Here is a 72089-nt window from a genome sequence, read left to right on the forward strand (position 1 = left end):
TGCTTGGTCCATTTCATTGAGGGTTTTGGTTGACTATCTTGATGAATTAGACTCTTTGATAATGGATAAGGCTTTAAGGTTGAGGTGCTACTGTTTTAGAAAAGGAAATGCTGAAAAATGTTGTTATGAATGAAGTGCCCTTAAGATTGTATGCCAAATGTATCCATTTCTTGAGTTTTATCATGTCGAGAGCAAGCTACAATTGATTTGGATTTTGAGATTTGATACAATGTTGATACATTCAAACTCTAGGAGACAATTGTTGGAAGAAGAAGTTAATGTGCTTTAATCAGATTCTGATCTTCTACAAAAAGTATTATGTTCGATGGCAATGTACATTTTAGAACCACACTAAATTGTCATGATTAACATTTGAAGTTTAGAAGACTATGGGCATGTAGATTGTATCACTTGAGCCATTTGAAAACCTTTATTTAATGTCAATTCTTAAGGTTGCTTCTGACCAACAACTAATTTGAATTCACATTTCCATTATATTAGTGTCAACTTGAATTATGATTTTCGGAGAGTAGAAATAACAAAAAAATTAGTTTCTTATTGTTAGGTGCCAAATGAGAATCTCTACTAAATATGAAATCTTGTGCTTCTGCTGTTTGATTTCAAACTTAAGATTTCATGAATCCAGCTAGGATTTCTTTGAATTCCTGATTTTGAAAACAAGAACTGAGCTAATCCAGCAATGCATTCTGAAATGGATCTGTGAAGTTTGTGGTCAGATGTTGTTATTTGATTGTTATTTGATGCTCTCTCTCTTTTTCATTGCTTGAGTGTAAAACTTTGAGGCTTTCAGAAATCAGAGCTTTGAATCTAGAATCTGTATTCTAGAGGACCCCTGCTGAAATTGGATTTCTGAAAATGAATGCTAGTTGTAGAAATAGAAATGAAGGAAGATAGTGATGAATTTCAAGTTATTAAGTGATACTTCATTCAAGGATTATAATCTGAGCTTGGAAGTTGAACAAATGAAGACAAAAGGACAATTTTGTTGTAGGAACAGAAATGAACAAAGTGCAAAGTTCTACAGAATAAGGAATGTAGCATTTTTGTGCCAAATTGGAATGAATTGTGAAGAGCTAGAGTTGATGAAATTTGGAATTCTTTCGAGTATGCATTGATGGGGGTTTTAGGAGATAAGATGAAGAAGTATTGAAGTTTTATGGGGATAAACGCTGATAAATTGATACAAAGTCCAGTTTCTTAATCAGTGAAGAGTTTAATGTAATTCCAGAGATTGATGAGCTTCCATTTTCTAGCAATTTTTGTTCTTGTGATGAAGCTATAGTGGAATTGGTAGACATGTAAAAGAAATGGGTCATGGTAATGCAAAAATTCTTTAAGTTGTAGAACCTGAAACCTTAAATCTGATTTCTAAAATTCTGGAAACTGTGGAGCTTCAATTCCGTTGCCAGAAGTGGCTGGCTTGTTTGGGTTTCATTATTATTCTCAGAATTCTATTCAAAAGAAATGGAAGGATTGCAGTTCTGTTGGTAATTCTATATGTATACTTCTTTGGAGCTTGATTGTTAGCAGAATTTGATTTCTAAAATCTGGAATATGTATCAAGTTGTACATTTGGGTAGTTGCTAATCTGGATACAAATGATGGGTTCATTATTAGTAATGTAGAAAAGAATTGCTGAATCTGAAATGAACATTCAGAGTACAGAAGTTCAAGAGCTAATTTGACTCAAAACACTAGGAGACATATGATGTAGAAACATTTTGGAATGCTAATGAAGTTATTGGAAGTACTTGATAAACATTTGAAGCGTTGGAAGTAAAGCTGACAACATGCAGTAGTTGACAGAAATTAAATCTGCACATCTGAAATTTTGATGGAAAGTCAATGTTACAAATGACCAAAACAGAAAGGCTAATGAAAATTGCAATTGAAGTCCAGAATTTAAGCCTATGGATCTTTGAATTACAAATTTTTGAAACTCAAATCTTCAACTGTATGAGAAAATCAGTTTCAAAATTTAGGAATTCAGAAGTTGAATCTTAATTCTCAGAAATGCAAAAATTCTCTAAGACAGAAATGTTGAAGCTGTTGTCGGAATATAATTTTGTGTCAATTTTATTGGACTTGATTTCTACTATGAAGCTTGGCTCATGTTTTAAAAGAATTCAAGAAATGAAAATTCTGAATCTAGGTTCTGTTGCTGGGAATTCAGAGAAGATCAGAAAAAAAAAGAAAGACAAATAGAATAGGAAATCTGAGTTTTGATTTTCTGCAAAAGTTATGATAGATTCTTATGAAGCCTCTTGATCAGTGGAAGGCTGAAGTTATGCCCTTAGTTACTTAGACAAAAGAAGAATGCAAAAATAAAAGAAGTTACTGAAAGTTACTGGGAAACAGATTGAATTAGTGTGGAAGCTGGAAATTCAGAAATGTAGAATTTTGTATCAATGGTGTGCAAAAATTCACAAATCTTACAAGTTTGTATAGAAGCATAGTCTGTTTTTGGCCCTATGTGGTTTAAGATTCTGTTGATAATGTTGATGGAGAATCAATTTTTGGTATTTATTGTTTTCCTTGTACATTCTTGTGTGCTTCTGTAGCATGATCAATTACTTAAACTGCTATGAGTTGGTTGGTTAGTTCATCACCCGTACAAGCACAAAGAAATAGTAAATTGCATTTACCGCTATGGATGTTTGAATTATGTTTTCACTACATGTTTGTCAACAGCAAGGCAGTAGTTAAGTAAAAAATTTTGGTAAGGATAAGACTCCTGCATTAATGTTGTGATATAACCAGAAGTGGTTTTCAAAACTGGTTGCTGGAACTAGAACTCTAAGATTTTACATGTAATTGATGTATCAGCTGTATAAGTTAACTGCTAAGTGCTCCTGGAAATTCTCTAATCAGTGGAAGAGGCAAATTAAAACCTTGTTGTTGCGGCTGTTGAGGAAACTATGAAATGGAAGTTAAACCCCTGATATGAATTCAGTGCTGAGAATAGAGGTTGAAAGTTGGGCAACAGTAAGTGTTAATAGAACTTATCCAGTAGAATTTGTTGCTGAATTTGAATCTATTAATTTGTGAGTTTATGTTCTGCAATTCCAAAAGTGTTCTCGAAATTCAGTGCAATAGAATTGAAATCTATTGCTGCTGTTGACTCGGAAATCTGAATTCTTAAATTCCAAATCCAGGAATGAATGCTAACAACTTTATGAATTGATCAGTTCAACTTCAGTGCAAGGAAACCAATTCCCTTGAATTTTAATTTCTGAACTTAAATTCTGATTATACATTAGAAGCAATAAGAAGAAAGAAGAATGGTTAGAAGAAAGCTTCAGAAATGAATTAAGTTCAGGGAACCTTGAATAGTGCAAGAATGCTGAATTAAGTTTCTATCTCGACACAAATCCACCTATGAAACCTTGATACTGGAATTTTTAGTTGCAAATCACAGAATTCAGAATCCAAATTTGAAATTTCTATAATTTTTGAAGAAATAAACCAATGTATCAACAAGTTCATGTTTAGTGCTAAACTTCTATGATGTTTTAGATTGGTAGTAGCATCATGAATTCATTCTCTTTTCATTATAGTATCAAGGAGCAGTCTACGCTGTAATCAAGATGCACTAACACATTTAGAATCCATTTTGAAGTAGTACAGTCCAGCAAAACCAGAAAGCTGCAGTAATGGAAAATAATACATAGAAGATGTGTAAGATTGTGCCAATTTTTCAAGCTATTTTCTGATCAAAATGAATTGAATTTGATTCCTTATTGATTCAGTGCTAAATGATAGCTTCTTTCAATCTTAATTCTACATGACCTAAGCTGAGATTACTTTGGAATCAAAAGGAACTTAAGAAAGCAAACAAAATGAATGAGAGAAAAAGAAAATTCTCAGAATTCCATTTATGCAATTAGAATAAATTGCTGAACTCTGTGATCAAGCAGGAGAGGCAATTCTGAACTTGTTCCGAATCAGTGGGAAGCACAATGTGCATCATTGGTGTGAAGATTGAATAAAGAACCATACTAGGGATGTAGTTGTAGAATTCTATCCTGCAGTTATAAGAATTAGTACGCTAGAACTAATGGGTTTCTATCATTTCTAATGTTAGTAGTTGCTGGAATTCTGTGGCTTGGATCAAGTTTTCAATGAATTGAAGTCAGGAATGTCACGAGATCTAAAAACTAAAAACTGCAGATTGTAGAATTGAAAATTTTCCAAAATTGCTGCTATGGAGCCAATCAATGAGACATTTAAAACTTTGGAATTGGAATAACCTACAGAAATTTTAAAGTCTGAATCTATGAGTTGTAGAAATAGCTTTGAATTGCTAGTTTTGGAGCTGTGATTGATTTTACAAGTGACTGGTGAAACAACATCTACAAATTCAGGAATCATATTTCTGAACCTGAAGTTACAGTAGTACTAGCATTGAAACAGAATTTTGTGAAGATGATTTCTTTGTCCAAATGTCTGAAACCTTATCAGAATTATTGGAGATCTGATAGGAGCTATAGTGTTCAGAAATGGAGAGTTTTCTGCTGCATTGTGAGAACTTGTACCTGCAAAACACCACAGAAACAGAGGAAGAAATCAAACTGATTCTGCAGATTGCAGATTGAAATCAAGAAATGTGCCTGGAAGTGTTTCGAGTAGTTGTGATGTGTTTAATTGCCCGAGACGGTCAACATTTTAAGTGTGAGGGAGGGAACTCTTCTCCATTGAGTGATTCAAGATGGTTTTAGTTTCTAGTGTTGGAATTCGAAGATGATGAATGAAAAAATCTGTAGAAATCAGAAAACAAAAAAAAAACTGCAGAAATCAGAAAACAAAATTTTGATTATAGCATGAAAAGCTTGAAGTTGTTGGAGCTATGTTGATTATAGCTGGATTCTCCAGTTAACAGTCCAGTCCAGTAAAACCAAAAATCTGCAGAATGGAATTGCAAGTGATGTATCCATTTCATCAAGTCTGACCCAGAATTTCTGATATGTGAGAAGACAAAAAATTAGAGGAGATTGGAGGGTTGTTGATGGTGTTCAGAGAGTCTTGATTTGGTGAGCTATTGGTGCTGGAATTGAGGGTAAAAATAGTGAAAGGAAAGAAAAAAAAAGTGGCAAATCAAAAGTATCAAGTGTGGAGATAGAGTATCAAGAATCTTGGATTGTCATCAAATTGAAGGAGAGGTTAGCTTGGTACTTTGAAGGGATAATGATAAATGGTATTCATCTCTTTTTACATCAAATTGGTCAACTCATCAAGTATATTCCTCCAATACTCTCATCTTCTCATTTTCTTCATTAAATTCTTTTCTTTTGCCAATTTCATTCACTTTCATTGTTTTTTTTATTCCATTTCAATTCTTATTGATAAGATCCTTTTGATTCATGTATGTTATGTTTATAGTGGTGGAGAATTAGAAAATAAGCAAGCTTATGGTAGTGAAATGTAGTGAGTTGCATTGAGTGAGCTCCACTTATATGCATTTTTTGAGTGTGAGAAATAGATTAGGTAAATCCCTTTTGAGATTGCAACTTGCTTAATTTTTCAATTGGATTGAAACTACCATTCCTACTGATTATTGTTTGGATTGTATTCATGATTGTTGCTGATCTTTAGATGGACTTAGTTAAATTCCTTTTACTACCTTTTACATATTACTAGGGAATTTGTGTGGAGATGATTTTTAGATTTTCTTTACTTGCACGGGACGTTCAAGATTAAGTGTGGGGGATTTGATAACCATGATTTTACTATGTTATTTTGATTCATATATGCATGGTTTGATATTGATTTCATAGGTTTAAATTATGATTACATCACATTTTATGCATTGTATCGATTTTGGACTTAATTGCAAATCATTTTATTTTTTATATTATTTAATACTAATATTTGATTCTTATTTTGTAGGCATCAATGGATCTTGGATTTGGATCTATTTGAATCGAATTTGTGCTCAAATCGAAGTTTAAATGAGAAGATCAAGCTGTGGAGCATTATGGACCGTTCATCAAAGATTGGATAGATCTGAACCATCCAGTGAAGATCTGGTCCATCCAACCTAAGGGAGATTAGATCCAGACCCTTGATCAAGATTAGTACCTTCGGATAGGATTTTAGGTGACTTTCCACCATTGATCAGGAGCCAAATCAATTTCAACCGTTCGTTCAGATCTGGATCTAATTTAAATGAGAAGCTAATGTAGCTTCGTGTGGTTGTCGATCTCCTCTGCGCAGCTTCGTCCCACAACGTTCATCTCCAAGATTTTGACCCCTTCCTTCTCCGATCAATTTCTCGAGCTTCAACCTCGGTGGAGAGCTTCTCGGCAACTTCATCCCGTTCATCTGGAACCGTCGTTGGGTGTTTCCTCCGACAGAATTCTTCTCCTGGCATTTCTCTGTTCCAGCACAGATTTGGAGGAGTTCCTCTAATCGGTGACTCCGATTCCATCAGCGACATTTGGAGGCATTCCTTCGGTGTTCCTGAGCTCCATCCAACAACAAACCATCATCCACAACTTCATCCCAGATCCAGAGATTCTGGATTGCAGATTTCTAGATTTTTGGCCATTTATGGGGTTCCGGGTTGTTTCCAGCGTGTCAGGGGCATTCCGTCGGCGATGCTGAGCAATCCTGGAACTGATACACTGTAGAGATTATCCGCTGAGGACCGAAGTTGGGCATTCTTGTCTCCGGCCTCATGTGTGACGACAAGAGAGTGAAGCTTGTTAGATTGGTTGTGAGATTGGAACGGTTTACGATTTTATTTCCTTTTATTACTATTTTGTAGCTTGGCACAGATTTCTTTTAGTATTTGTTATGTTTTTAGCAAGTAATCTAGTATTTCATTACCTTGTTGAAACTTAATTTGTGTTTAAATTGTGCTTGTTTAATTGTTTGGTTGTTAAGTTTAAGTTAGGGTTTAAATTGGTGCTTTAGATAAGATTCATCTTATGTCTTATTATTTTATTCTATGCTTAGATTAGATTTAATTGTGTCTTGTTATTCCACTTTTAGTTTAAGTGTGTTAATAATTTAATCACAACGTAGAATGACAATGCGTTTGGGTTTGATTGTTGGCACATAGGTAGATTTTATTTATGCATTAGATAAGTTTTTTATTTGCTTGCTCGTCAATTGTTAGATTTAGATTCAAAGCGTAAACCCCCTCCCCCCCCAATTTTCATATTAAAAACCCCAAAAATAGGAATAACTAACAATCCTAGATTACATCCTACCGTTGGTTCCTCGAGGTTCGGTCCTGGGCTCGTTATTACAATATTATTGTCTAGTTAAGGGGTTCAGTGGAAATACATTGTTAATTTGATAAGTCCATTCGTGACACTCAATATTTCAACTTATTGTAACGCAACCGCAAGTGCATGGTTTTATCATCAGTAATAAAAATATCGATCCCACAGGGACTGGTTATAAGCACTAGCAATCGTTCACTAAGGATTAGCTAGACTACCAAGGGTTGTCAATAACTTAGGCAAGAAAGGTCAGGGAGAAAAGTCGAGAGCGGGTGAGTCGAAGTTTCTTGGTTATGAGGAGTTCTAGGAGGTCGGTTTTGTTGTGGTGGTATTGATGTGTCACGCTTTATCCTACACTCGCTGTCCTTTATCATGCAATTGCCAGAAGTTAAAGCGGTTATCCTCAAGTACCAGAGTAGAGAAGGCCCCTAAGAAGTCCTGTCATAGTTTACCCCTGTCACTAGGGCACCTCGGTAAATCTTGAGGTCACGACTCTAACTGGTAAGTTAAGGATAGTGGTTAAGGATAGCAGTTAAGGATTAGGTTTGGTCTCTTGCTTCCTTGAGGAGAATTTGCCTCTCCTTTCAAGGAAGTATCCTAGACGTCCATGAACGGGTTTCCCCTATCACTAGGGCCCCTCGGGTATACGATCTAGGAATAATTCCTCTACGAGGTTAACAAGTTCTACGCAATCAAGCAATATGCAATTGAAACAAAGCATAAAAGATCATCCAACAAGTGTAAGTACAATACGAGTTTCACATCAAACCGAACCACAACTACTCCCTAATCCTAGAACAAAGGATCTACTCCATAATTGTCGGAGAAATACCCCAAGGCATAACGTATATAAATATACAATCTTCAGACACGGAGAAAAAAAAGGAGAGAATATGCTTATCCTATGTCGATGAGTGGCCTTCAGGTCTAATCCTCTACTTATGGAGTTGATGCGGTGGTGGAAGATCGTTGGATAGAGGTCCAAGATGGCGTGGGATGGCTCCAAGATGATTCTCCACCTGTCGGCTCGCTTCCCCGGTGCTCTCCCCTCGAGGAAAAGGGTTAAACCCATTATATAGACTAAGGTTGGCTGCGGCGACACGATCGTGCCCAGATGGCACGACCGTGCTCATTCCCCCCCTCGGATGGCGCTGCACGGTCGTGCAGGGTTGCATGGCCGTGTGGTGTCTGGCCTTGGTCCCTGCCGCACAGCCGTGCAAGGATGCACTACCGGGCACTTCCTAGTCTCGGTCTCGGGGTGGCACGGTCGTGCAGGGTTGCACGGTCGTGTATTGAATTGCCTCGATCTCGGCTGCACGACCGTGTAGGGGTTGCATGGCCGTGTACTTCTCCCCTTCTGTCTGGTCACATGGTCGTGCCAAGAGTGCACGATCGTGTTCTTCGGCTTGTTCCGGTGCGTTGATAATCATCATTTTCGCTCTGAAAGTTGTCCCTGTCAAGACAAAACTAAACAAAGACCAGATATCTGAATAAAAGAGTATATATAATGAATACAAGATGAAAGAGGCAATCATGCAACGAATATATATGCATAAAGCACGTGAATGTGCGCTAAAATATGCGTAAATGATCATAATATTTGTGCACATAACACCCCAGACTTGATCCTTTGCTTGTCCTCAAGCAAAACACTACAAACTATGTGTCCTGAGTTCCTACAGTGTTTCATAATCCCTAGTGCATTCGTCTAACTTTATCAACTAGTTTCATTGATAAGCATGACCGTGGAGTAACCTAAGTATGGCCTAAGCATAAGTCTTTTATGCTCAGTGCAGTGAGTAGCTCAAACTCTTCAAGTTTCAATTCTTTGTCCTAGTTAAGTCATCATACAATTTGAGTTCCTAATATTCCCGGTGATAGGCACTTACCTGCCACACACTTTGTTCGTTTTCCTTAATTTACACAAGGTCTCAAAAGATACTTCTTGGGATCAAGAGAAACATAACATTTATTTCCCCAGTAACCTAACTCGGTCTTAAAGGGATGAATTGTTAGTTTCCACTCACGATAACTATTTTTTTTATCCCTTATTTCATTTTTTTTCTTTGGGTGCTATAGATGTAGCACTTATAACACATGTGATGCATATGTTGGGATTTGGATTTTTCCAAATGAGCTTCCATGATCCGAGGTTATCCAGTAACCAAAATATAAGTAAGGAATCACCATGGGAACAAAAGTACTAAACAATTTGGATGAATCATAACTATTTCAAAAGTATATCTACCATTCAATCTTAAGTACTTAAGTGTAGTGAAAATAAGGTCCTTAAGGTTAGGCCAAAACTTATACCAAATTCCGTACAATACTTAGCTTATTTCATGCTACTAAAGATAGAGGAAGAAGATACACCAAAAATACTAACACCATCTGGAAACTCATGAACTAAGAAAATGCTAGCTATTTTGCTATCGGACAAGTAGCAGAAAAAGTAGACGGTTAATGTTCTCGAATATGCCACAAAATTAAAGATAGGAAAGAAAAATGCAAATGAGTTGTAAGTAGAAACAAATAAAATGCAAATAGAACAAGACTAAATGAACTAAAGCAAATAAAATATGCAAGAGCAGGTAAAGTACGCAAAAACAAAAGAAAGACAAAGGGAAAGACTTGACTCAGGTTGTGCAACAACACCCCCCCAGAGTCAGACTTTTCATCGTCCCGATGAAATCAATATGGTGGCGGGGGTGGGGGATAAGGGGGCCCTTGATGTGAGCCAGGGGTAAATCTAGGCATACCAGGAAGATGGCCAAGATGTTGATGATATTGATACAAAGCATCTACTTGTTGTCTAGTGATATCCATATCATCCTTAAAATTTTGCATCCTTTCCAGGTCAACATCATAATCCTGAATGAACCCTGTCACCGGACTATAGAAGTCCCTAGTGAACTTAAAATGGTCCTGTACCTCCCTAAACAGGTCGTCGGATAACTTGAAGCGATCCTCCAACAATCGTTGTTGGGTGTTTTGCTTCTCATGAAGAGAGTCTAAAGAGGTACGGAAGTTTGAAAACTCAAAACTAGAGGGTTCCATGCCATATGCATAAGAGTGTTTAGGAGGGTCCGGGTGTCCGGAAGGCTGCAGGAACCCTAATGACGAGGGTTCTTGGTGGTACTCGGGTTCTTCTACAATGGAAGGTACATTCTCGGGGTGTAAATCAGAAATCACCCAATTCGCGGGGTTGCGAACTGAAGTGCGCTCGGGGCAAGGAAGTGGTAATGGAAAACCATTGGTCCTAGGGAAAGTAAACCCATTCTCATCCCGACAAATCATATTCATGGCAAGAGAAGAATCGATGTCAATCCTATCATTACCATGAACTACCTCTAATCCATCAAGTGCACAACGAAGATTGAATGCCACTTGGGTGATTAATCCTTCAAACACTATCATCCCCGAAGATGCCTTAGCTTCCTTCCACAGAGTTTGCAAGAAATGATACCTTGAATCAAAATCGACTTTATTTAACATTGCCCAAAGAGAATAGAGTTCTGTCTTCTTAACCACCCCATCGCTATCTCCACGATCAAAGATCGTTTTACTCATCACTCTATGAAGGTATCTAAAGGTCGAGTTTTGCATCTGAGATGCTTTGGCTCTAGAGGGCTCATAAGGGTCTTATGATCTGGTAATCGACATCCAAAATTCATTCCATTTAATACCACTATCAAGTCCACGTGAACCACCAGTAGGTAACCCAAAACAATCATTGAAGTCACTAAAAGTCCACCGAACTTCTTTATTCATCATTCTAAAAGTTATGACCCATGTGTAGTCATCCTCAGAAGGAAATCTAACATCTAGCAAGCTCAGAAATTCAAGAACTAGGCGGGGGTAAGTCGGTGCATGAGCATATATTATATCATTCCAATCTAAAGCACTAATCATCCAATTTATGTCATCCCTGATTCCTAGTACATCCATAGTAGTGGGATCCACATATTTAGTGCATAAGATTTTTCTAGCGACGAGAATATCGTATCTAGCTTTTTGCTCATGATTTCTAAAAATAATATTGAATTCATTTTCGTTACCTTCATCGCATGCCACCCGCTTTCCTTTGCCTTTTGAAGCAAGAGTCTTCCCTTTGCCTTTGTCACCTCCCGATGCGTCTCCTCCGCTAGATCCACTGCTTCCTCGACGAAGCCTCTTCAAGATCTGCGACATGGTGCAAGGCTTTGAGGAGTTCCTTGTGGAGATGGATCTTGAGAATGGAAATAGTGAGGAGAAGGAAGGGAAAATGGGGAAGTTGCTTCTCTCTTTTTGGATTTGTGGCTTGAGGAGGTTTTAGATCTAAGTGTAGATCTAGGCTAAAGTGAGCTCTAGAGGTGGGAAATCAGGGTTTGGTGAGGTGTAGTGGGGAAGAGAAGATTTTTGGGAGAGGGGGAGATGGAAATAGGGCTTCTTGGAAGAGGGGGCGGCATGCACGGGTTGAGCCACGACCGTGTCTTATAGACACGGTCGGGTCAAACGAGACGCTATACAGCCGTGCAAGGGTGCACAACCTCCTTCTTTCTCCCCTCGGCTGATGTGGCACGACCGTGCCAATTGGCATGACCCCTGTCTTTCTCTCCTCTAGCAGGGCTGCACGGTCGTGCCAATTGGCACAGCCATGATCTTCCTCCTCTCTGGCAAGGCTGCACGGCCGTTCCTGTTGGCACGACCCATGATTGTTCCTTCTCTGCACAAGCCACATGGTCGTGCAGAGTTGCACGACCCATGGCTTTAGTCTCCACGTTGGCTCCACACGGCGGTATGAGATCACACGGTCGGCTGCTCCCTTAGGCTCAAAGTGATTCGTTTTTCGTCATTTTGGCTCCTCCATCGCCTCCACGCCCATGAAAAGTGCTCATGGCTAGCTCGTGGAGGCTATACACATCCTGAAAATGAAATACCCAAAATAAAATACTGGACTAAAAACTCACTAGAGAAACAGAACGACAAAAAGGAATGACGAACTGAAAAAATGAAAAAAAAAAAGAGAAAAAAATCCTTGGGTTGCCTCCCAAGAAACGCTTGTTTTAGGTCCTTAGCTCGACCCCGTTTCCATTAATGCAGACTAAACCCATGGAAGGACAGCTCCCCACCTAGGGTTAATGCTCCAGCCTGCGCCTTCAGTTTCGCTAGTGCAGGACAAATATATTTCGTGATGTTTGCTGGAGGAGAATTCTCATGGAAATTACAATCCTCGACTTTGTGTATGTTGATCTTGCGAGAATGTCCCTGAGGAGAGGAGTTACAGATGGAGGAATCTGGAAAATCGAACTCGATCTTTTCTTTACCAATCTCCAAGGATAACCTGTTGTTGGATCGAGAAGCACTAGAGGGGGGGGGGGGGTGAATAGCGCTCGTGGCTTTCACTCGTTTTGGATTCGTAAAACACATTCAGAATATAGCAGCGGAAAAATAAAACACACAGAAGGACCCAAGTGGTTTTTACTTCGTTCGGAGCCTTGGGCAACTCATATTCCAAGGCTCACGCTCGTTGAGCGTTTACTTTGGGCAATTCACTATGAAAGCACAAGGTTACAAATTTGTATTACAAAAGAATAATTAAAAGGCTATACCGACAACCAAAAATATAGAAACTGGAGCTCACAGTCATCGGGAACTTGTCGTTGCTTGGCCGGGATGTTTCTTGAGTAGCATGCAGTGGAAGAATACTTTAGAAATCGTTGAATTAAGCTTCTGCTCGAATACCCCTTTTATACAATGCCGGAGGCACCTTAAACCTCATTCAAGGCGCCTTCAAGCCTCTGGGTCAGCCGCGTGGATCATCGCTGAACTGGTCGCAACTCATCCACTTGAAGGCGCCTCCAAGTCAATCCAAGGCGCCTTCAAGCTCTGGTCCGAGGCGCCTCCAGCTCCCTCTGAGGCACCTCCAAGCCTGCTCCACAGCCAGCTTCTGCCTTGCACCCGAGGCGTCTCCAAGCTCCATGGAGGCGCCTCGGACATTGTTCATCCGAGGCTTAACCTTTGTTCTTTTGTACCTGCAAGACATGTTAGGCCCAAAACACAAGCATATCCTGCAATACAAAAGTTAGCACATTTAATATCATAAATATAAAGTTTGACAGTCATCAGACTGTCCAGATCTGACTTTGGATTTCCTACTGGAAACCCTATGTGAACCGACGCCTACTGTTCCCTCTTCCGGGGAACGCGTCCTCACCTACTCCATTGAGGAGAGTTTACCTTTTGCCAGTTCGGTCCTCCAGACCGACTGAACTTTTGATCAACGTCCTAAGCTTCCGGTCTTCATGCTGGATGTCCGGTCCTCGACCCATCCAGCCTTCTACCCGGTTCGCGACATCAGGATTTTAACCTAGGGTTACCACCCCCTACGATTTTTGCCCGAAGCTCCGACCCACCAAGACTTCCCGCATAGGGTTACCACCCCCTAGGATTTTCCCCTTGCCTAACCGCAGCTAGGACTTTCCTGAAACACTCAATCATACATATTAGATAACAATTAAACTTAACTATGAATCCCTTTGCCATTATCAAAACTTGAGTTCGATCGTCGGATGTTTCATGCACCAACAATCTCCCCCTTTTGGATTATGGCAACCGAAATTCAAAGTTAAGAAAAAAATGCAATAAAGATAAGCATAAATTAGCACAAGCATAAATAAAACATAAGCACATTAAAGCTCCCCCTTAATAGAAGCTCCCCCTTAAAATAATTTCTTTTTATTTTAAATTTCCTTTAATTTCTTTTGAATTTCCTTATACTCTCCCCCTTTGCCATATATCAAAATAAATAAGAGAGTAAAATTAGTATAGACATAAACACTTAGCTCTTTTAAAATAATCTTATAAATGTTTAGCTAAGTTAGAAAATTTGCCATAAGTTTGCAACCATAATTTTTTCAAGGATTTTAAAATTTAAGTTTGAAATGTAATTTTTAAATTTTAAATAATTTCCAAAGTATGCTTTTAAAAGATTTTTCAAATGATTTTTCAAAGCATTTTGAAAGATTTAAGTGAAATTTTTTAAATAAGTTTTTGAACTAATTTTTAAAGGATTTTAAAATAAGTTTTTGAAATAATTTTTCAAAGGATTTAAAATAAGTTTTTGAAATAATTTTTCAAAGGATTTTAAAATAAGTTTTTAAAATAATTTTCCAAAGGATTTTTAAAATTTTCCAAAGGATTTTTAAAATAAGTTTTTGAAATAATTTTCAAAGGATTTTTAAAATAATTTTTAAAGAATTTTTAAAATGATTTTTTAAAAGTTTTTTCAAATAATTTTTAAATATTTTTCAAAATGATTTTAAAAATAATTTTAAAGAATTTTTAAATGATTTTTTAAAGATTTTTCAAAATGATTTTTAAAGAATTTTTAAAATGATTTTTTAAAAGATTTTTCAAAATGATTTTGAAAGAATTTTTAAAATGATTTTTAAAAGATTTTTCAAAATGATTTTTAAATAATTTTTAAAATAATTTTTAAAAGATTTTTCAAAATGATTTTTAAAATATTTTTCAAATGATTTAAAAGAATTTTTAAAATGATTTTTTAAAATATTTTTTAAATGATTTTTCAAAGAATTTTAAAAGATTTTTCAAATGACTTTTAAAGAATTTTCAAATGATTTTTAAAGAGTTTTTAAGATAAAGGTTGATTGGGTTTAGTTGATTTTAATTAAATTTGCTTAAATTTTATACAATTTGAACTTATTTGAACCTAGATCCATCTCACCAGATTCTAAATTATCAATAAGGTAATCTTAAGTAATTTTGTGAGATGGTTATCTTTAATTTTGGTTATTTCTAAGGATTAATTTATATTTGAGTTAAACTTTAGTTTTCCAATTAGTCAATTAAATATGTCTTTTCATGATTGATTCCCAGGTCAGGGCAAGGCTCTAGGCCTTCTTGGGTATGAGATCATCCACCCCTTCCTAGACAGAATCGCTCAAAGAAATATATATTTAATTTTCTTTTTGAAACTCCTAGATTTAACTAGCAAGTGTAAATTACGCCTAGATCCTTAAGCTATCCTAGTCTAAGCATGTATATTGCAAGGAAAATAAATAAACAAGCATCAATCTGTTGGATCGAGAAGCGCTAGAGGGGGGGTGAATAACGGTCGTGGCTATTATGCGTTTCAGAATCGTAAATCGTTCGAGTAATAAAGCAACAGAATAAATAGAAAGAATCAACACAGAAGGCACAGGTCGTTTACTTGGTTCAGAGCCTGTGGCGACTCCTACTCCAAGGCCCGCGATTGTTGATCGCTTACTGTGGGCAACAACTATATCATGCAAAAGTTTGTACAAATGTAAGTTACAATCAGTGCAATAATTAAAGAAAACTTATACCGACGACAGAATCTTAAAGTAGCGGAGCTCCGGGTCGTCGAAAACTTGTAGCAGCACTTCAGGGTGTTTTTGAGGCAGGGCGTTGTAGCTTGATCACTTAGAAATTGTTGTTTCGAGCCTCTGCTGTAACAACCACCCTTCTCCCTACTATACTACTCTCTAAGGATGACCGTTACTTAACTACTAACTCTACTTAACCGATAAGATCGAAACCACGAGGAGTCTCTACCGAAAAGTTTCAGCAGCATCTCCCCTGTACCGGTGACCATAAACTGAGATACATACATATTATACATTATCCACAGGCGGTTGGAACATATATCAGACACCCACGCAATTAAATAAGCGTCAAACACCAAAAATACATACTAAACTGAGTTCATCTTAGCATACAATCTAAGACAAAAATAATCCCAAATGACATGGATCTTAAAGTACAATTTCAAATATTTATTAATCACTAAAATGCGGAAAACTCAATAGACATTCCAAGTCTCTCCCATAGTCCTAGCATCACACATCATCGAACACCTCCTTGTCGCCTTCCTTTGCTATAGCTTTTCCTTTGGTCTATCTGCAGTAAGAGGAAAATGCAACTATAAGCAAAATTGCATAGTAAGTGCTATCTAACTCACAAAACTCGAATATGCATGTAACTAGAAGAAATCTAAAACTGAATGCTTAGAAAGAAACACTACTCATACTCATCTAATAGCAAAAGAAACAAGGCATACTGGAATGCTAAACATGTAAAGCAAGTTTAAACAAATACACTAGCATAAAAGAAAACTAAACTTGCTGGATTTTAAACTTATATGAAGATTGTTTTACTTGTCTAAAAACTTATACTTTAATACTTCAAAATAGTAATCAACTTCTCTTGGGCCCGGCAACTGTACTTGCTATGCGTGCATCCCTAACTAGACCCGAGGTAGCTAGTCCCGAATCTAGTAGGGTTTACTAGGTTATCTAAACCTAGGGACGATTATGGGAGCCCAACCCAAGGACAACTGAGAGTCCAGCATACTATGTTATCTGAACCTAGGGACAACTATGGGAGCCCAACCCAAGGACAACTGAGAGTCTAGCACAGTGCCACTGATAAAAGTAAAATATTGATTCATAAGCTGATTTATCTTAATTACTTCTTCTTTAAATGCCTTGGCATTTTAACGAGCACCTTGTGTGCCAAAATCCCTAAAGTCTTGACTTTGGGATCTACTTAAGGCCTTGGCCTTTTTCTATCTTTTTTTTATCTTTCTTATACTTGTTAATACCTCTAATAAAAGAATGCTTCTTTAAAAACTGAAATGTTTAAACAAATTCTAACTTTGAAATGTATAAACAAAAATCTGCATACTATGCTAATCAAAATTCTGCAAACTATACTAATCAAGATTCTGTATTCTATGCTACACTATTTCTGCATACTATGCAAACATAAATTCTGCACTATAAGCTTAATTAAAATCTGTACTATAAGCTTAATTAAAATCTGCACTATAAGCCTAATTAAAATCTGCACTATAGGCTTAATTAAAATCTGCACTATAGGCTTAATTAAAATATGCACTATAAGCTTAATTAAAATCTGCACTAAAGCGCTTCTCATGCTTCGAATTCAAGAAGAACAAAGGTCCAAAACTACTCCTACTGCAGGTGAGAAGCACTTACCTTGCTTCTTGGACTCACAACCGAACAAAAAGGGCTTCTAGGACCTTGGCCGACCGCCGGAGACGATGTCCTAACTTGTAACGCCCGAAAATTCCAAATAAATTATTAGAAATATTCTATTATTTTCCTGGAATTTTAGGATATTTTTATGGAATTTTTAGAGTAGCGGAAGTAGCAAAAACAAATAGAAACGCAAAATGGTTTAGGCGGGAATTGAACCTGAGACCTATGGGCCCTATGCCTTATAAAGGACTCTAGTAACCAAGTGAACCCAGCAGGGTCATGCTGAAAGAAGAGGAAACCAATTATATTTATATTTAAGTTGGCCGAATTAAACACTTAATATAAATAGGAGACTTAAGTGGGGATTGATTAATTTTAATCGTTAAAGTCCTCTCCCTCAAACCCTCATCGCCGAACCCCTCTCCTTTCTCCTCCTCTCAGCGCACCAAGCCCCAAGGGCTAGGGTTCCATCCCTAGGGCCATAGGAGTATCTTCCGGCAACATCAAAGGTACGAGGACGCTCCTCTCCGCGAGAAGATCATCGAAGAGATCCCTTCTCCGGAAAACCTAGCGATTGGATTGTAAGAAAAACTAGCGCAGGAGGTAAGAAACCCCTCACCTGCAGTATAAGTAGTTCTCGTGTGATTTCATGCTTTAGTTTAGTAGCATATAAATTTTTGACACATAGGCTACACAATAGCGCACACCAAGTGTTCGAGAATATGATCAGCACAGGAAAAATGCAACTTAGACACTTTAGTAGCTTAGCTAAATGAAATAGAGGCATTTATTTAGTATATGCAGTTTATTACAGCTTATATGGGACTACGGTCCAATGGGTGGGTTCCCACAGTCGCCTCTAGGTTCAGACAACCTAGTTCTAGGTTCAGATAACATAGAAATAGCAAGATAAGAAAAAAATTCAGCTATAACCAGTATTTTATTTTCAGCAGTGGCACTGTACTAGACTAGATGTCCATTGGGTTGGGCTCCCATAGTCGTCTCTAGGTTTAGATAACCTAATACACTCTACTAAATTCAGAATTTGCAACCCCGGATCTAGTTAGGGATGCGCGCAAAATAAGTACAGTTGTCGGGCCCAACAGCAGCATGATTAGTATTTTTATCTATTTATGATAAATAGCTTTCAAAAACTTCACAAAATAGTTTATGAAAATACAGAGCAGCTTAGCATCAGTTAGCAGTAGTGTAGCTCAGCTTTTATTTCAATTTAGTCTTATGAATCCACATGATGGTTTTATGCTTAGCTATGATTGCCATGTATCGTATGTGATTATGCCATGTTTTAGAATCCATGTTTAGCAATGTTCAGCATATACTTCAAATTGCATGTTTTAAAATCATAAAATGCATCGTTTGAATGTTTTGTGAGGTAGATTGTTTCTTACTAAGCTCTTGAGCTTACAGATACTTCTTTTCCTTATACTGCAGATAAAGGTAAAGGAAGGATGGATTAGCGGAGGCTGGAGGGCAATGCTACGAAGATGTGTGTGGGCAGGAAATTGGAATAAAGATCTTAGGGATCTAGCGAGTTTCGTTTTAAGCATTAGAACTTTCTAGCATTTTATTATTCCGCACTTTGGTATGTTTAAATGCCACGAACTAGTGAATTATGCACTATGCCATGCTTAGAATACTAGTTATTTGATATTTGTATGTTCCAGCCATGTTAGAGCCTATATATTTGTAGGACCGTTGGGCCGGCTAGAAGGGTTGGTAAGTAACCTGTCAATTAAAAACAAACAACCCTTCCTTGAACGATTAAGCTAACACTTGTAAAATGAATTAAGCAGATAAATAAGAGCATAAAAGAAAAGACGAGGCACCAGATGTTTACTTGGTTACAACCGATGTGGTTGTTAATCCAAGGAAGATTAAGCTCAAAAACTCCTTCAGGCGGAGAAGCCTCTTACAGCGTTTAGGCACAGAAAACAGAAGCTTAACTACAACTAAAGCATACAAGTGTTTGGAAATAGAATGATCGTGATTGTTGAAAAGCTTCTGGACCAAGGCTATATTAATATCCTTGGTCGGGGCGCCTGGAAGGGTTCCGGGCGCCCTGGGGGGGATAAAATTTATCCCCCAACGGTTGGATCGAGTCAAAGCTCGATCCTGGGAAAAAGTCAGTTCCGGGCGCCCCGGACAGTTCCGGGCACCCCGGACAGCTCCGGGCGCCCCGGACAGTTCCGGGCGCCCCGGATAGTTCCGGGCGCCCCGAAGCCAAAAGTCAACCCTATTGACTTTTTCTCCGTGCTCTCTTCTCCGGTTTAGCTCGCCTCTGGGCCTGGTCTTTCTGCTCTGGCTCCGCTTGCTTGGGTGATCTCTGACATCCGGAATAGGGCTCACCCGAACCCATCTTCTGGTCTTCTCGAGCGTGCTTCCCTCTGGCTTCTCGTCCCTCAAAATTGCCGCGTGTCCCTTCTCGTCCACCAGCGTACTCATCCGCAGACTTCGTCCCTCGGTCGCACCCCGTGCCGACCTTCGCGCTAGCTGCGTCTCTTGCTCCCCGAGCAATCTTCCGCTCCGGCTTTCGTACCTCGGTGTACTCTTCCGTAGCACCTCGTCCCTCGGACGCACAGCGTGCCGTCCTTCTCGCTAGCTGCGTCTTCCGCTCGAGTACCTGTGCTCCTAAGCTCCTGCACACTTAGACACAAGGTTAGAAACAACGCAGGACCTAACTTAACTTGTTGATCACACCGAAACAACCTTGGGGTTCCAACAATCTCCCCCTTTTTAGTGTGATCAACCCAAGTTAAGCTAGGGTCAAAAATAGATATGAAATTAAACAATTTATTGCAATAATGTGCAACAAGATAGAAAAAAATTAAATTTCAAAATTTTTTAATTTTCAATTTGTACCTCCCCCTAGACTTATACTTTCCTTCTCCCCCTTTGATCACAATAAAATGGGGTTTAAAATTCTAAGGGTTTAAAGACTTATAAAATTTTGAAAAGTTATCTGTTAAAATATTTCTAAGTCAACAATAGCTTTTTGAAAAGTTTCTAAGTTAAAAAAAACTTTCTAAGCCCAAAAAGACTTTTATGCAAGAGAATTTAAACATTTAAAAAAAATCTATTTATTTATTTAGTTCTTAATTCTATTTATCAGAAAGTTTTAAATTTTCATTTTAACTTATCATAATTTCTTAAATCAATCTTTTTCAGATTTAAAACCGCAAGTATTAAACATGTAAAAATTTGTATCATGTTAATTTCTATTTTTTGAATTTCAATTTCACAGAAATATTCAGATGGCATAGATTTTAACTTGATAAAATTTTTCGACAATATAAAAAACTCTTTCGGCAATGTGCAAAATTCGTTTGAAGGAATATTTTGTAATTTGCAAGAATTTTTTAACAATAAGAGTTTGCAGGAATCTATTAATAATAGATTTCTTAATCTGAAAATTTTGTTTGATGAATCAATTTCTAATTCACAAAACTTTTTCAGTAAAGTAATTTGTAATTCGAAATTTTTAGATCCAGAAAAAGTTTTCGATAATATTTCTAAGTTGTATAATTCTTTCGTAAAAATATTTTGTAATTTGCAACAATTATTCGACTGAAGATTTTCTAATCCAAAAAGGTCTTTCGATAATTCAAATTTTGGTTCGCAAAAATCTTCAGGTAATTTGATTAATTGAACCAGTTGTTCAGAGGGTAGAGGCCATACCTTACTTACCTCGTTCGTCGTTGGTTCTCCCCCTATCGAATTAATTTCTTCCGAAGATTCTCCCCCTTCATCGATCTCGGGATGTACTTCGGCTGTTGGGGCTGTCTTGGTAATTTCTTCCGTCTCGGATTCTTCTGATGACGGCTCGATGTCTATTGAGGAGACGACTTCAACCGGTTCTTCATAGAGCATTAAGAACCTTTCCCAAAGTTCTTTCGCGCTTTTGTACTCTCCGACTCTGTCGAAATCTTTAGTTGGTATTGCGCTTAGAATGTGAAACTCTGCACGAGCATTCGCCATGGACTCTTCACGTTGCTTTTCGTTCCAGAGGCGTATGCCGATTTTCTCTCCGTTCGTGTCTTTCGGTGCTTCATAACCTATTTTCATTATTAGAGAAATACCAATATCAGAGTTAAGAAATACCTTCATTTGTTGCTTCCATGAAAAAAGCTCCCCCTCGAATGCTGGTGGGTAGTCGCTAGCTCCGGCCATTGTTGCTTCAGACGGCGGTTAGTCCTTCTGAGGCGTCTCGGCTCTGATACCACTTGTAGGACCGTTGGGCCGGCTAGAAGGGTTGGTAAGTAACCTGTCAATTAAAAACAAATAACCCTTCCTCGAACGATTAAGCTAACACTTGTAAAATGAATTAAGCAGATAAATAAGAGCATAAAAGAAAAGACGAGGCACCAGATGTTTACATGGTTACAACCGATGTGGTTGTTAATCCAAGGAAGATTAAGCTCAAAAACTCCTTCAGGCGGAGAAGCCTCTTACAGCGTTTAGGAACAGAAAACAGAAGCTTAGCTACAACTAAAGCATACAAGTGTTTAGAAATAGAATGATCGTGACTGTTGAAAAGCTTCTGAACCAAGGCTATATTTATAGCCTTGGTCGGGGTGCCTGGAAGGGTTCCGGGCGCCCTGGGGGGGATAAAATTTATCCCCCAACGGTTGGATCGAGTCAAAGCTCGATCCTGGGAAAAAGTCAACCCTGTTGACTTTTGGTCTGTGCTCTCTTCTCCGGTTTAGCTCGCCTCTGGTCCGGGTCTTTCTACTCCGGCTCCGCTTGCTTGGGTGATCTCTGACATCCGGAATAGGGCTCACCCGAACCCATCTTCCGGTCTTCTCGAGCGTGCTTCCCTCCGGCTTCTCGTCCCTCAGAATTGTCGCGTGTCCCTTCTCGTCCACCAGCGTACTCATCCGCAGACTTTGTCCCTCAGTCGCACCCCGTGCCGACCTTCGCGCTAGCTGCGTCTCTTGCTCCCTGAGCAATCTTCCGCTCCGGCTTTCGTACCTCGGAACCACCGCGCGCACTTCCTTCTCGTCCGCCGGTGTACTCTTCCGCAGCACCTCGTCCCTCGGACGCACAGCGTGCCGTCCTTCTCGCTAGCTGCGTCTTCCGCTCGAGTACCTGTGCTCCTAAGCTCCTGCACACTTAGACACAAGGTTAGAAACAACGCAGGACCTAACTTAACTTATTGATCACACCTAAACAACCTTGGGGTTCCAATAATATGTGATTTGAGCACGCAATAGTGCTGGAATCTGACTTCTGATACGAAATCAGAAAACTCAATCGATCAGCCGATCGATTGGTGGCTCCTCAATCGATCAGCGGATCGATTGGGCAACTTGTTCTGTGAACAGTAAACCCTTGGATCGATCAGCCGATCGATCCGGTAGCATTCTGTAGCGAACAGAGAGCTCTGGGATCGATCGACTAAGTTGGATCGATTAGCCGATCGATTCATAAATTCTTCCGTGCACTGTAGCACGCTGAATCGACCCCTGGATCGATTAGTTAGGCCGGATCGATCAGCCGATCGATCCAGAATATTTCCTCGTGCACAGTAGCTCGCTGAATCGATCAGTGGATCAATTAAATGACTCCAATCGATCCACCGATCGATTGGAAGACCTGATAACAGCTGGAAACCCCTCATCTCAGCCCTTGATCATATGTGAAGCCTAGATTACCTCCCTTAGCATAGGAACAGTATTCAAGATGTGGTTTAAACATGAATTCAGATCTAATAGCAATTTACAGAAGAAATTGTATTAGTTAGGAAAAAAAAAATTTAAAGCAGACCAGTTTTCTGCACATTGAGAATAGTTATTAAAAGTAAAATGTGACGATCCGGCCTTACATCTTAGTTAGTAGGAGGCGGGTCGTTACAGGTTGGTATCAGAGCAAAAGTTCCATACTTCCTACACACACATCAGCATTGAACTTGCAGCTTCCAAGTAAGAACATCTCTCACTTTATTTTTGTTTCTTGTTTTCATGTTTAGAGATAACTAAAGCATGTTTGTTTATGATAGTATTTAACATGATAATAGTAGTTACGCAATTATGATTGTATTAATTATGTATGTCCTCTATGTCTCTAGAAATGGCACGAGGATGCCCAGCTAGAAGGGCACCAGCCACCGAGCCCCAGCACGAGGCAGGCAGTTCAGTGCCTCCTCCAGACCTTACAACAGTAGTGGCTCAGTTATAGCAACAATTAGCTGAACAGCAACAGGAAATAGCTACTTTAAGGGCTAATCAGCAAAACACTCCCACTGTCACTCCAGAGCCTAACTTGGCAACTCCAGTAGTGATAGAGGTTCCACCAGTCCAACCTGTAGCACCAGTGGCCCCAGCAGCAGGAACACAAAGAGAAGCCTATCTGATCCAGTGGCAGAAAGTCAAGCCAGAGAATTTCTCAGGCACCAGTGAACCATGGGATGCTCAAGGCTAGTTCAAAACACTGGAGAGTACGATGGAGCTTTTGGACTGGCCAGAACATGAGAAGGTGAAGTGCGCCTCTTTCTATCTGACAGGAGACGCACGTATGTGGTGGGAGAAAATCAAAGTGAAGCGCCCAGTGAATCAGATAACATGGGTTGACTTCGAAAGAGAATTCTTCGAGGCGTTTTTCCATATGCGGGTCACAAACCGCCACTACGACGAGTTCACTGAATTTCGTCAAGGCAACCTTTCAGTTGAGGAGGCCGTGAGGAAATTCAACAGACTGGCTCGTCTATGCCCTGAACTAGTCAGCACTAAAAAGGAACGAGTCCGGTTGATGCTCAAGATGTTAAGGCCGGAAATAGCAATAAATGTGGCTAGTGGTGTCTGTAGGCCGCAAACCACAGAGCAATTAGTAAGTAGTGCTTTAACCACCGCGCATTACCAAAACAACATCAAGCAGCAGAAGCAAGCCCTCTAAGAGTCCAAAGGTCAAGGAGGCTCAGGTACTCAGAAACACCAGGGCCACAGCTCCCACGGCTCTAACTGGAAAGGGAACTCCAGCAACAAACGCAAACCAGGGAATTACCCAAAAGGAGGACCGGCTAGTAAATAACCCAGCTATCCCAAGTGTTCCACTTGTGGAAAATTTCACCCAGGAGTTTGTCGCAAGGGCACTCGAGGATGTTTCGAATGTGGTCAGGAAGGGCATATGGCTAAACAATGCCCAAACAAGAGCAGCTTTCCTCCACCATAGCCAATTCAGTACGAAGTCAAGCCAGCACAGTTGCATCAGATGCAGGCTGTTTTAGACGGTCCACACATCAGCCAGGGCAGATTAGAAGCCCCTCAGCCACGACGAATGCGAGGATCTACTCACTCACCAGAGAGGACGTAGCGAATGTCTCGACAGTTGTTACAGGTCAGATTAGTATTTTACAGCAAAGTGCAACTATCTTATTCGATACTAGGGCAACCCATTCTTATATATCCAGGGCATTCGCCAAAAAGTTGGCAATACCTCCAGAGGTACTCAGTAGTCAGTTCTTGACGACGCTACCTTTGGGAGAGATTATGGCGTCCACGCACTGGCTCCGAGCAGTGTCGATCATCATAGCAGACAAAGAGCTTTTTGGTGATCTGATAGTATTAGATATGGCTGACTACGACGTTATCTTGGGAATGGACTTTCTGATGAAGTACGGTGTCTCCATAGAGTGTCGTAAATAGAGAGTTGTATTCCAACCCGAAGCGGGAGTGTAGGTTGGGTTCATCGGAGAGCCAAAGAGAAAAACCAAGAAGGTTCTCTCAACTTTGAAGGCACAGAAACTACTGGATTCAGGATGTATGGGATTCTTAGCACATGTAGTCAGTACCAGCCAGGACAAGGACCAGAAACTAGAGGAGGTCCGAGTCGTATGTGACTACCCAGCAGTCTTTCTTGAGGAGTTCACAAAATGTGAATTCTATCTCGATCAGGTAGCCTTTCTGGGTCACATCATCTCCAGAGATGGCATTATGGTAGACCCCAGTAAAATAAAGGCAGTGAGCAACTGGAAAAGACCTAAGAACGCCAGTGAAATCAGAAACTTTTTGGGACTAGCAGGCTATTACAGAAAATTCGTAGAGGATTTCTCCAGGATAGCCTCCCCACTGACAACTCTCACCAGGAAGAACAGAAAATTTCAGTGGACAGAGGACTGTGAGAATATCTTCATCGAACTAAAAAGAAGATTGACCAGTGCTCCCATTCTGACTCTACCAGAAAACACAGATAGCTTTGATATTTACAGTGATGCCTCTAAATTGGGACTAGGAGCAGTATTGATGCAAGAAGGTAAGGTGATCACCTATGCCTCCAGGCAACTCAAGGAATATGAGAAGAATTACCCTACTCATGACCTTGAGCTTGCAGCAGTTGTCTTCGCTCTCGAAATTTGGAGACATTACTTGTATGGAGCTCAGTGCAGAGTGTATACAGATCATCAGAGTCTGAAGTACTTCTTTACTCAGAAGGATCTGAATATGCGACAGCGCAGATGGCTCGAGTTGGTCAAAGACTATGATATAGATATCCTCTACCATCCAGGAAAAGCCAATAAGGTGGCAGACGCACTTAGCAGGAAGTTCAGTGCCACCTTACTATCCCTAGCAGCCATGTCACCGTCCCTACAGAAGGAGATCACAGATTTCAGCCTCAAACTTATAGTGGGACAGCTCTCTACTATGACATTAGAATCCACCTTGCTTGGTGACATCTAGACAGCCTAGGGACAGGATCCTGAAATTCAGAAAATCAAGCAAGGGCTAGCAGGATCAGAAAGTGGAGAATTCAGAATATCTGATAGTGGGGCATTATATTTTGGTGACAGAATATGCGTTCCGAATAAGGAGGAATTAAAGAGAAAGATTTTAGACGAGGCTCACAGGACTCCCTATGTGATGCATCCGGGTTCCACCAAGATGTACCAAGACCTAAAGAGACGTTTTTGGTGGCCTGGGATGAAAAGAGACATCGCTAGATATGTTAATACCTGTCTGACCTGCCAGAGGGTCAAGGCAGAACACCAGAGACCATGAGGATTTTTGCAGCCTATCCAGATTCCAGAATGGAAGTGGGAAGATATTTCCATGGACTCCATAGTGGGACTACCCAGAACCACGAATGGTTTTGATGCCATCTGGGTAATAGTTGATAGATTGACTAAATCAGCCCACTTCTTAGCTATCAGGATATCCTACTCCATGGAGCAGCTAGCTCAGTTGTATCTCAAGGAGATCATTAGATTACATGGAGTCTCACGGACCATTATATCAGACAGAGATAGTAGGTTCACATCACACTTCTGGGAGTGTGTACAGTCAACATTGGGCACTAAGTTAAGATTCAGCACAGCTTTCCATCCTCAGACAGATGGTCAGACGGAGCGAGTAAATCATGTACTCGAAGATATGCTCCGAGCATGTGCCCTAGACTTCAAGGGAAGTTGGTGCAAATATCTGAGTTTAGCAGAATTTGCATACAACAATAGTTATCAGGCCACTATTGTTGGAGTGTATACTGAAAGCCTAAGCTTTGTAAACATTCATTATGAATAAAGAATCATATTTGGTCAAATTGTCTACATTTAGTTGTAGTTGTTCAATTAATTTATATTGTAGATAACATAGTATGTGGTGTCACATGCAGAAGATAATGTTATCAGTACCTTATAAATTATAAACAGTAGCTCGCGACCAAAATGGAAAGGAACAAACCATTAGAAGGTCGTAGTGTAATTAGGTATCAGTTTATCTTGACTATATAATTACACTAGTACACTCAGAGTGTATTGAGTAGGACCACTTGAGGTCGTTTCTTTTATACTGACTTTATAAAGAAACAAAGACCTCGGTTATTATGGAAGTGTGTGCTCTTAATCCTAATATAATAACAAGCACATATATTTGATATTTATTTCTTTAATTTATCAATGGGTGAGATTTAGTTCGATGAATCAATAAGCCCGATAAATTGGGAAATGGTATCACTTATAGTGTGTGTTGTTGATTATAGAAGGAAACTATGTCCTAGAGATACTAGGTTGATAATGTCCTCAAGAGGAGCTCATAAGGATTGTCATGTTAAACCCTGCAGGTGGACTTAGTCCGACATGACGATAAAGTTGAGTGGTACTACTCTTGGACTAAGATATTAATTAAATGAGTTGTCAGTAACTCACTTAATTAGTGAACATTCGATATCTTAAAGACAGGAAGACTAACACACTCATAATAAGAAGGAGCCCAAAAATGTAATTTGGGATTGGTGCGGTAGTTCAATAATAGTTCTCTAGTGGAATGAATTATTATTGATAAAATTAAGTTGTGTGTTCGGGGCGAACACGGGATGCTTAATTTTATCGAGAGACCAAAACCAATTCCTCCTCTCGGTCCCTATCGTAGACTCTTATTTATAGAGTACTATACCCACCTATACCCACCTTCTATACCCACCAATAGGGAGCCGGCCAAGCTAGCTTGGGAACCAAGCTAGGGCCGGCCTAGGTATAAATTGGGGTGGTCGGCCCTAGCTTGAACCCAAGCTAGAGGGGCCGACCAAATTAAATTAAAAAGGAATTTTAATTTTAATTTTTATTATGTGGAAGATATAATTTATTAAAGAGAATTAAAATTAAAATATCTCTCTTGTAAAATATCTACAAAAGATTAAAGAAAGAGATTAAATCTCTTTCCTTATTTGTAAATTGGAGAGATATTTTATTTTCTCTTTAAAAATTATTCACATGTTATTAAATTAAAATTATAGAAATTTCCTTTTATCAACCATGAAGAGATTTTTGAAGAGAAATTTTATTTTTAAAATTTCCGGAAACAAATTAGGAAGTTTTAATTTGTTGATTAAAACTTGTCTAATTTATTTGTTTGATGTGGCCGGCCATTCGAGATTAATTGGGGAAATTTTATTTTATTTTTCTCAATTAAATCATGTTAAGGGAATTAAGGAAATTTTATTGTAAAAAATTTCCTAATTTGCCTAGGCCAAGGAATATAAAAGAAGGGGTGAGGGTGCCTTCATGAGACACAACCTCTATTATTTCTCTCATTCTTTTATTCCTTGGAGTGGCCGGCCATCCTCTTCCTCTCTCCCTCTTTGTGGTGGCCGAAACTCTCAAAGGCTTGGAGCTCTTGTGGCGGCCGGATACTACTTGGAGAAGAAGAAGAAGAAGAAGGAGAGAAAGCTAGCATCTCTTGGAGCTTGGTTGGTATTTTGTTCTTCATCCTTGGTTAAGCTTTTTGTGGCCGAACCTAGCTAGGAGGAGAAGAAGGTGGTTGGTGGTTTCTCATCTCGGAAGATCGTTGCCCACATAACGTCCGAGGTTAGAAGAGGAATACGGTAGAAGATCAAGAGGTCTTTCTAAAAGGTATTCTAAAAGGTATAACTAGTAATTTTTCTTTCTGCATCATACTAGTTATTTTTGGAAATAATACCAAATACAAGAGGCTTACGATTCTAGAATTTCGAATATGTTTTTCGATGTTGTGTTCTTTTATTTTTTCTTTTCCTTGTGATTTGATTGTTCTTTTCGGTTAACCTAAAGTTATTTTAGGAAATTAAATATTAGCTTTCTATAAAAGGTTTTGTCTAGTCGGTGGTGGTTGCTTCCATATCCAAGAAGGCCATGTGCCTCGCCACGTCAGTACTGGGAACCGATTATGGAAATTAATATTTAATGGAATTAATAACTTAAGGTGATTTGTGTTAAACATGTTAAGTTCCGCAGGAGACCCAAGTCAAAACCTAAAAGAACGAATTGATTATGTTTTGGATCAAACGTGTTAAGTTCCGCAGGCGATCCAAAATTTAATTTAAAAGAACACATGGTAGATAGGAAAAGGTTCAGACCTTTGTACAAAATTTTTGTACAGTGGAACCTCTAGGTTTTCCGAGTAGCAACCAACAATTGGTATCAGAGCTAGGGTTTTGCCTCTGTGTATTTGGTATTAGTTTAATTATGCACATGTCATACATAATTTAGGCAGGTTAATAGTAGGATGTGCTAACTTTGTGGATGCAGGATCCAACTATTATGGCTTTTAGTTATTATGTGTGTGATTGGACCCTTGGACATGTCAAGGGCATTTATATTTGTGTGCATGATTGTATTAAAATACAGCAGGAGCTTTATTTAGTTTTATTAGGATTTTATTTTTGATCTAGATACATGTACATTCCTTTTATGGAATATAGGATCAAAAATGTAAAATTCTATTTATGTCACGGATTGAATCTTGCAAAGCGTGGAACCTTCTAAGGACCAGAGGCGCAGAGGAACTAAGAACAAGATGGATGCGACAGCTAGACCCTGTGGCGGTGGCCAAATATGGCAGCAGCTTGGGATGACAACACACGGAGGACAACTAGAGATAAAAGCCATAATAGTTGAAAATTAGATTTTCTATTTATTGCTTTTATATTGTGCTGTGTGTATATGTTAGTTTACATGTTTAGTAGGCTAGCATAGTTAAAATTTCTCATTTATAAATAACTAATTGGGAGAGGGAATTTTAAATAAATACCATGGTCTCCATTACTGGTTTGTAAGTGATGCAAACAAGCTTGCGCGTTGGCTCTGAGTGCCTTCCTCCATAACGGATGAGCTTGTTTGTGGATCACTAGAACAGACTTCCATTTTTGGATGACTATAGGAAGTTAATTAAGAGCGTGTGATCTTCCCCAACGGAAGGGGCATAATCTTTTTAATGGACTTAGTGTCAAGTAATGGTATACACTTAGACACATCTAATAGTATCCTCCCCATCGGCGTCACTGCTATTATTTGTGTGACCAAAAGACACCAACTATTAATTTTATTTGTCAAAAAGTTAGGTTGACAAGATAATAAAATTAATGGGATAAAACCCTCCTTTTATAAATGTTGAATTTGTATACGTCCACACTAACGTGGCATATAAAATTCACGGTGTTTTGAGGTGTTGGTTAATTTAAAATAGTATTGTTTGAGGAATCAATATTATTCTAAATTTAGAGTTTTGACCAAAAGTTATTTGTGATTCTTAGGATGACTTTCAATCCACTGTCCATCATACTTCAACAGAATAGACTTACTAGACCTAATTACATAGATTGGAAAAGGAACCTGGACATTGTTCTTATTGCTGAAAGCTATAAATTTGTACCGACTGAGCCTTGCCCTGAAGCACCTACTGGTGAATCTACCCAAGAGGAGATTGAATATCATAGGAAATGGGTAAAAGTAGATGAGATGGCGCGGTGTTACATTTTGGCTTCAATGTCAAATGTATTGCAACATCAGCATCAAGACTTACCAATAGCTTATGATATTATGAACAATCTCAAGGAACTCTTTGGTCATCAGGATAGGGCTTCTAGACAAGAAGTCATGAGAAAGATGATGACAGCCACCATGCAAGAGGGTACTCCTGTGAGGGATCATATCCTAAAGATGATGGCTTATCTGAACGAGATACAGATCCTTGGAGGAGAAATTGATGGGGAAACCCAGATCGATATGATCCTCCAAACACTACCTAGAAGTTTTGAGCAATTCCGCCTGAATTACAATATGAATAAAAGGTTATATTCATTGGCGGAACTACTGACAGAACTCAAGGCAGCAGAAGGATTATTTCGTCACAATGCTCAAATTCACTATGCTGAAAATGGTTCTACTTCTAAGTCGAGAGGAAAGAAGAAGAAGAAACAAGTCGGTTCAGCAAAGAAAGTGAATAAGTCTCAGAGTACGGGATTTAAAGCTGGAGTGAAGAAGCCGAAGGGCAAGTGCTTCATCTGCAAGCAGGCAGGACATTGGAAGGGGGACTGTCCTTGTAGGAACCAAAACAAAGGTATATCTCATGCTCTAGTTGTTGAAACATGTTTAACGGTGTTATCTACCAGCACCTGGTGTGTAGATACGGGAGCCACTGATCATGTCTGCAATTCCTTGCAGGGGTTCCAGGAAACCCGACGACTATCTGAAGGAGAAATTACCGTCTACATGGGCAATGCTACTAAGGTGGCAGCTATTGCAGTGGGAGACGTCTACTTATCTTTTAGTAGAAATAGGAATTTGGTTTTAAGAAATTGTCTTTATGTACCCAGTTTTAGAAAGAATTTAATTTCAGTTTCTAAACTGTTTTAAGATGGATATTCAGTTTCTTTCAGTATCGATGTAGTTATTAAGAGAAATAAAGTGATTATCTGTTCTGGTACATTAGTTGGCAATTTGCATACTTTAAATCCAATTTCTTCCACAAAGCAAAACATGGAAATTTATAACTCATCTTCTAACTCAAATAAAAGAAAAGAACCTTCGGAAATGAACCAAGCATATCTTTGGCATCTAAGGCTTGGTCATATTAACTTAAGTAGGATTCAGAGGCTAATAGCCGATGGACTTTTGGGTTCATTAGAGTTGGAAAATTTTCCAACTTGTGAATCTTGCTTGGAAGGTAAAATGACCAAGAGGCCATTCAAGGCCAAGGGGTATAGAGCCAAAGAAGTGTTGGAATTGGTTCATTCTGATTTGTGTGGTCCTATGTCTGTCCAGGCAAGAGGTGGTTTTGAATATTTTGTCTCTTTTATAGATGATTATTCAAGATACGGATATATTTACCTAATGTGTCGCAAGTCCGAGTGCTTTGATAAGTTCAAAGAATACAAGGCTGATGTGGAGAAACGATTAGGTAAAAGTATCAAGACACTACGATCTGATCGTGGTGGCGAATACCTCTTAGGAGAGTTTAGGAATTACTTATCAGAGGCTGGGATTCAATCCCAATTGTCTGCACCTGGAACACCCCAACAGAATGGTGTAGCAGAACGAAGGAATATGACTCTTATGGAGATGGTTAGATTGATGATGAGTTATTCAGAATTACCAAATTCGTTTTCGGGATATGCTCTGGAAACAACAGTGTATGTTCTGAACTTAGTACCTTCTAAATCAGTTTCTTCTACTCCAATAGAATTGTGGAATGGGCGAAAACTCAGTCTAAGACATATTCAGATTTGGGGTAGTCCAGCACATGTATTGAAACCAGATGCTGATAAGTTAGAATCCCGTACAGAAGTTCGCGTGTTTGTAGGATATCCCAAAGGAACGAAAGGTGGTTTATTTTATAGTCCTAAAGACCAGAAGGTCATTGTTAGCACCAATGCCCAATTTTTAGAAGAAGACTATATAATGGATTATAAGCCCAGTAGTAAAGTTTTTTTAGAAGAACTAAGAGAGGACACGTCTACTTTAGTACCAACAGTACAAGATGAAGTACCACAAGAGACTGCAACACGTGTCACACATGATACACAACCACAGACAGTGCCTCGTCGTAGTGGGAGGGTTGTGAGGCAACCCAAGAGATTCATGTTTTTGGGAGAGTCTTCGGACTTGATCCCGAGTAAACATGAACCTGATCCCCGGACATATGACGAAACACTCCAAGATATAGATGCAGCATCTTGGCAAAAGGCGATGAATTCTGAAATAGAGTCTATGTACTCTAATAAGGTCTGGGAGCTTGTAGAACCACATGATGGTGTAAAAGCCGTTGGATGTAAGTGGATCTACAAAAGGAAAAGAGGGACAGACGGGAAGGTAGAAACCTTCAAAGCTAGGCTTGTTGCGAAAGGGTACACTCAGAAAGAGGGAATCAATTATGAGGAAACCTTTTCACCGGTAGCCATGCTTAAGTCTATCCGGATACTCTTATCCATTGCTACTCATATGGATTATGAGATTTGGCAAATGGATGTCAAGACAGCTTTCCTTAATGGAAGTCTTGAAGAGAACATCCATATGAAGCAACCAGAAGGGTTCATTGAAAAGGGCAAAGAGCATCTAGTGTGTAAGCTCAATCGGTCCATTTATGGACTGAAGCAAGCTTCAAGATCTTGGAACATCCGGTTTAATGAAGTAATCCAGTCGTATGGATTTATTCAGTGTCCGGATGAGTCTTGTGTATACAAGAAGTGTAACGGAAATGTGGTGGTATTTCTTGTACTATACGTAGATGATATTTTGTTAATTGGCAACAATGTCAAGGTATTATCAGACGTAAGGGTATGGTTGTCCAAACAATTTGATATGAAGGACTTAGGAGAGTGTGCACATATTCTTGGGATCAAAGTGATAAGGGATCGCAAGAAAAGAATGTTGTGTCTGTCCCAAGCTTCATATATAGATACAATCCTTGCTCGTTTTAGTATGCAGGATTCCAAGAAAGGCTTCTTACCTTTTAGGCATGGAATAGCTCTATCTAAAGAGATATCTCCGAAGACATCAAAGGAGATAGAAGACATGAAAGCAGTTCCTTATGTTTCGGCTGTAGGAAGCCTTATGTATGCAATGCTATGTACGAGACCTGATATTTGTTTTGCCGTGGGCATGGTCAGTAGATATCAGAGTAACCATGGACAAGGACATTGGACTGCGGTAAAGCATATATTAAAGTACCTAAAAAGGACTAGAGATTATATGCTAATTTACCAAGCAGACGATTTGCTCCCTGTGGGTTACACGGATTCAGATTTCTAATCAGATAGGGACAATAGTAAGTCTACATCAGGCTATGTGTTTACTTTAGGAGGTGGAGCCATTTCATGGAGGAATGTTAAGCAGAAATACGTATCGGACTCAACCATGGAAGCTGAGTATGTAGCAACCTCTGAGGCAGCTAAAGAAGCAGTATGGCTCAGGAACTTTCTAATGGACTTAGATGTGATTCCTGGTTTTCCCAAAATTATCACAATTTATTGTGATAATAGCGGTGCAGTTGCAAACTCGAAGGAACCACGAGCTCATAAGGCAAGTAAACATATAGAGTGTAAGTACCACTTGATACGAGATATCGTGAAGCGAGGAGAAGTTGTCATCGCCAAGATTGCATCAGCAGATAACCTGGCAGATCCTTTCACTAAGGCCCTTCCGGAGAAAGCTTTTGATCGGCATGTGGAGGGAATGAGAATCAGATGTATGGTAGAAGATATGACAGCATAGTCATTAGTATAAGTGGGAGATTGTTGGAGTGTATACTGAAAGCCTAAGCTTTGTAAACATTCATTATGAATAAAGAATCATATTTGGTCAAATTGTCTATATTTAGTTGTAATTGTTCAATTAATTTATATTGTAGATAACATAGTATGTGGTGTCACATGCAGAAGATAATGTTATTAGTACCTTATAAATTATAAACAGTAGCTCGCGACCAAAATGGAAAGGAACAAACCATTAGAAGGTCGTAGTGTAATTAGGTATCAGTTTATCTTGACTGTATAATTACTCTAGTACACTCAGAGTGTATTGAGTAGGACCATTTGAGGTCGTTTCTTTTATACTGACTTTATAAAGAAACAAAGACCTCGGTTATTATGGAAGTGTGTGCTCTTAATCCTAATATAATAACAAGCACATATATTTGATATTTATTTCTTTAATTTATCAATGGGTGAGATTTAGTTCGATGAATCAATAAGCCCGATAAATTGAGAAATGGTATCACTTATAGTGTGTGTTGTTGATTATAGAAGGAAACTGTGTCCTAGAGATACTAGGTTGATAATGTCCTCAAGAGGAGCTCATAAGGATTGTCATGTTAAACCCTGCAGGTGGACTTAGTCCGACATGACGATAAAGTTGAGTGGTACTACTCTTGGACTAAGATATTAATTAAATGAGTTGTCAGTAACTCAATTAATTAGTGGACATTCGATATCTTAAACACAGGGAGACTAACACACTCATAATAAGAAGGAGCCCAAAAATGTAATTTGGGATTGATGCGGTAGTTCAATAATAGTTCTCTAGTGGAATGAATTATTATTGATAAAATTAAGTTGTGTGTTCGGGGCGAACACGGGATGCTTAATTTTATCGGGAGACCAAAACCAATTCCTCCTCTCGGTCCCTATCGTAGCCTCTTATTTATAGAGTACTATACCCACCTATACCCACCTTCTATACCCACCAATAGGGAGCCGGCCAAGCTAGCTTGGGAACCAAGCTAGGGCCGGCCTAGGTATAAGCCCTAGCTTGAACCCAAGCTAGAGGGGCCGGCCAAATTAAATTAAAAAGGAATTTTAATTTTAATTTTTATTATGTGGAAGATATAATTTATTAAAGAGAATTAAAATTAAAATATCTCTCTTGTAAAAGATCTACAAAAGATTAAAGAAAGAGATTAAATCTCTTTCCTTATTTGTAGATTGGTGAGATATTTTATTTTCTCTTTAAAAATTATTCACATGTTGTTAAATTAAAATTATAGAAATTTTCTTTTATCAACCATGAAGATATTTTTGAAGTGAAATTTTATTTTTAAAATTTCCGGAAACAAATTAGGAAGTTTTAATTTGTTGATTAAAACTTGTCTAATTTATTTGTTTGATGTGGCTGGCCATTAGAGAGTAATTGGGGAAATTTTATTTTATTTTTCTCAATTAAATCATGTTAAGGGAATTAAGGAAATTTTATTGTAAAAAATTTCCTAATTTGCCTAGGCCAAGGAATATAAAAGAAGGGGTGAGGGTGCCTTCATGAGACACAACCTCTATTATTTCTCTCCTTCTTTTATTCCTTGGAGTGGCCGGCCATCCTCTTCCTCTCTCCCTCTTTGTGGTGGCCGAAACTCTCAAAGGCTTGGAGCTCTTGTGGCGGCCGGATACTACTTGGAGAAGAAGAAGAAGAAGAAGGAGAGAAAGCTAGCATCTCTTGGAGCTTGGTTGGTATTTTGTTCTTCATCCTTGGTTAAGCTTTTTGTGGCCGAACCTAGCTAGGAGGAGAAGAAGGTGGTTGGTGGTTTCTCATCTCGGAAGATCGTTGCCCACATAACGTCCGAGGTTAGAAGAGGAATACGGTAGAAGATCAAGAGGTCTTTCTAAAAGGTATTCTAAAAGGTATAACTAGTAATTTTTCTTTCTGCATCATACTAGTTATTTTTGGAAATAATACCAAATACAAGAGGCTTACGATTCTAGAATTTCGAATATGTTTTTCGATGTTGTGTTCTTTTATTTTTTCTTTTCCTTGTGATTTGATTGTTCTTTTCGGTTAACCTAAAGTTATTTTAGGAAATTAAATATTAGCTTTCTATAAAAGGTTTTGTCTAGTCGGTGGTGGTTGCTTCCATATCCAAGAAGGCCATGTGCCTCGCCACGTCAGTACTGGGAACCGATTATGGAAATTAATATTTAATGGAATTAATAACTTAAGGTGATTTGGGTCGAACGTGTTAAGTTCCACAAGACACCCAAGTCAAAATCTAAAAGAACGAATAGATTAAGTTTTGGATCAAACGTGTTAAGTTCCGCAGGCGATCCAAAATTTAATTTAAAAGAACACATGGTAGCTTGGAAAAGGTTCAAACCTTTGTACAAAATTTTTGTACAGTGGAACCTCTAGGTTTTTCGAGTAGCAACCAACAACTATCGGTATGACACCTTATGAGGCTCTCTATGGGCGGAGGTGTAGATCTCCAATCTGCTGGCATGAAAGTGGTGAACAGAAAGAACTAGAACTTCAGACAGATCTAGTAGCAGACACCACAGCAGCTATACAACAGATCTGCCAGAGAATAGAGACAGCTCAAAGCCGCCAGAAAAGCTATGTTGATACACGGCGCAGACCCTTAGAGTTTTCAGTTGGTGATACAGTATTTCTCCGAGTGGCTCCCATGAAGGGAGTAATGCGTTTTGGGAAGAAGGGTAAATTGAGTCCCAGATATGTGGGACCCTACCTTATCATCAGAAGAGTTGGCAAGGTAGCATATGAGCTAGAGCTACCCAGGAGATGTCAGCTATCCACAACGTATTTCATGTCTCTATGTTGAAGAAGCATATCCCAGATGTCACCCAGGTGATTGAGCCCCAGTCAGTACAAGTCTGCGAAGACCTCAGCTATGACAGTTGACCTATTCAGATAATAGACCGAGCAGTTAAGAAATTGCGGAACAAGGAAGTACCCTTAGTAAAAGTTATTTGGCAAAGTCACACAGCAGAAGAGGCAACTTGGGAGACAGAAGCCAGTATGAGACAGAAGTACCCAGAGTTATTCTAAGTTCGAGGATGAACTTTTTATAAGGTATGGGGGATTGTAACGCCCGAAAATTCCAAATAAATTATTAAAAATATTCTATTATTTTCCTGGAATTTTAGGATATTTTTATGGAATTTTTAGAGTAGCGAAAGTAGCAAAAACAAATAGAAACGTAAAATGGTTTAGGCGGGAATTGAACCCGAGACCTATGGGCCCTATGCCTTATAGAGGACTCTAGTAACCAAGTGAACCCAGCAGGGCCGTGCTGAAAGAAGAGGGAACCAATTATATTTATATTTAAGTTGACCGAATTAAACACTTAATATAAATAGGAGACTTAAGTGGGGATTGATTAATTTTAATCGTTAAAGTCCTCTCCCTCAAACCCTCACCGCCGAACCCCTCTCCTTTCTCCTCCTCTCGGCGCACCAAGCCCCAAGGGCTAGGGTTCCATCCCTAGGGCCATAGGAGTATCTTCCGACAACATCAAAGGTACGAGGACGCTCCTCTCCGCGAGAAGATCGTCGAAGAGATCCCTTCTCCGGAAAACCTAGCGATTGGATTGTAAGAAAAACTAGCGCAGGAGGTAAGAAACCCCTCATCTGCAGTATAAGTAGTTCTCGTGTGATTTCATGCTTTAGTTTAGTAGCATATGAATTTTTGACACATAGGTTGCGCAATAGCGCACACCAAGTGTTCGAGAATATGATCAGCATAGGAAAAATGCAACTTAGACACTTTAGTAGCTTAGCTAAATGCAATAGAGGCATTTATTTAGTATATGCAATTTATTATAGCTTATATGGGACACGGTCCAATGGGTGGGCTCCCACAGTCGCCTCTAGGTTCATACAACCTAGCTCTAGGTTCAGATAACCTAGAAATAGCAAGATAATAAAAAAATTCAGCTATAACTAGTATTTTATTTTCAGCAGTGACACTGTACTGGACTAGATGTCCATTGGGTTGGGCTCCCATAGTCGTCCCTAGGTTTAGATAACCTAGTACACTCTACTAAATTCGGAATTTGCAACCCCCCGATCTAGTTAGGGATGCACGAATAACAAGTACAGTTGCCGGGCCCAACAGCAGTATGATTAGTATTTTTATCTATTTATGATAAATAGCTTTCAAAAACTTCACAAAATAGTTTATGAAAATACAGAGCAGCTTAGAATCAGTTAGCAGTAGTGTAGCTCAGCTTTTATTTCAGTTTAGTCTTATGAATCCACATGATGGTTTTATACTTAGCTATGATTACCATGTATCGTATGTGATTATGCCATGTTTTAGAATCCATGTTTAGCAATGTTCAGCATATACTTCAAATAGCATGTTTTAAAATCATAAAATGCATCGTTTGCATGTTTTGTGAGGTAGATGGTTTCTTACTAAGCTCTCGAGCTTACAGATACTTCTTTTCCTTATACTGCAGATAAAGGTAAAGGAAGGATGGATTAGCGGAGGCTGGAGGGCATAGCTATGAAGATTTGTGTGGGCAAGAACTTGGAATAAAGATCTTAGGGATCTTGCAAGTTTCGTTTTAAGCATTAGAACTTTCTAGCATTTTATTATTCCGCACTTTGGTATGTTTAAATGCCACGAACTAGTGAATTATGCACTATGCCATGCTTAGAATACTAGTTATTTGATATTAGTATGTTCCAGCCATGTTAGAACCTATATATGTGATTTGAGCACGCAATAGTTCTGGAATCAGACTCTTGATACGAAATCAGAAACCCCAATCGATCAGCCGATCGATTGGAGGCTCCTCAATCGATCAGCGGATCGATTGGGCAACTTGTTCTACGAACAGTGAACCCCTGGATCGATCAGCCGATCGATCCGGTAGCGTTCTGTAGCGAACAGAGAGCTCTGGGATCGATCACTGGATTGATCGACTAAGTTGGATCGATCAGCCGATCGATTCATAAATTCTTCCGTGCACAGTAGCACGCTGAATCGACCCCTGGATCAATTAGTTAGGCCGGATCGATCAGCCGATCGATCCAGAATATTTTCCCGTGCACAGTAGCGCGCTGAATCGATCAGTGGATCGATCAAATGACTCCAATCAATCCACCGATCGATTGGAAGACCTGATAACAGCTGGAAACCCCTCATCTCAGCCCTTGATCATATGTGAAGCCTAGATTACCTCCCTTAGCATAGGAACAGTATTCAAGATGTGGTTTAAACATGAATTCCAGATCTAATAGCAATTTACAGAAGAAATTGTATTAGTTAGGAAAAAAAAATTTAAAGCAGACTAGTTTTCCGCACATTGAGAATAGTTATAAAAAGTAAAATGTGACGATCCGGCCTTACATCTTAGTTAGTAGGAGGCGGGTCGTTACATAACTCCCTTTTGTTTTCTGCCCGACCTCTGCCATCGTATGCAGAAGAGAAGGAGAGAATGGTTTAAGTCACGGGAAAACAGAGCATCAACTTATCCTTTTTTATAACTTAATATTTCTGTTAACTCCTTAAATAATTTTTTTTAACTTTTCTAAACAGATTTGTCCGTTTGCATTCTTGGTCCGCCGGATTTGCCCTCGGTCAGAGGTTGCGGGTTCGATTCCTCAGCTGAACCCTTTTTCTCCTATTTATTTTCTATTTATTAATTACTACTTAAATAAATTTTGTTCCTTCTTTTAATCAGCATCACTCACTGGAACACTTGGTCAGCCGCGCTTTGTTAAGATCAGGGGTCGCGGGTTTGATTCCTCAGCCGAACCCTTTTTATTCCAATTTATCTCTTATTCTTTAACTACTGCTTAAATAGATTTTTCTCCTTCTTTAATCTGTAATGCCCGCTGGAACAGTTGGTCAGACGCGCCTTGCTTAAGGCTTGGCTCGTGGGTTCAAATCTCGGCTGCAATCTTTTTCTTCCTATTATTTCTTGTTATCAACTTCTACTACTTAAATATATTTCATGCTTCTTTTAATCAGTAACCACTACTTGCACACTTGGTCAGCCGGACTTGCTTAAAGCTTGGTTCGGCTGGAGGTCTCGGGTTCGAATCTCTGCTTGGACATTTTTTTGTCGAAACTTCTTTCGTTTAGTAAAAATACCAAACGACCTCCAAAAATTGTATAAAAATACTCTAAAAATTTCTAAAAATCACTAGAATATTTCTAAAGTATTTCTAAATATTTTTTAACCTCTATTAGGACACGTAATGAGGAATTTTGGGTCATTACATCTGCCTCGACCCCCCTTTTAAACAGTGCTGGAGGCACCTCCAAGCCTGTTCGAGGCGCCTCCTGGTCGCCGAGTCGCACGCGTGGATCAGCTCTGAACTGGTCACACTTTATCCCATTGAAGGCACCTCTAAGCTGCTCCAAGGCACCTCCAACGCCTGGTCCAAGGTGCCTTCAGCTTCCTCCGAGGCGCCTCCAGCGCCTCTGGATAGCTGGCTTCAGCTAGCACCCGAGGCTCCTCCAAGCCCCATGGAGGCACCTCAGACACTGTTCATCCGAGGTTAAATGTACTCCTTTGTTCCTGCAAAATGTGTTAGTCCCAAACACAAACCCTGCAAAACAAAGTTAGCACAGAAATATTATAAATGATATCGACAGTCAACGGACTATTCGGGTCTGACTTCGGATTTCCAACCGGAAATCCTAGGTCGGCTCGACACCTACTGTTCTCTCTACGGGGAACGCATCCTCACCTACTCCACTCAGGAGATTTACCTATTGCCAGTGCGATCCTCCATATCGACTGGACATTTGCTCAACGTTCGAAGCTTCCGGACTTTCTGCTGGACTTCTACTTCCCGGCCCGTCCAGTCTTCCACCTGGTTCGTGACACCAGGACTTTCCACCTAGGGTTACCCCCCCCCCTCCCCTAAGACTTTTGCCTGAAGCTGTCGACCCGCCAAGACTTTCCGTATAGGGTTACCACCCTCTATGACCTAGGGTTACCACCCCCTAGGGTTTTCACCTGCCTAACCACAGCTAGGACTTTTGCCTAAGTATCACTTAGGACTTTCCTGCAAGCTCCATGAACTTGTTAGATCACAACGCTACTTAACTTTGAATCCTTTGCCATTATCAAAACTTGGGTTCGATCGTCTGATGCCCGCACCAACAATCTCCCCCTTCATGATTATGGCAACTCAAATTCAAAGTTAAGTAAAAATAAAATGCATAAATAAACATAAGCATGCTTTTAAATAAGAAGTTTAAGCCCAAACGTAAGCATACTTAAGTCACATGTTAAGTACAAGCTAAAGACATTTTAAACTTTATAAAATTCAAGGAAAATTAGCATTCTCGAAGTTAAGGCTCCCCCTTAATAAGAGAACTCTTTTCCTTATTTTTTTTTTAACTCTTTTCCTTAATTTTTTTTTAACTCTTTTCCTTAATTTGAATTTTTTATCCTATTCTCCCCCTTTGCCATATATCAAAAACTTTGTAGGAAAAACTTAGTAAAAAATTTTGAAGTCAAAAGTAACATTTAAAACGCCGGTTTTTAAGTCATTGTAGGGAAAATTTTGTAGGAAAAGTTTAGGAGCATTTTGCTAAGTAAAAATAGTTTAAATATAGAATAATTCAGTTTAGCCAAAATTTTGAAAACTTAACCTTTTTTAAAGACTTTATTTTAAAGATTCGTCATTAAACTTAAAAGTCTTTAAAAAATTATTTCTTTAAGTATGAAAATCAAATTAAGTTTGGAAAAAACTTTAGCTTTAAGAACTTTTTCAAACACTTAGATTAATTTTCATTGTGTCTAGGGAGATAATTAACTAAATTTTAAGATTTAGTAAAAAGTTTAAAAAAAAGAGAACTTTAGTCAATTTTGAAACTTAGATGAAATATTTGGGAAAAAGTAAATTTTCAAACTTTATTAAATTTGAAAAACTTTGTTTGTAAATGTTCTTTTAATTTTGAACAAGTTTTTTAAATAATGGTTTGAAAAAAACAAAATAAACTTTACTAAATTTTCAAAGGATTTTGGAAAAAAGGTTTGAAAAAGTATTTTAAATGAATTTCAAAATACTTAACGGCCAAGGAGGAGCAAAATAAGGTTAAACCTTAATGTCCAAGCATGAGTTGAGTTAATTTGATTGTAAGTTAACTAAGTTATTTTAAGTAAGGTATCAGAGCCCTAATGTGCAAGGTGAGTAACCCTAAACAATCAAATACTTTAATTTCTTGGCCACATGTCTAACCATCTAGCTACTAGCTAATTGCCTAGAGGACAACAACTTTCACTTGGTTAGTAAAGTTAAATCAATAGATCCAGTTAGATTTGACTAGGGCTGGATGACTTGACTTGATTACTGTATATTAGGTATTTAATGCCCGACTCATATTGATGCACAGATATAAGCATTCTTGAGTCCAGGCTGTACCCTATGTATCTCACACCATTCTATGTTTTTCAAGTACAATCAAGGTAAGCCTAGGTGTTTGTGAGATGCTCTGGCTCAATTCTAGGGGAGCATGATTTCTAGGGTAGAGCCTAGGCTAAGTCCAAATTTGAAAAACTAGTAAAAATGGGATTTTGAAAACAACATTTTGCCTAGAATTTAGAAATATAATTTTAAGCTTAAGCAGATTTTGAAAACAAGTAAAATATTTAAGAGGAAAGGTAGAAAACTGATTTGAAAATCAATACCTATTCTACCCATCACATTCCTATTTGCCTACTAAGTGCAGGATTTAACCAAGAAAAAACTAATAAGCATAAATAAGTAGAGTTCAACTAAGCACTAATATAGTTAGACTATAAAATATAGGTGTCTATCCACGATACACCAAATGGCAGAGTCATAAAGCAGGGTCATCGAAAGCACGATCATCGAAAACAGGATCATCAGCTGGAAGGTCGTCAGCTAGAGGTGGTGCGAGGGGTTGCTCGGGTGTAGGCTGAGGCTGTCCATGGCGACATATCTCACCTCGGAGAGAGGCAAACCCTGCAGCTATCTCGTTGCGTAGAGATCGAAGGAAGCAATGGCTCTCTCGAACAACGTGTCGAGTCTCAATGGACTGAACCTCAAGACGGGCGAGTCTGTACTCGACGGAGAGTGATGCTGAAGTCGAAGGCCCGGCTGATGTGGAGGGCCCGGCAGAGGTGGAAGGATTTGCGAAAAATGCCTCTTCCAAGAAGTTGGGCCACTCCTCTCCCTCGCCTGGTGCATCCTCGGCCTCTGGAGCGATAGGAGCAGCGACTGGTGGCGGCCGGCCCTTCCAGGCCAGAATCCCCTCGGCGGTGACCTCTATACCGGCTAACCGAAGACTCCGCTGCCCTAACTCATCGTATATGGTAAGTGGGATGAGTGTCCCTATAGTCGTGTCTATCCTAGAGGTGGAGAAAATTTGGGTTAGGATATGACAGTAGGGCATGTGGATCACTCCAGACGTGACTGTACTAGATGCATGAATGATGTTATGAAACATATGCAGTGCAATGTCTATATCTAGGCGCTGACTAAGAGCGTACAAAAAGAATGAGTGGGATGATCGCATCTTCGAGACGTCTCGAGATGTGATGGGCAGGATGCATGCTGTCAGGACTCTGTACATGATGTAGTCCTGAACTCTAAGAAGAGTCGACCTGAACTCAGTCAGGCCAAAGGGTCTCTCCTCCCCAAAAAAATGCATATAGATGTCATATAAGGTGATATGGGAATAGGGATCACCGAATGGTAGATCCCTAATCGGGTAGCACAGGAAGGTGCATGTGGACTCCCTAAGCTCTAAACTCGTGCGGATCAGGGAGGGGGTAAGCTGGATGTTAGTTCCACCAACTTTGGTGGAATATGTAGTATCATCAACCTTTTCAAGGTTGTGATAGAACTAGGCACACAAATCCTAGTTTACTGTGTTGTTGCAGTAAACCAGTTTCCCTAGGTGATAGTAATCTATCATCTGGACTGCGGGGAGACAAAACTGGGCAAAAAATGCTACCTACATACCTAGGTTTAATGGAGTCAAATGTAAACCTAGCAAAATCTACCCTATGCTGCTCCGAGGGGAATCTAGGGTCCATAGAAGGGGCCCTAGCCGGTGTAGGATCAACAATTTGACATTTCCTATTTTTGACAATATATATAAAATGATGCAGAATAACTACAAATAAGGAAAATAGGGAAATTTGAGATATTCCTAGGAGGCATTGTAGGTGTGTGAAGGAGAGTGGATGGTTTGAAGGCGCCTTAGGGGAAGAAATCACACGTTTTGGAGAGGGAATCGCGGAGAGAAACGAGTTTGAGAACAAACAGAAAAGCTTCTATTCGTTTATGAAATCTTGGGTTAAAGGCGCCTTATACGGTGCTTAAGGCGCCTCCAGGGGGCAATTAGAGGCGCCTCGGAGACCATCCGAGGCGCCTTTGGTTAAGGCGGCGGGAAATTTTCCGCCGTGATTAAGGGCGCCTCCCTCATGTGGGAGGTGCCTCCGCTGTGCGCCTACGTGTCACAATTTTTTTTCCTTTTTAATATTAAGTTAATTTGTTTTAAAGGTTAGGTTAATTAAGAAAAAGAAAAACTAAGTTAATTAAGTTTCGAAAAATATTAGCTTCATTAAATTTTTGAAAAATATTTTATTTTAATTAAATTTTGGAAAAATATTTTAAGTTAATTAAATTTTTGAAAAATATTTTAAGTTAATTAAATTTTTGAAAAATATTTTAAGTTAATTAAGTTTTTTAAAAAATATTTTAGGTTAATTAAATTTTTGAAAAATATTTTAAGTTAATTAAGTTTTTTGAAAAATATTTTAAGTTAATTAAGTTTTGAAAAATATTTTAAGTTAATTAAGTTTTAAGTTAATTAAGTTTGGAAGGATAATTAATTTAATTTTAATTTCAAATTTCGAATTTCGAATTTCAAGCTTGTATTTGAATTTCTTTTAATTTCTATTCCTTAGTCATCTCACCCGATCTAAATTTTCAATCAGGTAATCCTATAATTTTTGTGAGATGAATTAGGTTCAATTTTAGGGTTTGGTTTAACTTTGTGTTAGATTCAGGTTTAGCTTTGGGTTAAACAAGTAGGCATTCTTTGGATAAACTTCTGGGCTATGGTGAGTCACAAGGACATCATTAAAGTAACCATGCCTTTGAGGGTTTTTAAATAGTCCTACCCATTGAACTTAGTACAAAACCTTAGTCTAACTGGTTAGGATTCATAAAGGGTAGCTTCGGTCAGTTCCACTTAGCAAAATGCACCAGGTCGAAGCATATCTTCCTAGACATGCGATGACTAAGCTTCCCCAATGTACTATCATCTAATACTTCACCAGTACCGTGAGTCAAGTTAAACCTAGCCCATTTTAATCTAACCTTAATTACCCTGCCGGGTAGTCTACTCTTGGTTACCCTTATCGGGTGGATTAAGTTCGGAGGTGCCAAATATTTTGGAGCTTTCCCTTGGATTTTAATTTGATTTAATTTGAATTTAATTTGATTTAATTTGGATCTTAATTTAATTTGATTTAATTTGAATTTTTAATTTCATTTGAATTTTAATTTTATTTAATTTAATTTGAATTTGAATTTGAATTTTATTTATTTTTATTATTTTTCTTCTAGCTCCCCCTGGATCATAGCCTTGATATGGTATATCGAGGTAATGTATTTGATCCTTAAGGACCCAATATTGAGCAAGTCCAATTTGATTAACCAAGTTGGACTTGGGTACCCATGCTCGGACTGATTTATTAGTTTGTCTATTTACTGAGGACAAGTAAGATCTATATTTTCTTTTAGTTTTATAACCAAGACCAGTTTTGTTGTAAACAACTCTTTGTGTCCCAAGAATTAGGTCAAGCTTCTTGGAGCCCAAAGAGAACCGTTCTAATGTATTTTTTTAAGTCCTTAACCTGAGTTTTCAGACTGGAATTTTCTTCCTTAAGTTTTTAAACTTGAGTTGAATTTCCAGTCTGAACTGGGTCAGGTAAGGTTTTGGGGTTAGTCACTTCTTTCAGGATTGCTACTTCCTTTAGAAGTGACTTGACCTTCAGGTTTGATTTAGCTAATTTGCGTAGTAAGTAATTAACTAAATTATTAAGTCAAGGAACACTTACAGCGGGGTTTAGCCCTTCGGAAATAGATACGGATCCGTGGCTTTGTTCGGACTCGGCTTCCAACTCGTTCTCGCTCTCGGACAGATTGATCTGGTCCCGGGCCATTAGTGCAAGTAGACTCGTTTGATCGAGTTCATCTTCGTCGTCCTCTGAGGAAGATTCGTCCCATGTCGCCTTTAGCACCTTCTTTTTCCTCTGCTTCTTTGCATCCTTCTGATTTGGCCAGTTGGCCTTGATGTGTCCTTTCTGGTTGCATCCGTAGCAGATCACTTCGAGTTTGACTTTTGAACTAGATTGAACCTCCTTGGATTGTACTGTCTTCTTTAGATCTCTCTTGTTGAAGCCTTTCTTTTTCTTGTAAAGCTTCTTCACTAGGTTCACGAGCTCGGAGGTTAATTCATCATCTTCATTGTCTGAGTCAGGTTCATCTTTGTGAGATCTCATAAAATTTAAATAAATAGAGTTATTTGAGAAATAGCCTTATAAAATTTTTCTGGAATTTTTAGAAATTTTCTGGGAATTTTTCGTAGCTCGTACGGAGGGTTTTGAGGGGATTGATCGGTGGGTACGAATAAAGCCTGTTTGGACTGCCTGTTTATGTGAGGAAATGTTTATTATATAAATTCTTTTTTCTTTTTATTTCCTCCCTCAAAAAAAAAATGCCGATCCCGACCCCCTCCTTCCTCATTCTCCCGATCCTCTCCTTCGGTCTCCCTCTTCTCCTCTCTTTGTTCCTCATAAACCATCGACAGTGATGGAAATCTCCATCTGGGGTCATCCACATCGCATCGCCGGTGGGCCAGGTCACCGGAGCTCGACGGGAAACGGCAGAGTCCAGTGCTTCTCCGGTGTATCCTGTGCCCGATCGATGAAGGCGTGGAGGCTAGGGTTTGGAGGGGGGCTGGAGGTGCGTCGTTCCCAGCTGATCTGTGCCCTTCTCTTCTTGAGTTTCCTTCTTCTCAGTCGTCTTCGGTAAGTGGCCGAATCGCATCTCCTTCCACCATCGACAACCGAAGCTTGGAGAGATGCCCTAGCTCGGATTTGTGCCGCTCGATCGCCGGCGTGAAGAGGCAATTAGGGCTCCGAAGGTAAGGCATCGTGTTCAGTTGATCGTTGAGGATTTTGTGTGATAATTCTTGATACTCTCCTTCTTTCCCTTTTGCGTCTCAACCTTAGATCACCCGAGATGACCGAGATAGGTCTTCTTCATTAGGCATTTGTATTCCTCTCCCAGTGCCAGATCTTGGCGGATGCTGGCTGATTGGGGGTTGCGGTTGAAGAAATTGAGATCAGTGATCTCTTGCTTGATCTCACCTTGATTCGAACAGAGGAGTGGATTTTCCAACAAGTTGTTTGCTGTGGATTGTAATCACGGGACTGGAGAAGAAGTGCAGGGAAGAAGTTCATCATGGTTAGGTTCTGTGATTCCAGGTGAGCTTTGGTGATCAGTGAAGTGAGGGTCTGTTGCTGTGAGGCTGGAATTGTGATCATTGCGGTGAAATTGAGGGCTGTGGATCAATAGGTGTGGCTATGAGGTTTCTTGTTCTTGATTCCAGCAATTTCTTGGTCTCGGCAGCAACATTCCTCTTGTCCCAATAGCCACAGTAGCTGTGGAATTGAGGTATGGTTTTTGATCTTGCTGTAGGTTAGTTAATTTAGGTTTATGATATGAATTAGAGTAATTGATCCATGTGGTAGATCATATTTAGATTTACGGTTATGATAGGTGTTTATGTGTATGTTTGATTGGAGGTTGTAATTAGATTTAGATGGTAACAACTATGATTAGATTTATTTATGTAGATTTAATCTGATGGAATAATTAGGGTTAAGCAATTAACCCTAGTTAACTATTGGATCTAATCTAAGTTTGGATTTCTAATCAAATTGGTGATTAGGGATTAGGTAACTAATCCTAATCGACCATTAGGTTTAGTTAGGTAGGTTGTGATTGTGTTGATTAGGGTTTTACCCTAATTTAGTTTTAGGGATTTTATTTAGCTATTCATTTGATTTAGCTAAATAATACTGTTTGCTTGACACAGGACTCTGATTAGAGACGGGCGTCTCGACTTCGGATTTGGATTGTACCTTCTATTTGAGGCGGGTACCCTTTGACTTATCTTTTCGATATTGTATTATGATATGTGTAGTTTATATATAATTACTAGTAGTAGAGGGTAGATTTATCTCTTCCTTGATCTTAGCTTAGTTGATACCTATCACATGCTTCTACTGCTAGATGTTTTACATTAGTCTGGTTTACTTGTATCTTTTGCCATGTGTATATGTGTTCGTGGTTATGGTTGCTTATAGTGCTTATCTACCCATGATTAGTCGCTAGAGATACTTGTTATATATTGTTGGATTCATGTTGTTTATATCTCTGTTATATATATATGCGTTCACTATTTTGGCACCTACGCATATGGAGGAGGACATGTTCAGGTATGACATTCTGTAGCCGCATGCACCATATTGCATGATTGCATGCTGGGCGATTGACGACTCCATTATTGTTGAGCTCGTCGGCCGGCTACATGGGCCTGCACACAACGTGACCACTGCATGGGTAGTGGCACAGCACTTAGGGTGTGTATTGTAACGACCACCCTTCTTACTGCTACTACTCTCTAAGGATGACCGTTACTTATCTACTAACTCTACTTAACTAGTATAATTAAAAATCACATGGAAAACCCTACTGAAAAATTTCGACAGAATCTCCCTTGTACCGGTGACCATAATCATTAATACATGACATATATACACAGCCACAAGCGGCTGGAACACATATCAATCAACCACGCAGTATAATAAATCCAAAATAAAGGAAACAATACCACAACTCATCACACCATATCACAATTCTTCTACTATGTCCTAATCACATCAAAATAGCAAATGTTATCTCAAATACTCCTAACATAGCAAAAGACAATGGAGACTAAAATAAAACTTCTTTCCTAGTCCCAAGGCTTCCATAGTCCTGGCATCACACATCCTTCAAACGCCTCCTTGTTGCCTTCCTTTCTATATCTTTTCCTTTCCTGTATCTGCAGTAGGAGGAAATGCAGTCTATAAGCATAAAGCTTAGTGAGCGCTATCTACTCACAAAAACTCGATATGCATGTATACAAATAAAATCATGCTAAAACTGAATGCTAATATGTAAAGCTACTCATGCTCATAAATAACAAAGAAATCAACTAACAGAAAAGCTAACATGTATAACTACTCATGCTCATAAATAGCAAAGACAGCATACTAACTGATATGCTAACATATAAAGCTAAACATGCTCATCAACTAGCAAATAAATAACATGTAAGAAACTAAACATGTAAAAGCTGCTAGCATAAAAGAAAACTAAACTTGCTGATCTTTAAAACAAAGTGAAACTTACTTCATTTACTCTAAATTTATTCTTTTATTTCACTTGTTTAAAATTTATACTTTAATACTTGAAAATAATAATCAACTTCTCTTGGGCCCGACATTGTACCACTTTGCGCGCATTCTTAATAAGAATCGAGGTAGCTAATCCCGAAACTACTAAGATACTTCTAGGCCTTGTGCCTAGGGGCAACTTGGAGCTCATCCCTTGGACCTTGTGTCCGGTACATGCCCTTTAAAAGTAAAATACTTATTATCTTATTTACTTCTTCTTTAAATGCCTTGGCATTTTAATAAGCACCTCGTGTGCCAAAATCCCTAAAGTCTTGACTTTGGGATCTACTTAAGGTCTTGGCCTTTTTCTTTCCTTTCTTTATCTTTCTTATACTTTTCTTTATCTTTCTTTACTTTCCTTAAACCCAAAATACTGTTAGGGTATCTTTCGTATGCATCTATAAATGAAACTAACTATGTAACACAATCATGCATAGAATACAAAAGAAATCTACACATACAATACTTATCAGAAATCTATACTAATGCTTAACAAAAATCTGCATACTAGCTTGATAAAAATCTGCATAATAGCTTAACAGAAATCAGCATACTAGCTTAATAAAATCTGCACTTGCTTAACATAAATTCTGCAAAGAAACTTAACAAAAGAAAACATATTCTGGCTAGTACAGATTTTCATCGTCTCTCAAACTTCCTTTCCATAATATGACTAATACACAGCTTATATGGAATTCACTCAATAAAGATATTATAACTCGTATTCCATTTAAAATTCTAGAATCAGCTAAGCACAGATGTTATCCATATACTTGAATGGAAGTAGCTTAGCTAAACCTCAAGCTCAGATTTAACATAAGTAATTTATCTAAACCTCATGCTCAGATTTAATGTAAGCAAATTACCTAAACCTCATGCTTAGATTTAACATAAGCAAATTATCTAAACCTCATGTTCAGATTAAAGAACCTCAAATCTGTATACTCTAAAGACTTAATCAAACTTCACTATAATCTTTTAAAACTGCACCATGAGGAGATCTAAACTTCCAAATTGATTTCAATTATCTCAGTTTCCCCACTCATCTAATATCAAAAATCTGCACTATACTAGACTTAACAATAATCAGCATATTAAACTTATAAAATCTGCACTTGTGATCTTAATCAAATCTGTATTATACACTTAACTAAATCTGCATTATACACTTAACAAAATCTACTCTAAGATCTCAACCGAATCAAGCACAGAAACCTTGAGTTACTTCAAGAACATCACAGAATAAAATCAAATCTCATATCTAGCAACAGGATACTAATTCTTGCTACTACAGAATTTAAAAGCAAGGAAAACAAAAACGCATGCTTCTAAAACTTCAACAAAACAGAACCCTAACAAAAAAGGGAACAACATGGCAAGGCGACACGGAAAATCCACAATCATGGCAAGAAACCAAACCAATCGAAGGGAACTACTCCTACTGCAGGTGAGAAGCAACTCACTCCTTGTATCCTTGAACTCACAGCCGGAAAGGGAGATCTAGGGTTTCAGATAGATGAGAATCCCGGCGGCTTCTTTGCGTTTCCGAGCTCCTCTCGTCGAGGTGGTCACGCACGGGTGAAGACCGACCAGAAAACGATGCTCGTCGGCCGCCGGAGACGTGCCCTAAGTCGTCTTCGTTTTCCTTCGCTCGGGCAGAATCGGCGCCGACGCTGTTCGTGAGGGAGAGGAGGAATTATGAGAAAAATTTTTAGGTTTTAGGAAAAGGATTTAAAACTTATACTCAAGGTTATTTTCGTTTCCAACTATAGCTTAAGTGGAATTTTTCTCCTTCTTTAATAACAAATGATCGCTAGCAAAGTTGGTTGGCTGTGTTCCGCTTAAAACTTTACTGCGGTCGAAGGTCTTCGGGTCGAGCCTCGGCTCGGCCCCTTTTTTCTGCACCCTTTTATTTCTATTATCTATAACTACTACTTAAATTTATTTCGTTCTCTATTTGTTCACAAAACAGCCACGGAATAGCTGGTTAGCCGGTTTTAACTGAAGCCAGAGATCACGGCTTCAATTCCTCAACCGCGCACTTATTATTTCCAATTTATTTTACTGTTCCTAACTACTAGTTAAATATATATCGCTCCATATATGATTAACAAAACATCCATAGACCAGATGGTTGGGCTAAGTTTGTTAAGACTCGGGCCAAGTCCGAGGTCTGGGGATCAAAACCCGGCTTCAACATATATATTTATTATTATTTTTTTAAACTTCTTCCTCTTGGTAAAAATACCAAATGAACTCCAAAAATAGCATAAAAATACTCTAAAAATTTCTAAAAATCTCTAGAATTTTTCTATAGCATTTTTAAAAATATTTTTGAATTATTTTTAGAGCTCAAAATGAGAAAATTTGGGTCGTTACATGTATGGTAGGTTGCCCGGTAGTGCTCCGCTAGGACGCTCATGGGTAGCGTGACAGGAGCGTGGTAGCACGCCGGGGTCCCTCCCCGTCATCGCGTACCGGGAGATGAGAGCATTGCGCTCCCTCACTATGTTTGAGGCAGGAGGATAGGTGTACTCTGACAGCATCCCGTCCACTCGGTCACTCATCAGGGGTAGTGACGGCAGAGTACACGGTTGTCATAGCCCTACCCACTCGGTCTCGCCATCGCGTGTGAGACGGCTGAGCATGGCAGTAGGGGTGACCATGTCATATTGCATCATATGCACGGATTGCATTCTTTATGATTGATGCATTTTGGTGATTGCATATGATTGACATGCATACAGGATACACACTTTTGCTCTGACTATTTTTATCTGTGTATGTTCACAGTCAGTTGCACAAGCCTCGCAGGTGAGTACAGTTTATTTCAGTTATGCATTTTCTTATTATTCTTGCTATAGACTGTACTTTGTGCCTATTGTTGGTTATTACGGTTTATTTCAGCTATGCATATCTGTTATACTGTTAGGAGACTGTACTATAGGCTCTATGGTTTAGGATGATTGTACCATAGGGTACACTGTTAGTGTACTGTACATTAGGATATTGCTGGTAGTTATATATTACTGTACATGTCTATTGGATTACCTGCTGAGTTCATTGAACTCACCCCGTTTTTATTACCATTTCAGGTTGAGGCCGTCGGGGAGATTCCAGTCGCTAGCCCCTTTGTCGCGAGGATTTCTAGATATCGTTTTCTGTATTCGCTTTTATACGCATACTTGTGATGTGAGTTTGTATTGTGGACTTTATATCGAACATTCGGGTTTGTTACTTTGTTTTTCGCTGCGAATATTTCATTACATCGTGGATTTCGTTTCTTCGTTGTAGTGGAGTAGTATGTGTACGTATATCTTCGTTGATTTCTATATCATCTTTTTTTTATATAACTGCGTGGATTGTTCATATTATATATGTGTAGAAATGTTGAATACAACTGCGTGGATTGTTTACTATTTGTGTGTATTGTTCCGGTTGAGTGTGGCCGAGGTATAGATATATGTATACTGAGATTCATATTGTCAGCCGTACAGGGGAGATGCTGCCGAAATTTCTTCGGACAGGGACTACCTGGGGCGTGACAATATTTTTGGTATCAGAGCAAGGTACATGATACTTGATCTTCGTTTTGGATTTTCGAGGTTTATCTGATACCAATTTATTGGGTATCAGAGCTAGGCTCTGATTTCGGATTTTTGTGTCCTGGAGTTTGTTAGCGTATCTGGATTTTATGGATTTTATCTGATACTAATTTATTTGGTAACAGAGCAAAGTTTTGCGATACCTACTTGTTGGGTTTCGGATTTACGATGCTTACTTTCGTGGGCATTTCTCGGTATGTTCGGATTTTGCGGATTTCCGTCGATTTTTCGATTCGGAATTTTGAGGTATTTTGACGAGGTTTTATTGGTTCTATTTGGGGCTAAGCAGCGATAGGACATCTCCATACGGCAAATAGGTAAAACAGGTAATTTTATAATTTTTATACCTGTAGTTTTATCTGGGTAACATTTTGTTTACAGATATGACACATACACGTATTCTGGTACCGAGGCGTGGTCGCCCCGAGGAGGGCGATAGATTCTTCGGAGACAGAGTCTCCAGGGAGATTTGCTAGGATCGAGCTTGTTCCGTCAGGGACAAACTCGTCAGGAGATGATAGGCACGTCGGATTATAAGACCCCGACGATTTCGACATCAGAGGTACATACCTCGACTGTACCACTAGGGGTATCACCTTTAGTATATCCGACACCCCTCCAGTCGTGCCTACTACTGCGTACTTGAGGTACGGGATGAGGCAGAGATCTGGTGGGACACGCAGCGCTCGATTATAGGCGAGCAACATATTACATGGGCGAGATTTAGGGAGACATTCGAGAGTCAGTATTTTCCCCGGGTGTATCAGATGACACGTCGGCAGGATTTTCTGAGTCTTCGATAGAATAACCGCTCAGTGATGGAGTATAATGCCGAATTTAATCGGTTGGCCAGATTCTGTCCTGAGTTAGTTGTCGAGGATAGATCTCGTATGCTTCAGTTTGTCCAAGGACTAGACGGGCATCTTCAGGTGAAGATTGCCGGTTTTGGTAGTTCATCATATACTGAGACACTGATAGAGCTCTTATGATTGAGTTTGCTCATCAGAGAGTGAAAGTAGACAAGAAGAGGAAGCAGACTGATCGGACTTCCAGACAGATCCAGCAGATACAGACTATTGGACAGCAGCAGAGCAGTCACACTTAGACGGGTCAGGGTACTTCTGGGTCATCTGAACAACCCCAGAAGTCAGGATGATCTTCATCAGGACGTTCCCGGTCTTCTCAGCAAAACCGGAAACTGTCCACCGATGATTCTCACTGCACCCGATGTGGGTCCTGAGATCACATCATCTCTGCATGCACCCTGGGACAGTCAGTTGGCTATTATTGCAAACTATCTGGGCACTAGAGCCGAGACTGTTCGTTGAAGGCTCAGCATGTAGCTTCCGCGATTTCTGTTCCGGGAGGACAGTTTGGTCAGTTCGGGACTCAACGAGGCAGGCCAAAGGCCCAATCTTCACATCGTCAGCAGAGGACAAGTCCTCCTGCAAAAGCTGCATATGGCATGCACGGGCAGGAGCATTCCGGTGTCCTTGTGGAGAACCCCACGGTATTCTGCCTTAGTGTTCTCCTGTACTATTCGTCAAGAAGAAGGATGGTACTTTGAGGTTGTGCATCGATTATAGGCAGCTGAATGCAGTGACTATCAGAAATAAGTACCCCTTGCCACGGATTGAGGATTTATTTGATTAGCTTAGAGATACATCAGTGTATTCCAAGATTGATCTGCGGTCTGGATATCATTAGCTGAGAGTCAGAGATTCTGATATTCAGAAGACAACATTCCGCACCAGATACGGACATTACGAGTTTTTGGTAATGCCATTTGGGCTTACCAATGCTCCTGCAGTATTTATGGATTTGATGAACCGTACCTTTTTGGAGTATTTAGATCAGTTTGTGATTGTGTTTATCGATGATATATTGATCTATTCACGTTCCAAGGAGGAACATGCGCAACACCTTCGCATAGTCTTGGAGACTCTTCGACGACATCATCTGTATGCGAAGTTCAGCAAATGTGCATTTTGGCTATCCTCAGTTGGTTTTTTAGGACATGTGGTGTCTAGCAGAGGTATTTCAGTAGATCCACAGAAGATCGAGGCTATCACTAGCTGGGAGCAGCCGAAGTAAGTCCAGGAGATCCGTAGTTGCTTGGGACTGGATGGATATTACAGACGATTTGTTGAGGGTTTCTCCAGTATTGCTATGCCATTGACACGTCTGACTAGGAAAGGCATGTAGTTCACGTGGTCAGAGGCTTGCGAGACCAGCTTCCAGGAGCTGAAGCGGAGATTAGTATCAGCACCAGTTTTGGTTTTACCTTCTGGTGATGACGGATTTGTACTTTACACAGACGCATACTTGTAATGTGGGTTTGTATTGTGGACTTTATATCGAACATTCAGGTTTGTTACTTTGTTTTCCGCTGCGAATATTTCATTACTTCGTGGATTTCGTTTCTTCGTTGTAGTGGGGTAGGATGTGTACGTATATCTTCGTTGATTTCTATATCATCTTTTTTTTATATAACTGCATGGATTGTTCATTTTATATCTGTGTAGAAATGTTGAATATAACTGCGTGGATTGTTTACTATTTGTGTGTATTATTCCGGCCGAGTGTGGCCGAGGTATAGATATATGTATACTGAGATTCATATTGTCACCCGTACAGGGGATATGCTGCCGAAATTTCTTCGGACAAGGACTACCTGGGGCGTGACATCCACTACAACGAAGAAAGAGAAAATCCACGAAGTAATGAAAATATCCTCGCAGCGGAAAACCAAAAGTAGTAAACCCAAGTGTTCGATATAAAGTCCACAATACAGAACCAACATCACAAGTATATAAGATGCCAAAAGCAAAACAAATCCCGACAACAGGAAATCCTCGCGATAATGGGGCTAGCGACTGGAATATCTCCCGACGGCCTCAACCTGAAAAATAGTAATAACGGGGTGAGTTCAAAGAACTCAGCAGGTAATCCAATAGATATGTACAGCAACATATAACCACCAGTAATATCCTATGGTACAGTACACTAAACCATAGAGCCTACAGTACAGTTTCCTAACAGTACAACCTACGGTACAGTCTCCTAACAGTATAACAGATATGCATAGCTGAAATAAACTGTAATAACCAGCAATAGACATAAAGTACAGTCTATAGCAAGAATAATAAGAAAATGCATAACTGAAATAAACTGTACTCACCTGCGAGGCTTGTGCAACTGGCTGTGAACATACACAGATAAAAATAGTCAGAGCAAAAGCGTGTATCCTATATGCATGTCAATCATATGCAATCACCAAAATGCATCAATCATAAAGAATGCAATCCGTGCATATGATGCAATATGACATGGTCACCCCTACTGCCATGCTCAGCCGTCTCACACGCGATGGCGAGACCGAGTGGGTAGGGCTATGACAACCGTGCACTCTGCCGTCACTACCCCTGATGAGTGACCGAGTGGACGGGATGCTGTCAGAGTACACCTATCCTCCTGCCTCAAACATAGTGAGGGAGCGCAATGCTCTCATCTCCCAGTACGCGATGACGGGGAGGGACCCCGGCGTGCTACCACGCTCCTGTCACGCTACCCATGAGCGTCCTAGCGGAGCACTACCGGGCAACCTACCATACACACCCTGAGTGCTGTGCCATTACCCATGCAGTGGTCACGTTGTGTGTAGGCCCATGTAGCCGGCCGACGAGCTCAACAATAATGGAGTCGTCAATCGCCCAGCATGAAATCATGCAATATGGTGTATGCGGCTACAGAATGTCATACCTGAACATGTCCTCCTCCATATGCGTAGGTGCCAAAATAGTGAACGCATATATATATAACAGAGATATAAACAGCATGAATCCAACAATATATAACAAGTATCTCCAGCGACTAATCATGGGTAGATAAGCACTATAAGCAACCATAACCACGAACACATATACACATGGAAAAAGATACAAGTAAACCAGACTAATGTAAAACATCTAGCAATAGAAGCATGTGATAGGTATCAACTAAGCTAAGATCAAGGAAGAGATAAATCTACCCTCTACTACTAGTAATTATATATAAACTACACATATCATAAGACAATATCGAAAAGATAAGTCAAAGGGTACCCGCCTCAAATAGAAGGTACAATCCAAATCCGAAGTCGAGACGCCCGTCTCGTATCAGAGTCCTGTGTCAAGCAAACAGTATTATTTAGCTAAATCAAATGAATAGCTAAATAAAATCCCTAAAACTAAATTAGGGTAAAACCCTAATCAACACAATCACAACCTACCTAACTAAACCTAATGGTCGATTAGGATTAGTTACCTAATCCCTAATCACCAATTTGATTAGAAATCCAAACTTAGATTAGATCCAATAGTTAACTAGGGTTAATTACTTAACCCTAATTATTCCATCATATTAAATCTACATAAATAAATCTAATCATAGTTGTTACCATCTAAATCTAATTGGGCGCTGTTTTCAGGGCTTGGGCGCTGTTTTGATGCAGCATGACAGGATAGTCTCTTATGCTTCTCGTCAGTTGATGGAGCATGAGAAGAACTACCCAGTACATGATTTAGAGCTAGCCGCTATTATCTTTGCTTTGAAGATTTGACGACATCATCTTTATGGTATTACTTTTGAGATTCTTACTGATCATAAGAGTCTCAAATATATTTTCACATAGAAGGAACACAATCTCCGACAGAGGAGATGGATGGAGTTCCTGAAGGATTATGATTGTACTATTAGCTACCATCCGGGTAAAGCTAATGTGGTTGCTGATGCACTTAGCAGGAAGTCCAGAGGGACTTTAGCTTGTCATCGAGTTTTAGTCACGGACTTGATTCAGGGATTCTCCGAGTTGGGCCTTGAGGAGCAGGGACGGACAGAGCAGGGTATTCTGGTTACCATGGTTGCTCAGTCGTCGATCAGGATGAGGATTCGAGAGGCCCAGGCCGGAGATCAGCATTTATAGTTCATTAGCAGCCAGATAGCTTCCGGACAGCAGACCGAGTTTACACGAGATGACGAGGGTATTGTTTATTTCCGAGGTAGATTATGTGTACCTCAGTCTCACCCGGTCATGGAGGAGTTACTTCAGGAGGCTCATCGTTCTAGATTTGCTATCCGCCTAGGTGGGACCCGTATGTATCGTGATTTGAGGCGTTCCTATTGGTGGGACGGTATGAAGAAAGACATCGCGGAGTTTGTAGCTAGATGTCTTGTCTGTCAGCAGGTGAAGGCTGAGCACCAGAGACCTGCTGGTTTACTTCAGAGGATCCCTATTCCAAAGTGGAAGTGGGAGCATATTACTATGGATTTTGTGGAAGGACTGCCTAGGACTCGACGAGGCCATGATGCGATTTGGGTAATCGTTGATCGATTAACCAAATCCGCACATTTTTTAGCGATCCGAAAGACTGATTCTCTGGATCGATTAGCAGAGTTATACTGTCGTGAGATTTTTAGATTACATGGTGTTCCTTTGAGCATCATATCAGATAGAGACCCACGGTTCACGTCCCGATTCTGGCAGAGTCTGCAGCAGGCCTTGGGCACACAGCTTCGTTTCAGTACGACATTCCATCCGCAGACAGATGGGCAGTCAGAGCGGGCCATTCAGACTTTGGAGGACTTGTTGAGGTCTTGCATCATGGACTTCGGAGGCAGTTGGGAGGACCACCTGCCATTAGTGGAGTTCGCCTACAACAACAACTATCATTCTGCTATCCAGATGGCACCGTTTGAGGCGTTGTATGGTAGGCCTTGTCGGACCCCCATCCTCTGGGAAGAGGTTGGGGAGGCCTAGTTGGTAGGACCTCAGAGAGTCCAGCAGGATGCAGAGTTAGTTTGTACTATCAGACGGAGGATGTCAGAGGCTCAGGACCGTCAAAAGAGTTATGCTGATCAGAGACGGAGACCCCTGGAGTTCTCCATTAGTGATCATGTATTTCTTAGAGTTTCACCCACGAAAGGGGTGAAGAGATTTGGTCTCTGAGGTAAGCTAGCTCCCCGATATATTGGGCCATTCCAGATCTTGGAGAGGATTGGAGCAGTAGCTTACTGTCTGGTGCCACCACCATCTCTAGCCGGCATTCATGATGTATTCCATGTATCTATGCTAAGGAAATACATATCCGATCCGACACATGTTCTGTCAGATATATCTGTTCCTATTCAGCCTGATGTTACTTACGAGGAGGTTCCGGTGCGGATTCTGTACCATAGAGAGCGTCAGCTGCGGAACATGACTGTCCGACTGGTTAAAGTCGGATGGCAGCATCATTCTGATGAGGAGGCTACATGGGAGCTCGAGGATACGATCCGAACTCGATACCCTCATCTTTTTGCTTGAGGTATGTGGGTTAGAGTTCCTTTCAGTATTTATACCGTTTGGTTATATTCTAGTGTTTGCTGTTGGTTATAGCGAAATTTGGAGTCCAAATTTTTATTAGTAGGGGAGGATGTGAGATCTCAGAAAATTTAAATAAATAGAGTTATTTGAGAAATAGCCTTATAAATTTTTTTTGGAATTTTTATAAATTTTCTGAGAATTTTTCGGAGCTCGTACGGAGAGTTTTGAGGGGATTGATCGGTGGGTATGAATAAAGCCTGTTTGGGCTGCCTGTTTATGTGAGGAAATGTTTATTATATAAATTCTTTTTTCTTTTTATTTCCTCCCTCAAAAAAAAATGCCGATCCCGACCCCCTCCTTCCTCATTCTCCCGATCCTCTCCTTCGGTCTCCCTCTTCTCCTCTCTTTGTTCCTCGTAAACCATCGATGGTGACGGAAATCTCCATCTGGGGTCATCCACATCGCATCGCCAGAGGGCCAGGTCACTAGAGCTCGACAGGAAACGGCAGAGTCCAGTGCTTCTCCGGTGTTTCCTGTGCCCGATCGATGAAGGCGTGGAGGCTAGGGTTTGGAAGGGGGCTGGAGGTGCGTCGTTCCCAGCTGATCTGTGCCCTTCTCTTCTTGAGTTTCCTTCTTCTCAGTCGTCTTCGGTAAGTGGCCGGATCGCATCTCCTTCCACCATCGACAACCGAAGCTTGGAGAGATGCCCTAGCTCGGATTTGTGTCGCTCGATCACCGGCTTGAAGAGGCAATTAGGGCTCCGAAGGTAAGGCATCGTGTTCAGTTGATCGTTGAGGATTTTGTGTGATAATTCTTGATACTCTCCTTCTTTCCCTTTTGCGTGTCAACCTTAGATCACCCGAGATGACCGAGATAGGTCTTCTTCATTAGGCATTTGTATTCCTCTCCCAGTGCCAGATCTTGGCGGATGCTAGCTGATTGGGGGTTGCGGTTGAAGAAATTGAGATCAGTGATCTCTTGCTTGATCTCACCTTGATTCGAATAGAGGAGTGGATTTTCCAACAAGTTGTTTGCTGTGGATTGTAATCACGGGACTGGAGAAGAAGTGCAGGGAAGAAGTTCAGCATGGTTAGGTTCTGTGATTCCAGGTGAGGTTTGGTGATCAGTGAAGTGAGGGTCTGTTGCTGTAAGGCTAGAATTGTGATCATTGCAGTGAAATTGAGGGCTGTGGATCAATAGGTGTGGCTATGAGGTTTCTTGTTCTTGATTCCAGTAATTTCTTGGTCTCGGCAGCAACAATCCTCTTGTCCCAATAGCCACAGTAGCTGTGGAATTGAGGTATGGTTTTTGATCTTGCTGTAGGTTAGTTAATTTAGGTTTATGATATGAATTAGAGTAATTGATCCATGTGGTAGATCATATTTAGATTTACGGTTATGATAGGTGTTTATGTGTATGTTTGATTGGAGGTTGTAATTAGATTTAGATGGTAACAACTATGATTAGATTTATTTATGTAGATTTAATATGATGGAATAATTAGGGTTAAGTAATTAACCCTAGTTAACTATTGGATCTAATCTAAGTTTGGATTTCTAATCAAATTGGTGATTAGGGATTAGGTAACTAATCCTAATCGACCATTAGGTTTAGTTAGGTAGGTTGTGATTGTGTTGATTAGGGTTTTACCCTAATTTAGTTTTAGGGATTTTATTTAGCTATTCATTTGATTTAGCTAAATAATACTGTTTGCTTGACACATGACTCTGATTCGAGACGGGCGTCTCGACTTCGGATTTGGATTGTACCTTCTATTTGAGGCGGGTACCCTTTGACTTATCTTTTCGATATTGTCTTATGATATGTGTAGTTTATATATAATTACTAGTAGTAGAGGGTAGATTTATCTCTTCCTTGATCTTAGCTTAGTTGATACCTATCACATGCTTCTACTGCTAGATGTTTTACATTAGTCTGGTTTACTTGTATCTTTTGCCATGTGTATATGTGTTCGTGGTTATGGTTGCTTATAGTGCTTATCTACCCATGATTAGTCGCTGGAGATACTTGTTATATATTGTTGGATTCATGTTGTTTATATCTCTGTTATATATATATGCGTTCACTATTTTGGCACCTATGCATATGGAGGAGGACATGTTCAGGTATGACATTCTGTAGCCGCATGCACCATATTGCATGATTGCATGCTGGGCGATTGACGACTCCATTATTGTTGAGCTCGTCGGCCGGCTACATGGGCCTGCACACAACGTGACCACTGCATGGGTAGTGGCACAACACTCAGGGTGTGTATGGTAGGTTGCCCGGTAGTGCTCCGCTAGGACGCTCATGGGTAGCGTGACAGGAGCGTGGTAGCACGCCGGTGTCCCTCCCCGTCATCGCGTACCGGGAGATGAGAGCATTGCGCTCCCTCACTATGTTTGAGGCAGGAGGATAGGTGTACTCTGACAGCATCCCGTCCACTCGGCCACTCATCAGGGGTAGTGACGGCAGAGTGCACGGTTGTCATAGCCCTACCCACTTGTCTCACCATCGCGTGTGAGACGGCTAAGCATGGCAGTAGGGGTGACCATGTCATATTGCATCATATGCACGGATTGCATTCTTTATGATTGATGCATTTTGGTGATTGCATATGATTGACATGCATACAGGATACACGCTTTTGCTCTGACTATTTTTATCTGTGTATGTTCACAGTCAGTTGCACAAGCCTCGCAGGTGAGTACAGTTTATTTCAGTTATGCATTTTCTTATTATTCTTGCTATAGACTGTACTTTGTGCCTATTGTTGGTTATTACGGTTTATTTCAGCTATGCATATATGTTATACTGTTATGAGACTGTACTATAGGCTCCATGGTTTAGGATGATTGTACCATAGGGTACACTGTTAGTGTACTGTACATTAGGATATTGCTAGTAGTTATATATTGCTGTACATGTCTATTGGATTACCTGCTGAGTTCCTTGAACTCACCCCGTTTTTATTACCATTTTAGGTTGAGGCCGTCGGGGAGATTCCAGTCGCTAGCCCCTTTGTCGCGAGGATTTCTAGATATCATTTTCTGTATTCGCTTTTATACGCATACTTGTGATGTGGGTTTCTATTGTGGACTTTATATCGAACATTCGGGTTTGTTACTTTGTTTTCCGCTACGAATATTTCATTACTTCGTGGATTTCGTTTCTTCGTTGTAGTGGAGTAGGATGTGTACGTATATCTTCGTTGATTTCTATATCATCTTTTTTTTATATAACTACGTGGATTGTTCATATTATATCTGTGTAGAAATGTTGAATATAACTGCGTGGATTATTTACTATTTGTGTGTATTGTTCCGGCCGAGTGTGGCCGAGGTATAGATATATGTATACTGAGATTCATATTGTCACCCGTACAGGGGAGATGCTGCCGAAATTTTTTCGGACAGGGACTACCTGGGGCGTGACAGTCTTCCTCCTCCAGTTCAGTTCTTCGTCGTGATCTTGGTTCACGTGGTAGACTGGTACCTGCAACCAAAGTGATACCCTTCTCGGTTGGCAGTGTATTAGTCTGTTCATGCAGTTCGAATTCCAAAAACAATTAATCTAATCTATGGAAGATAAGTCCTTGGAGACTTTGTAGGCATCTACGATTGATGCCCACAATGTGCTCCTCGGAAAGGCGTTTAGAGCGTACCTTATGATGTCCTGATTCTCGACTCTTTGCCCGATCGCATGGAGGGAGTTGAGAATGTCTTATATGCGAGCATGGAGTTGACTTGTGGTCTCTCCGTCCTGCATTTTCAGGTTATATAATTTATTAAATAAAAGATCTCTTTTACTAACCTTGGTGTCAGAGGTGCCCTCGTGGAGTTCGATCAGCTTCTCCCAAAGCTCTTTTGCACTGGAGAACGATCCAACTTTGTTGAGCTCCTCCTTGGTTAGTCCGCACTGGAGGGTGCAGGTTGCTCTTGCATCAGCTTCCACCTTCTTGATTAGGGTTGGTTCCCATTTTTCAAAGGGTGTCGGCTTGCCGTCTTCGTCGGTTGGTAGTTGTATTCCGGTCTTGATGAACATCCACATGTCGAATTGTATCTTGAGGAAGGTTTCCATTTGCCCCTTCCAATATCCGAAGTCTTCTCCGGTGAAAAGCGGGGGGCGAACGGTGCTAAAACCCTCTTGTTGGGCCATTGATAATATGCAAAAACAAAGACAAAGTAGAAATGCCGCAAGACAAGGTCTTGGATTAGCAGTGCGAGAAATAAAATTTTAAGATTACGAGCTCGAGTGGTGTTGCACCAACTTCGAGCTAAAACCGATTTGAAAAAATAATTAGAATGTAGCTATTAAGCTAGATTCTAATTGACTCCGTAAAAATTGAAAATACCATGAAAAAAATTTTGCGTGATTGGTGGTTGCACCAGATCAACGCGACCCTGCTCTGATACCAATTGTTGGATCGAGAAGCGCTAGATGGGGGGGTGAATAGCGCTAGTGGCTATTTTGCGTTTTGGAATCATAAATTGTTCGAGTAATAAAGCAGCAGAATAAATAGAAAGAATCAACATAGAAGACATAGGTTGTTTACTTGGTTTGGAGCCTGTGGCGACTCCTACTCCAAGGCCCGCGATAATTGATCGCTTACTGTGGGCAACAACTATATCGCACAAAAGTTTGTACAAATGTAAGTTACAATCAGTGCAATAATTAAAGAAAACATATACCGACGGTAGAATCTTAAAGTAGCGGAGCTCCGGGTCGTCGGAAACTTGTAGCAGCACTTCAGGGTATTTTTGAGGCAGCACGTTGTAGCTTGATCACTTAGAAATTATTGTTTCGAGCCTCTGCCTCGACCCCCCTTTTAAACAGTGTTGGAGGCACCTCCATGCTTGTCCAAGGCACCTCTAGGCCGCCGAGTCGCACGCGTGGATCAGCTCTGATCTAGTCGCACCTTATCCCATTGAAGGCGCCTCCAAGTTGCTCCAAGGCACCTCCAACGCTTGGTCCAAGGCACCTCCAACGCTTGGTCTAAGGCGCCTTCAGCTTCCTCCGAGGCGCCTCCAGCGCCTCTGGATAGTTGGCTTTGGCTAGCACCTGAGGCGCCTCCAAGCCCCATGGAGGTGCCTCGGACACTGTTTATATGAGCTTAAATGTACTCCTTTGTTCCTGCAAAATGTGTTAGTCCCAAACACAAACCCTGCAAAACAAAGTTAGCATGGAAATATTATAAATGATATCGACAGTCATGGGACTATCCGGATCTGACTTCGGATTTCCAACCGGAAACCCTAGATCTACAGGGAACGCATCCTCACATATTCCACTCAGGAGATTTACCTGTAGGCAGTGCGATCCTCCAGATCGACTAGACTTTTACTCAGCGTTCGAAGCTTCTAGACTTTCTGCTGGACTTCCGCTTCCCGTCCCGTCCAGTCTTCCACTTGGTTCGCGACACCATGACTTTCCACCTAGGGTTACCCCCCCCTCCCCCTCCCATAGGACTTTTGCCTGAAGCTGTCGACCCGCCAAGACTTTTTGCATAGGGTTACCACCCCCTATGACCTAGGGTTACCACCCCCTAGGGTTTTCACCTACCTAACTGCAGCTAGGACTTTTGCTTAAGTATCACTTAGGACTTTCCTGCAAGCTCCGTGAACTTGTTAGATCACAACACTACTTAATTTTAAACCCTTTGCCATTATCAAAAGTTGGGTTCGATCGTATGATGCTTCCTGCACCAACAATCTCTCTCTTTTTGATTATAACAACTCAAATTCAAAGTTAAGTAAAAATAAAATGCATAAATAAACATAAGCATGTTTTTAAATAAGAAGTTTAAGCACAAACGTAATCATACTTAAGTCACATGTTAAGTACAAGCTAAAGACATTTTAAACTTTATAAAATTTAAGGTAAATTAGCATTCTCGAAGTTAAGGCTCCCCCTTAATAAGAGAACTTTTCCCCTTAATTTGAATTTTTTGTCCTATTCTCCCCCTTTGCCATATATGAAAAACTTTGTAAGAAAAACTTAGTAAAAAATGTTGAAGTCAAAAGTAACCTTTAAAACACCGGCTTTTAAGTCATTGTAGGGAAAATTTTGCAGGAAAAGCTTAGGAGCATTTTGCTAAGTAAAAATAGTTTAAGTATAGAACAATTAAGTTTAGCCAAAATTTTGAAAACTTAACCTTTTTTAAAGACTTTATTTTAAAGAGTTGTCATTAAACTTAAAAGTCTTTAAAAAAATTATTTTCTTTAAGTATGAAAATCAAATTAAATTTGGAAAAAACTTTAGCTTTAAGAACTTTTTCAAACACTTAGATTATTTTTCATTGTGTCTTGGGAGATAATTAACTAAATTTGAAGATTTAGTAAAAAGTTTAAAAAAAAATAACTTTAGTCAATTTTGAAACTTAGATGAAATCTTTGGGGAAAAGTAAATTTTCAAACTTTGTTAATTTTGAAAAACTTTGTTGGTAAATATTTTTTTAATTTTGAACAAGTTTTTTAAATAATGGTTTGAAAAGAACAAAATAAACTTTTCTAAATTTTCAAAGGATTTTGGAAAAAAGATTTGAAAAAGTATTTTAAATGAATTTCAAAATACTTAACGGCCAAGGAGGAGCCAAATAAGGTTAAACCTTAATGTCCAAGCATGAGTTGAGTTAATTTGATTGTAAGTTAACTAAGTTATTTTAAGTAAGGTATCAGAGCCCTAATGTGCAAGGTGAGTAACCCTAAACAATCAAATACTTTAATTTCTTGGCCACATGTCTAACCATCTAGCTACTAGCTGATTGCCTAGAGGATAACAACTTTCACTTGGTTAGTTAAGTTAAAGAAATAGATCCAGTTAGATTTGACTAGAGCTGGATGACTTGACTTGATTACTGTATATTAGGTATTTAACGCCTCGACTCATATTGATGCACAGATATAAGCATTCTTGAGTCCAGGCTGTACCCTGTGCATCTCACACCATTCTATGTTTTTCAAGTACAATCAAGGCAAGCCTAGGTGTTTGTGAGATGCTCTGGCTCAATTCTAGGGGAGCATGATTTCTAGGGTAGAGCCTAGGCTAAGTCCAAATTTGAAAAACTAGTAAAAATGGGATTTCAGAGCGACGAAAAAATGCTCGAACGGTAGTTGTACCAATTCAGAGCAATTCTGCTCTAATACCAATTGTTGGATCGAGAAGTGCTAGAGGGAGGGGGGTGTGAATAGCGCTCATGGATTTCACTCATTTCGGATTCGTAAAACACGTTCAGAATATAGCAACGAAAAAATAAAACACACAAAAGGACCCAAGTGGTTTTACTTGGTTGGAAGCCTTGGGTGACTCCTACTCCAAGGCCCACGCTCGTTGAGTGTTTACTTTGGGCAATTCATTATGAAAGCGCAAGGTTACAAATTTGTATTACAAAAGAATAATTAAAAGGCTATACCGACAACCAAAAATATAGAAACTGGAGCTTAGGGTCGTCGGGAACTTGTCGTTGCTTGGCCGGGACGTTTCTTGAGCAGCACGCAGTGGAAGAATACTTAACAAATCGTTGAATTAAGTTGTTGCTCGAATACCCCTTTTATACAGTGTTGGAGGAGCCTCAAACCTCATCCAAGGCGCCTCTAAGCCTCCGGGTCAGCCACGTGGATTATCGCTGAACTAGTCGCAACTCATCCACTTGAAGGAGCCTCCAAGCCAATCCAAGGCACCTCCAAGATCTGGTCCGAGGTGCCTCCAGCTCCCTCCGAGGCGCCTCCAAGCCTGCTCTGCAGCTAGCTTCTGCCTTGCACCCGAGGCGCCTCCAAGCTCCATGGAGGGGCCTCGGACACTGTTTATCCGAGGCTTAACCTTGTTCTTTTGTACCTGCAAGACATGTTAGACCCAAAACATAAGCATATCCTGCAATACAAAAGTTAGCACATTTAATATCATAAATATAAAGTTTGACAGTCATCAGGTTGTCCGGTTCTCAATCATAAATATAAAGTTCCATCACATAGGGTTTTCCCCTTGCCTAACCGCAGCTAGGACTTTCCTGAAACACTCAATCATACACATTAGATAACAATTAAACTTAACTTTGAATCCCTTTGCCATTATCAAAACTTGAGATCAATCGTCGGATGCTTTCCGCACCAACACCTGTGACTTTTTACATCGATGATGGCTCCAGCTGTGGCAAGGAATGGTCTTCCAAGGATAATCAGTATCTTAGGATCTTCATCCATATCCAAAATAATAAAATCTGTGGGAACTATACACCCACTCACTTCAACTAGCACATCTTCCACTATTCCCATCGGGTATCTGCATGAGTGGTCTGCTAATTGCGGTGCCATGGTGGTTAATTTTATGGTTTGGAGGCCTAGTTTCTTGCATAAGGAGTACGGAAGTAGGCTGACGCTGGCCCCCAAGTCATAGAAAGCTCTCGGTATGAGTTCAGGACCAATTTTGCATGGTATGGAGAAGCTTCCTGGATCCTGCAGCTTCGGTGGAGGATTCGCAAAAAGGAGAGCACTACAATTCTCTGTTAGTGCTACAGTCTCGAAGTCTCCCTTCTGCCTTCTGTTAGATAATATTCCCTTTAAAAACTTCACGAACTTTGACATTTAGTGCAGCGCATCTATCAGTGGCACTTCTATGCAGATTTCTTTGATCTTCTTTAGGAATCAATTGAACTCTTCGTCTTTCTGGGATGCTATAAGCATCTGAGGAAAAGGGATCGCCTGATTTTGTGGGGCAGCTTAAAGAGTTTCTTCAACCTTCTTAGTAGCCTCTTCTCCATCTCTATTTTGAGTTTGATTGGGCAGCAAGAGAGAGAGCTCTTTCTCTGAGTCAAGCTTCTTCTGAGTAGTGATTTGGGAGCCTCCTATAGTACGTCCGCTCCTCAGTTCAATGCGGTTGCAATGTTCCACTAGATTTAAATCTGGTTTCCCTGGGAATGTGCCCTATGCTCTCGAGACGGACTGAGCTATTTGGCTGTCTTGCATTTTCTAGTGTTTTTCAGAGTTTTCCAGCCTCTGAGTGAGTTGTTTGATCTTGTTTCTCATCTCCTCTTGCTCTGAGAGAGCTTCCTCAAGCATCTTTTAAATCCTAGATAGTTGTGAGGGCTGCTAATGTTGATAGGTTTATTGCCCAGATTGATAGCTTTATTGCCCAGGCTGAAAATTCTGATGTGTTGGTCCTTGATCCTGGTTATTTCAGTATGAGAAATTGGGTGATTCCTCCATATAGGGTTGTATGTATTAGAGTACAGATTATTTTGCCTCTGATTATAGTTGGTTATTGCATCGCACTGCTCAAATTGGTTCATCTGTGCCTGTATTGGTCCAAAAGGGAAAGTGTCTTGAGCGTGATCCGTACCTCCACAAGTGTTGCAAACACATGTTATTGCATTAGCTGTGTTGCCTCCCATCACATCAAATTTCTTGGTCAGAGTGTCCAACTTTGCAGACATCAGTGTAACTGCATCTACGTCGAATCTCCCTGATGCTTTAATTGGATTCCTCGTAAAAGAGCCACTGGATCTTTCAAATGCCCATTGATGATGGTTCTGCGCCACATTTTCTATGATCTCTTCAGCTTCATCGAGGCTTTTGTTCATCAGTGCTCCTGCTGCTGCAGAATCAAGAGATACCTTCGTGTGGTAATTTATCCCATTGTAGAAGGTGTGCAAGACCAATCATTTTTCAAGGCCATGATGGGGGCACTGTCTCAACATATTCTTGAATTTGTCCCAAACTTCAAATAATGATTCTGAGTCTATCTGTTTGAAGCTGGCAATCAGGTTCCTCATGTGAGCAGTTTTGCTGGGTGGGTAGAACTTATCCAGAAACTTCTGCTCACACTGCTCCTAGGATGATATGCTGTTTGTTGGAAGTGAGTTTAGCCACTGCTTGACTCTATCCTTCAAAGAAAATCGGAAGAGAAGTAGTTTGACTGATTCTAGAGGAACCCCATTTACCTTCATAATGCCACAGATCTTGTAGAACAACTCTAGGTGGTGGTTTGGATCCTCATGTGGTCCTCCTCCGAATTGATTTTGCTAGACCATATGGATTACTGTGGGCTTGATTTCAAAGTTGTTGGCTTCAATGGGTGGGCAGGTGATGCTGGACCGAACCTCTCGTGCATACGGCGCCACGTAATCTTTCAGCAGTTTGTTGGCCATTTCTGAGGATTCTTGCGCTGCTTGGAATGCCTTCTATAGATTTCTTCTTCTCAGAAAGGCCCTATCATTCTCTGGATCAAAGGGTAGTAGCTTTCCTGAAAGGTTAGCTCTACACATGCAATAATAAGATATGAAATATGATAGCAGAATAGAAAATAACAAAAGAGAAGAAATGAATGCAAAAAACTAAGAAAGGAAAAGAAAGCCTAGTCTAATCCATTAAGATTTTGCTAATGTTATCGACGCAGTCCCCAGCAATGATGCCAAAAACTTGTTACGCAATGACAAGTGCACGGTTTTATCATCAGTAATAAAAATATCGATCCCACAGGGACTGGTTATAAGCACTAGCAATCATTCACTAAGGGTTAGCTAGACTACCAAGGGTTGTCAATAACTTAGGCAAGAAAGGTCGGGGAGAAAAGTCGAGAGCGGGTGAGTCGAAGTGTCTTGGTTATGAGGAGTTCTAGGAGATCAGTTTCATTGTGGTGGTATTGATGTGTCACGCATGATCCTACACTCGCTGTCCTTTATCATGCAATTGCCATAAGCTAAAGCGGCTATCCTCAAGTACCAGAGTAGAGAAGGCCCCTAAGAAGTCCTAACACGGTTTACCCCTGTTACTAGGGCACCTCGGTAAATCTTGAGGTCACGACTCTAACTAGTAAGTTAAGGATAGTGGTTAAGGATTAGGTTTGGTCTCTTGCTTCCTTGAGGAGAATTTGCCTCTCCTTTCAAGGAAGTATCCTAGACGTCTGTGAACGGGTTTTCCCTGTCACTAGGGCCCCTCGGGTATACGATCTAGGAATAATCCCTCTATGAGGTTAACAAGTTCTACGCAATCAAGCAATATGCAATTGAAACAAAGCATAAAAGATCATCCAACAAGTGTAAGTACAATACGAGTTTCACATCAAACCTAACCACAACTACTCCCTAATCCTAGAATAAAGGATCTACTCCATAAGTGTCGGAGAAATACCCAAAGGCATAACGTATATAAACATACAATCTTCAGACACGGAGAAAAAAGGAGAGAATATGCTTATCCTATGTCGACGAGTGGCCTTCAGGTCCAATCCTCTACTTATGGAGTCGATGTGGTGGTGGAAGATCGCTGAATGGAGGTCCAAGATGGCGTGGGATGGCTCCAAGATGATTCTCCAAGTGTAGGCTCGCTTCCCCGGCGCTCTCCCCTCGAGGAAAAGGGTTAAAACCCTTATATAGACTAGGGTTGGCTACGACGACACGACTGTGCCCAGATGGCACGGCCATGCTCATTTCCCCCTCGGATGGCACTACATGGCCGTGTAGGTTTGCACGACCATGTGGTGTCTGGCCTCGGTCCCGGCCGCACGGTCGTGCAAGGATGCACGGCCGGGCACTTCCTAGTCTCGGTCTCGGGGTGGCACGGTCGTGCAGGGTTGCACGGCCGTGTATTGAACTGGCTCAGTCTCGGCCGCATGGTCATGTAGGGGTTGCACGGCCGTGCACTGCTCCCCTTCAGTCTGGTCACACGGTTGTGCCAAGAGTGCACGACTGTGTTCTTTGGCTTATTCCGGTGCGTTGATAATCGTTGTTTTCGCTCCAAAAGTTGTCCCTGTCAACACAAAACCAAACAAAGAGCAGATATCCGAACAAAAGAGTATATATAATGAATACAAGATGAAAGAGGCAATCATGCAATGAATATATATGCATACATATTTGCTGTAACGACCCAATTTTCCCCATTAGGAGTTCTAAAAGTTCTTAAAAATATTTGGAAATATTTTAGAAATATTCTAGAGATTTTTAGAAATTTTTAGAGTATTTTTATGCAATTTTTGGAGGTCGTTTGGTATTTTTACTAAATGAAGGAAGTTTCGACAAAAAATGTCCAAGCCGAGGCTCGAACCGGCAACCCCTGACCCAAGCAAAACCTGACTAACCAACTGGGCTAGTAGTTGTTACTTAATTAGATAAGGGTCGAAATTGTACTTAAGCCGTAGTTAGGAAATCGAAATTAATTAAAATGAAAAAGGGCGCTGCGGGGGAATCGAACCAGTGACTGTTTGATTTGATCAAACGCGGCTGACCAGGTGATCCAACGGGAATTTCGTAATAAGAAGGAGGCGAAATAGTCTTAAGCTGTAACAGAAATATTAAGGTTATAAAGAGAGGAACTTAGGGTGGGATAATTACGGGTAACCTAGCTTTTCTCTTCCTCCTCTCGCGTGCGCGG

The 72089-nt window shown here is 40.0% G+C and overlaps 2 long non-coding RNA genes and 1 pseudogene across 2 annotated transcripts; 2 read left to right on the forward strand and 1 right to left on the reverse strand.

Annotated features, from left to right (window-relative positions):
* Positions 1 to 36324: 36324 nt before the first annotated feature.
* LOC122032260 lies at positions 36325 to 51364 on the reverse strand. Its single transcript, XR_006126009.1, has 4 exons — positions 51237 to 51364; positions 50108 to 50117; positions 41197 to 41199; positions 36325 to 36338 (listed from the first exon to the last, which is right to left on the reverse strand). It is a non-coding gene; the product is annotated as an uncharacterized LOC122032260 (long non-coding RNA).
* On the forward strand, positions 46991 to 48427 carry LOC122032259. The gene is made up of 3 exons (XR_006126008.1): positions 46991 to 47411; positions 47500 to 47944; positions 48369 to 48427. It is a non-coding gene; the product is annotated as an uncharacterized LOC122032259 (long non-coding RNA).
* Positions 51365 to 69386: 18022 nt separating the features above from the next.
* LOC122033190 lies at positions 69387 to 69458 on the forward strand (annotated as a pseudogene).
* Positions 69459 to 72089: the final 2631 nt, after the last annotated feature.

Source organism: Zingiber officinale, chromosome 11A (assembly GCF_018446385.1).
Source record: "Zingiber officinale cultivar Zhangliang chromosome 11A, Zo_v1.1, whole genome shotgun sequence".
Lineage (NCBI taxonomy): Eukaryota > Viridiplantae > Streptophyta > Magnoliopsida > Zingiberales > Zingiberaceae > Zingiber > Zingiber officinale.